We start from the raw sequence: 64,711 nt of genomic DNA, 5'->3' as shown, positions 1-64,711 counted from the left end.
TTCGGTACCTTCCTGGTGTCATAGAAAGCTGAAATTTGGTGTGGCGATGGATATTAAAGCCAATGCACCAGGAAAATCCATAGAACCGTCGGAAAGCATCAGTAAATGTAAAATTTGAAGTAAAAAAAAACAACCCTAGTGCATTGTGCATTGGCCTCGTCCTGGAGGTGGGGTTGCTATCTTTATAAAAAACTCTCTTCCTCACTCGCCCTCCACTGCCCTCTCTCCACCTCACCCCCAGGAATACCTTTGGCTACGGCTTCCCCTTCGCTCCCACCTTTTGTTCATATGTGTGTTGTACCGTCCACCAAACAGCGATGACTCCATCTACATCTCACTGTCTGATAATATGGACCAACTTCTATCTACCCATCCCAACTCTCTCTTCCTCATATGTGGTGATTTCAATTGTCACCATGCCAGTTGGCTGGGTGTGGGTTCCTCTCTCACCAGTCATGGCACCTCAGCAAAGGACTTCTGCGACTCACTGGGACTGACACAATCTGTCAATTTCCCGACCCGGATCTCAGTCAACGGAGCATCTTCTCTTCTGGATTTGGTTATGACAAACTTCCCTGAAAATGTCTGCTGCTCTTCTTCTGCTCCAATCGGCTCATCTGATCATGTGCTTGTCAAAGTGGACATCTCTCTGACCATTCTCAGAGAGCCTCCTCAGCATCGACGAGTCTGGCATTTCACTCAGGCCAACTGGCACGGTCTTCAAGCAGCCATCAATCATCTGGACTGGTCTCCCATCTCTACCGCCTCTGACATCAACTCATCCTGGGAATTCTTTCAAAGTAAATTGCTCTCTCTCATGCACAGATTTATACCATCTCGTCTTCAGTTGTCATACCCTTCCTCCCGTCCATGGTACACGGAATCTTGTGGTGAGGCTGTTTTTTTTTTTGTTTTTTTTTGGAACGGTTGCCCTGAAACAACTTGCTTTCGTCTCCTGGAAAGCAAATCCAACGGAAGGAAATCTCATTTCCTTTCACAAAGCCCGAAACAAGTGTGTGTCCACCCTCAGGAGAGCCAGGAAACAATATCTCACCATTCTCAAGACCGAACTCTCTTATCTGTCTCCCTCTTCCAAATCCTGATGGCGTCTGGTCAAATCTGTTTCTGGTGTTTGTTCCCCCTCCATCCCCTCCCTCACCTCAAACGGCTTAACGGCTTACTCCGCATGTGAAAAAGCTGAATGCCTCAACTCTGTGTTTGCCTCTAAATCTTGTGTCCCAAACCCATCCCTCTCTGTACCCACCATACCCAGTCATACCCAGCTGCTCCTGGACTCTGTGTCCTTTCCTCCTGACAAGGTGGAAAAGTTTCTGTCAACCCTCGACTCTGATTCTGCAACTGGTCCTGACAGCATCAGCCCACGGGTCCTAAAATCATGTTCTTCTGCTCTTTCACTCCCTCTTTCTGTTCTCTTCACCCTCTCTTTTGCTCAAGGTCATCTGCCATCTGCTTGGAAATCAGCCAACATCACCGCTTTGCACAAAAAAGGTGCAAAAACAGATCCCAGCAACTACAGACCAATCAGCCTTCTCCCAATTATCAGCAAAGTCATGGAATCCATCATTGCTTCAGATATGAAATCTTTCCTCTTCTCCAATGGCTTGATCTCTGATCATCAATTTGGTTTCAGACCAGGTCACTCTACTCTGGACATGCTGCTTCTGCTTTCTCAACAATGGATGGAGGTCCTCAACGCCAAACAGGAAATTAGAGCTGTCTCCCTTGACATTTCACGTGCCTTCGATACAGTCTGGCACCCTGCTCTGCTCACCAAACTCTCCTCCTTTGGTATCCATGGAAATCTCCACGCATGGCTGGCGGACTTCCTCTCTGGTCGTAGTCAACGTGTGGCCCTGAATGGGTTTCTCTCATCTCCTCTTCCTGTTCAGGCTGGAGTTCCCCAAGGTAGTGTTCTGGGCCCTGTGCTTTTTCTGGTCTTCATCAATGATCTCTCTGACTCTCTTGAAAATCCTCTCTATCTCTTTGCTGACGACTCTACTCTCTGTCGCTCCATACCTCATCCCTCAGATCGGCAGTCTGCAGCCTCCTCACTCTCTGCAGACCTGGATAAAATTACAGACTGGTCAAACAAGTGGAACATGTCTTTCAATCCTGACAAATCTCACACTCTTACAATGTCTCTCCGAAAGGACCGACTGGACAACCCTCCCATCTACTTTCTCAACAATCCTCTCCAAGAAGTTCTGTCGCTCAAGCTTTTGGGTCTCACTATCTGCCATGATCTTTCTTGGGAAAACCACATTTCCAAGCTGGCCTCCAAAGCCAGTCGCCGACTGGGCATCCTCCGTCGTGCGAAGTCCTTCCTTGGCACACCTGAGCTCCTCACCACATACAAGGCTTTCATCCGCAGCTCAATGGAATACTGTTCCCCCCTCTGGGCTGGTGCTCCTGCCTCACACCTTGCTCGGCTTCACGCTGTTGAGGCCAAAGCTTTCAGAATCATTGTAATCTCCTGTGATGTAGGCAACACCGAGGGCCTTTCACTCACTCACCGCAGGCAGGTTGGTGGTCTTTCTGTCTTCTACCGACTCCTCTCCGGCCTTGCTCCCCCAGCTCTCTCTGTGCTCTGTCCCCCCAATATTCCTTCAGGTCGCACAAGATCTGCCTGCAACCCTCTTATGGTTAAACTGCCAAAGTCTAGGCTCTCTGCTCCCCTTTTCTCCCGCCTCTGGAACAAACTCCCCCACTCCCTTCAATCCCACTCCTCCCTCCAGGTCTTTAAAACAGTTGTTCACCACCATCTCTTATCTTCCCCCATCGAAAACCTTGATCTTTTCTACCCCCGGTAATTCACCCCAGAGTCCTTGCAGTGTTCATATATTTTATTCCTCTCCCACCTCCCCCCAAGTCCTCCCGATGTCCCTGCTCTCAAATGTTGTGTTTGTGTCCTTCCCCCTCTTCCCCCTCTCTTTTGTGTCCTTCCCCCTCTCTCCCCATCTTGTCTGCCGCTCCCCTTGTTTTTTGTGTTTTGTGTGTCGGTTTGTCTTTTTGTGTGATTAATGTTAGCTCTTTCACGAGCCTCGATCTTGTATACAAAAAAAAAACAAAAAAAAAAACAACAACCCATAAACGCGTCCATGAAAAAAATTGAAAAATAAAACTCAATCGATATCTACCAGGAGGTCGGTGATGCTTGCCTATAATCAGAAAGCTTCTATTTATTATGTGCCTATGTCTGAAGCACGGTTTGTTATTGCTTGCAATGTGTAAACATACTACACGAGCATTATATATGCATTACCCGAGAAAAAAAAACTATGAAAGTCTTTTAAGCATATTTTGTGTTTGCTTATATTATCAAATTTTCTTGTCATCCACCATGTAAAACACAATGTCAGTTTGTATGTTTGAACAGATGTCTGTCCCCCTTCATAAGGCTAGGATTTAGAGGCCAATCTTTTAACACGAATGTGTGTTCACTATGGTCTATTTTTGAGGATAAAACTAACTCGAAAAACATTTTTCCATAAAAGAGTAATTATGTCTCTTCTATTGGAATTGTAGACAGTGGTTTGCAAACTGAGCCTCAAGGGCGGTGTACAAAAGCGTTTTTCAAAATAACAATAAATACAAGGCGCAGGGAGGTGAAATTTGCTGCACATGATGTGTAACGCGCGCACAGTGAAACGAGTGTTCATTTACGTCCATAGGATGTCTATTAAATAAAAAAGATATGAGCAAACCTGACATTAGGCCGAGGCTTCAGACATTGGCACGCTCACGAGGCTGCACCATAAAAAAAACTGTTGCAACCCGTCATTTTGACGGCTTTTTACTAGTTATTATATAAATTTCATGGAGGAAAAGCATGTATATATTGCCAAGAATTAGCCTAGTCAAAAAATCTGAAAATGTGCCTTTATAGAATGATTGAGGCATTTTTGAGTAAAAGCAAACAAACCACTTTTTCTGGGGTAGTTTTTCATGCTGAATATGAATCTGTTGTTTGCCAAGCCCAAAAATGCGTAATTAGGTCACTAATCAAGGTCAAAGGTCAATGAGTGCAAAATTCAATTTTTTTGAAAAAATGCTTTATTTTACATCCCCTATCTGTACATTTCAATTATTTTACAATATTTTGTCTAGTAAGGTTGCTAAAGCTTTTCAAAATCTTATTTTTAAAGGAAAACGTGAGGACACATCTATGCTCATTTGCCTTTATCTCTGTAAGGGGCGACAATTAGTTTTTGCGTAATTTGCTTGCAGTTTAACCTCTAAATGCACAATGGGGCAGAGTTTTTATGCTCCTATTGATGGTCTAGAGATAGATTTTATAAAGACAGAATCTAAATGTCACCGGTAAACAACATAGGTCAAAGGTCAATGAGTGCGAAAGTCTTGCAATGACGTAACAGTTACTTGCACTTGAAACCATCCCTTTCACTCAACAGTGAAAGTGGCTTCATCTTTCTGACCCCAATGCATTTGCCATGTTTGTCAAATCATTTCCATTCAGACAGAGCAGGGTGTTCTTCAATAGACCCTTAATGATGAAGAATGAATCTAATAGCCTAGCATAAGCCATCTAGTTCGTACCCTAGGCATCAGGCATTAAACATTTCAGGAGTACAGGTAAGGGTCTTTTTAAGATTGTTAAAAAATGAAATATAAAATCAAATGAAAGTAAAGGAATGCATTCTTCTTTGGTGAGATACATGTACATACAAATGTGTAATGTATGCTTGACATCTCACATCATAGGCAGGCCTACATACATGTACATTTACCTAACAGTAGCAAAAAGACAGGCAGGGCATGGGCATTGACGATGAGTGCCTAATGCATCTACCACTAATGAATTAGTGATATCGGTTAGATGTTTTGTCTTGAAGAAGCTTTACTTTGTGTCTTTGAGAATAAGATTAAAACCCGGGCCAACACTGCCTGCGCTTATTCGATCATTTAAAGGCTGTTGCAGTATATCATACAACGTTGTAGTTTTCATGGTCAGAACATGCGTGCCTGGTGCTTAGTTTGGTTTCTGTTTCTCCCCTCAGGCCAACCATGGAACCTATTGCCAGCCTCAAGCGACAGCGTGAGGATGTGTCGTTTGAACTTTGTATCATTTGTCAGGGAACTAGCCAGGTCAAAGATACGATTTTCAACCAGACAAACCAGGGTATTGCTGCCATCAGAGAGGCGACCGAGCTCCGATGCAAACTTAGACACTATGAATTTCGATCAGCCGTGGACAGGCTTTCGACTCTCTTTGCAGAGCCTCCAGAAAGTCTCCCCAAACTTAAATGGCATAAGCTATGTTACTCTGCATACACACACAAGGGGAAAATAAATGCTAAGCTAGCCAAGGAACAATCGAAAAACGAAAAAGATCCTGAAAGAAAGAGTGTTTCGGCTGAAGCATGTCCGTTTTTACGCAGTAGTACTACTAAGATGAACTGGACATTGTGTATGTTCTGCCAGAACTTTGACAAGAAGCAGAAGACAAGTCGTGTCACAACCTTCAAAATGAGTAATGAAATTACGGAAAAAGCTAAATTTGTACATAACATCTTAGTCCGTACTGCAAATGAGAATGATTTAATCTCAGCTGAGGCATGTTACCATGTTAACTGTCTTAGTAAATTCTTTAGGGATGTCAAAAGGGCGGAAACTGAAAGCAAATCAGCAGACATGGCGATATCATGGTTGTGTCAAGAGCTGCGTCACTCTGCTGAGAAAGGGCACGTATTTGAACTATCTGCAGTGTTCGAGAGGTACAAAGAGTTAGCCAGTGAGTGCGACGGCACAATTCCTACATCGTATCTTAGTAGACTGGGGACTTTTAAAGAAACTTTGTCGAATTGCATTGGGGACATTTATGAATTTCTTGTGCTAAGAAATTTGGCGCCTTCAGAGAAACAAACTTTGCTTCTTCCACGACATTTCAGTCACATACCTCTTTCAGAAATGGTGTGCGGTCAGAACAGTGCAGACTATATTCCCATATTTAGACAACAGGATGATCATTTTCTGTCTTTAGTGCACGTTGCTCTGCAACTCCGCAGTGATATCATGTCACATCTTGCATTCGAAGGTTGCGATGTAAGCGAAAAAGCAGAGTTGGCAAGTGTACCACCATCTGTACTCATGTTTGTGAATATCTTGCTTGGAGGCCAAAGTAGTGTCGATGCTGAGTTTGACGAAAGTGAGATGTCTGAAACTGGTTGGGTGAAGAAGACAAGGGTCCTTAGCATTGGACAAGACATGGTCTATGGTGTATGTGGAGACAAGAAGGCACCGCCTAAACACGTTGGAATGGGTATGACGCTGCACCAGTCAACTCGATCAAAGAAATTAGTTGAGCTATTCCATAATGCTGGGCACATAATCAGCTATAACCGGGTTCTTAGGTATGACACTGCCATGGCTGAAAACACTCTGAAAGCGCTTGATCAAGAAACTGGGGCAGTTGTTACCAGCAACCTGGTTTCGGGACGATTTGTGCATTTTTCTGGCGACAATATTGACATCAATGACTCTACCGTAGATGGCAAAAATACATTTCACGCTACTCAGTTAGCTGCCTGGCAGAGGGGGCCATCTGCTGAAAGCGGTCTTGGAGACATCAAACCATCCAATACGTCAACGTTGGATATACCAACAGCAGTTGAAAAGATCCAACAACAGCAGTTTCCGACACCATCAAAGAAGGTCACAGAAGATGCTGAAAAGTTCATTTGCCATATCTACAAGGAACCATCTGAGAACTGTAATCAAGCCCGCATTAAACTGTTCAACAAATGCCATGCAACGGAGACCCTACCTCCATCTAGTGATGCAGCAAAGTTCCACATAGAGCGTGCAAACTACCAAAGTTTCATTTGGAGAGAGGCCAGTAATCCAATGACAGATCTGCCACCGCCGACTGATTGTGGATGGAAACTCGTTGATGACAAGTTGTCACCGGTTCTTACAACTTTACCGTCAATTCCAAAGGGATGCCGAGAACTTACTCAGTGTGGTTGCAAGAAAGGTTGCAGTTCTGATAGTTGCTCTTGTCGGAAGTGGGGGAAACAGTTCTGCACTGAGGCCTGCAAGTGCAATGCCAGTAAAACACCATGTCGAAACAGGCCAAAGTAGGGGGGGGGGGGGGGGGTCAGAGCTTACACAGTTAAGCTAATTGGCATTCCCCTGGATGGCTCCTCCTTCCAGCCAATCAGTCTGACAGACTGCAATTGATTCAGGATTAATTAAGAATACATGTGATAATGATCAACTGCCTGCACTCCAAACATGTTTGCCATGAAGTGCATTTTGCGCCTTGTGCCATGTAAGTGCACTTTGCGCCTTGTGACCGTTAGCCTTAATTAAGTGGCTAATTAGTCAAATATTGACATTTAGTGTAGAAAACAATCTTGCTATTATATAGGACTCAGGTAAACCACTTCACTGATGGTATTTAAGGCAACAATTCAAGTGAATTAAAACAGTATGTCAAAAAACGAAAAGTTGCTTCATTACGGATATATTCACAAAAATCGGATTTTTTTCCCTTCACAATTCCCTTTACTTTCATAATTGTGAAAAGCTGTAGTAACCTTACCAGACAAAATACTGTAAAATAATTGAAATGTACAGATAGGTGATGTAAAATAAAACATTTTTTCAAAAATTTTGAATTTTGCACTCATTGACCTTTGACCTTGATTAGTGACCTAATTACGCATTTTTGGGCTTGGCAAACAACAGATTCGTATTCAGCACGAAAAACTACCCCAGAAAAAGTGGTTTGCTTGCTTTTACTCAAAAATGCCTCATGAATTCACGTTTCCCAGAAATTTGACTAGACTATATTGGGACATTTGAACGAGTTGGAGAGAGTTTTTGAAATTGCTTATGTAAAATGTAAATGGCTCCAAATGAGTCTCCAATACTTTCCAGACTTGTGCCGCACAACAAATCGAAGGAAACCAACTACCACATTCTCTTCAATCTCATTCTTCCCTCCAGGTCTTGAAGACAGGTGTTCAACTCCATCTCGGATCAACACCCATACAAGACCGTAAATCTTTTCTAACCCCGTAGACCCCAACCACAACCCCTCCCTCACCTTCCCCTCCACCACCCTCCTCCCCCACCCAAGCCAAGCCAACATCCTACCAGGTTTAAGTTTTTCCTTCCTGAGAGTTTGCTCATGTATCCGTCTTATCCACCCGTGTGTGTCCTCCACGGCCTCGTTCTTACCTGCATTCCTGATTTCTCCAAGTCTCCTTCTATTTTGTCCCTCCTGCCCCCCTGTCTTTAACCTTTTCCTTTTGTTATATCAGATCCTGATCTATTCTATGTTCTAGCAGTCTCGTTCCTCCACGAGCCTCGACTTTCTACACAAAAAATAAAACAAGTACAGATACATTCAAAGTACACCGCCCCCATGTGAAATAAATAAATAAATAACATATCCTCCAGCGCACGTCATTTCCGGGGCAACTTAAGCTCTGGGCGATGCCGCAGTGCAGCACATAGAGACGCTAATGGAAGGGAGAGGTGTATAATAATTAATTGATTAATTGCATAATTAAAATAAACAAATTATAATCGTAAAATAATTAATTCCTTAATCAATTGGCTAATATCATACCGAAACCACCAGTTTTCATCCAAAGCTGTAACTTTTTGAAAATTAATTAAATAACTTATTAATCGAATTTTTAAAAATTGATTAATTGATTGATCAATAAATCAAAAATACCCTTTACAGCCAAATCACTTGGTCATTCTCGTGTCCAAATATCAGCTTCCTAGCTCAAAAAGTGCCTGATATATTGTCCAGATGGGAAAGAAAATAAATAAGTACTCAATAAATCGATAATAATTACGTAATTAATAAATTAATTGTTGAATCAAAAAATAAAAAATACCGTTTTTGCCAAAGCGCGTGCTCTCACTATTGTGCCCAAATTTCAGCTTCGTACCTTATAGGATGGCTGACATATCGCCCGGACAAAGATGAAAAGAAGAAAACAGGAAAAGCAGAAAACAAGAAAACAAAAAAGAGCAATCAGATATTGCAGACCCTCGCCAGGACGTGTTTTTAGTGGTTTTAAAGTCTTTTGTGTGAAAACAAATATGGCGGCCGAACCACTTGACCGATGACGTCATCTTTTTTTTTCTCCACCAATTTATCTCTAAATGATGCTCAATAAATTTCATCTTAATCGGATAAAGTTTTGCACTTGTCGAACTATGACGTCATAATAGAGGCACCGACGACATTAACATTTGTTATTCCACGTGCCAGACGGTTTAGAGACGAATGTGCACACATCTAGGCCATGCTGTCAGCCCTCATAATAAGAGAGGGAAGAAAGGAGAGTTCGTGAAGAACTTGAATCCCGTGTCTTTGCGAACGCGAATGGCATCTGCGTCACAAAACTTGTTTTTCAACTTGGTGGTGTCATCCATTAAAGCCTTAACACAATAAAATGAAACTACCGATTTACTTTTGTCTTTGGAGTAAACTAGGGCATGCCCGTACTATATATCTATCTAAAATTATATCCCCCCCCTCTATTTACATGAAATGGTTTGGTCCATTCGCAACGCCAAAGCGAACGGCGAACGGCTTGCGAGTACAGTGACAATCCCCCCCCTCTATTTACATGAATGGTTTGGTCCATTCGCAACGACCACAGAACCCCCCCCCTCTATTTACATGCAATGGTTTGGTCCAAAGCGAACGGCTTCCGGAGTTTGGTAAAGAAATCGCCATCGCGTGCAAAAAAGGAAAGCGAATGAATCGCAAATTCGTTTTTATTAGTTTTAAAACGTAGTTTAACGCCAACATAGTTTGCAAACGTGAAATAAATGAATACGCTCTCAAATGTGCCATCCGAGGCAGAGTGTGTCCTCCACGTTCGGCACACGCGATCGTTCGCTGCTCTCTGATTGGTTGAATCGTTTTTTGGACATAGCTCGGTAAGTAATTGTCCGATTAATATGAAACCTTGAAAAGGCACATCCTCGGGTCCCCAGCAATATACCTGGCAAGTTAAAAGTATATCGGACCCGTGGTTGTCGAGAAACAGCGGTCACAGACAAACGTACAGACAGAGATTACTGGAATTATAGATAGACTAGGGCATGCCCGTACTATATCTATATCTAAAATTATATCCCCCCCCTCTATTTACATGCAATGGTTTGGTCCAAAGCGAACGGCTTCCGGAGTTTGGTAAAGAAATCGCCATCGCGTGCACAAACGCGCAGGAAAGCGAATGAATCGCAAATTCGTTTTTATTAGTTGTAAAACATAGTTTAACGCCAACATAGTTTGCAAACGTGAAATAAATGAATACGCTCTCAAATGTGCCATCCGAGGCAGAGTGTGCCCGCCACGTTCGGCACACGCGATCGTTCGCTGCTCTCTGATTGGTTGAATCGTTTTTTGGACATAGCTCGGTAAGTAATTGTCCGATTAATATGAAACCTTGAAAAGGCACATCCTCGGGTCCCCAGCAATATACCTGGCAAGTTAAAAGTATATCGGACCCGTGGTTGTCGAGAAACAGCGGTCACAGACAAACGTACAGACGTACAGACAGACAGACAGAGATTACTGGAATTATAGATAGATGATAACTTTACACATCGTTCATGGAGTGATTCAAACTTTATCAAAATAACAAAACATCCAGTAAGCTTATAAGGGTTGTGCTTGGGATGTCAGCACGCATGCACACACACACACACACACACACACACACACACACACACACACACACACACACACAAAATATATACAAACACACACACAAACACAGACACACACACATACAAACACGCACACACACACACACAGACACACACACACACACACATATATACAAACACGCACACACACACAGACACACACACACATATACAAACACACACATAAACACACACACACACACACACACATATACAAACACACACACACACACATATACAAACACACATATACAAACACACACACAAACACAGACACAGACACACACATATACAAACACACACACACACACACATACAAACACACACACATACAAACACACACATATACAAACACACACACACACACACACAAATACACACACACACACACACACATACAAATACACACACACACACACATATACAAACACACACACACACACACACACACACACACACACACACACACACACACACACATACAAATACACACACACACACACACATATACAAACACACACACACACACACACATACAAATACACACACACACACACACACACAAACACAGACACAGACACACACATATACAAACACACACCCACACACACACACACACACACACACATACAAACACACACACATACAAACACACACATATACAAACACACACACACACACACACACAAATACACACACACACACACATACAAATACACACACACACACACACACATATACAAACACACACACACACACACACACACATACAAATACACACACACACACACACACACATATACAAACACACACACACACACACACACACACACATACAAATACACACACACACACACACACACACACACACATAAACACACACACATAAACCCACACACACACACAACCGAACAGACATACACACCATACCAGAGTACACACATGACTGACTGCACGTAAACATACTGTACTCTCGGTTTCCAAGAGGCCATAATCTGGAAACATTTCGTACAAACGAAGAGTAATAATAAAGAAAACTGAAACGACATTTGAAAACAACTCTCAACTGAGTTTTCATACTTACAAAGGGAAACACAACGTTCGGAAGTTACTCTGGTCTGAAGGAGGAAGGCAGTATTGCTTTGAGTAGGTGTGTATACATTTACCCTTTGGTATTCGCTAGGGCGGGACAAGATGACTATTCGAGATCACATGACCACGCAAGGTTTGCGGCCCATTCTGGGTATTTTGTCTGTGTCCACGTATATGGCTGTAAACCCCAAATACAATGATCAATGATCTCTTCGTTACCTGAAATTTAAGAAGGAATTCTAAATTGGGATATAAACTTCTTGGCTTTGGGATTATAGCTTGAGGGTTTTTTCAGGAAATTCCACAAACGGAATATGATCAGCATTTTTCAAATAATTTCAAATATTAATCTACGATATAAGAGAGATGTCTGTCTGTGTGTGTGTCTGTCTGTCTGCCTGTCTGTGTGTGTCTGTGTGTGTGTCTGTCTGTCTGCCTGTATGTGTGTGTCTGTGTGTGTCTGTCTGTCTGTCTGCGTGTCGCCATTTTTCTCAGAGATGGCTGAACGGATCTTCGTCAAACTTTCAGAGGTTCATCAGTGAGTGCCTGGGAGTGTTTTAGGCCAAAAATAATAATAATAATAATAATAAAAAAATTAAAAAACGATCGTTTTTTTGGAGTTAAAAAAAAGAAATCGCTCGAAAGAGCCGAAGCCTTTTTAAATTAATGACAGGTATATACAAGTACACATTCGCATAAATAAATACAAAACAATCACCAGACATTTGAATACAAATAAATCAAATAATTCCGGAAGTGTACGAACTTGGTAGTATGGCTTCTTCTTCTTCCTGATCTGCATCACACTTAACTCAGAAACGTGATGAACGCCACATTCACCCCATTCACCCACCAGCATATATGTGAACCCCCTTCCTCTCCTGCCTCCCCTTCCCCTTTCCCCCTCTCCCCCTTTCCCCTTCCCTCCCTCCCCCTCCCCATCCTCCCCCTCCCCATCCTCCCCCTCCCCCTCCACTCCCCTTCCCCCTCTCCCCCACCCCCTCCCCCATCCCTGCCCCTTCCTCCCCTCCCCTCCCCTTCCCCCTCCCTCCCCCTCTCCCCCATTCCCCTTCCCCCCACTCCTCCCCTCCCCCTCCCATCCTCTTCTCCCCCTCCCTCCCTCTCCCCCCCTTCCTTCCCCCTCCACCCCACTCCCCCCTCCCATCCCCTCCCTCCCCTCCTCCCCGCCCGGCAACACCTTGTACTTCTGTTAGTATTACATAATTAAAATGTCGAAATGTACTTTGTATTATGTAATAGCAGGGTCCCTACCCTTTGGGGGGTTGGTTAATCGTTCAAAAAGCATCGTCTGGCTTTTGCAAGAACACTGTAGATGTTTGCATGGAGTACACCTAAAAGGATACTAAAATCTCAAGGATACATTCCAAGAGAGACTACCCCCCACCTCGAGTGGCCTTGTAGGCTTTGTGGCTGACAAAATCCCATTAAAATTGTAGGGTCTCATCTCAAAAGGGGCTAAAAGGGAATATATGGTCTAAAGCTCTGAATGGTTATGGGTCCAAGCTATCTAGCATGTCTGAAATAACATGTTGATGTCTGAAGTAAGGGGTCTAATTCGTATTAAGGTCGAAGTGGTCTAAAGGGATTCAAAGGACTTAATGGGTGTAAAGGGTCTCTCTTGGTGGTATTAGAGGGTCTAAAGGGTCTTGGGGAGTCTTCGTGGTCTTGGGTCTCTTTATTATTTTATTTTATTTTTGTATACAAGATCGAGGCTCGTGTAAGAGCTAACAATGATCACAAAAAGACAAACTCACACATAAAACATATGAAGTCTGAACGGTCTTTTGGGTCTTCGAGGTCTTGGTGGTCCAGGAGGTCTTAAGGGTCTTGGTGTCTTAAATGGTTTATGGTTATTTGGGGAGTCTTAGGGGTCTTAGGAGCTTTAAGGGTCTTTTTGGTCTTAAGGGTTTTGGGGGTCATTAGTGGTCTTAGGAGTGTTTAGGGGGTCTAAAGGTTCTTGGGGGCTTCAATGGTCTTAGGGGCTTCAAGAGCCTTAAGGTTTTAGAGTCTTAGAGGTATATATATATATATATATTGTGGCGGTTACCTTATGTGCAGGTAACCATTACCTTATTTGGGCATAATACACGCGCACGCGCGGTTGCCGGAGCCACGCCCTCCGAAGAGGGCTTTTGGCTTTATGTAAGCATGCTGACTTCCGTTCGCTTTGAGTGTGCTGGATCTTGCTGTTTGAATAAACCAACTTCGAACCCTACGAATGGCCTCGTTCTCTCGCCTTCCGCGACTCCTAAAATATATATATATACTGTATATGTACAGTGCGTATCAAAAAAAAAGGTAATCCGAATTCAAGGGGTTAATATGCAAAGGTTATTTATTTTGACAATTTACAGGTGGTTTACTAATTAGGAGGAGATCCTCAGCTTTCCATTGATACCTTCCATGCATCATTGCTGTCACAGATGACCGAGTACATGTTCATTGAAAATGCCCATTTCAAATCGCATTTTTACAAGTTTGGCTAATCGATGAAAGTCAAGATAATTGGTGCAAAATGAACGTCAGATGTGAACTTTTCTCAGGAATGATTGGCCTTTATGCCCCCACACCTTCAACATGTCCACCTCCCCTTTCAACACAAAGCTCACAGTGGCGGAGCATGCCCTGAACTGCTCGCCTCACCATAGCCGGGTCATTGCGCAAAGCATCCACTTCATGTCGAATATGGCCCTGCAATTCGTCAAGATCACGGGGAGGAGTCACGAACACCTTGTTACTCCCGCCAGGGATTAATGCATTCACTCGTGTCCGTGTGTGTGTGTGTTCGTGTGTTTGTGAACAAGATATCTGGAAAAGGTCTGAACGGATTTCGATGAAAGTTGGTGTCCTTGGGATAAGGCAGAATTGTTTGTTTTTGGTGAAGCTCAGGATATTATTCCCGATCCAGGAATTTTTTGAAGGATATTTTTACCATTGGAAGATAGGGCTCATTTTTTTAAACATTATCTTCTATATATTCTATATTTAACATTGTGATATGAAAATAGTTTTCATATTTGTTGTAAATGTAGTTTAAACTCGTGGTTATGCGTTAGAGCGGTGTATTTTGTGAGCAGCGTCATCTTCAATGTTCATTTTTTTATTTATAATAAAGATATATTCTGTTATTTTAAAACCACCAAAGTGTGTATTAGTTTTCCCAGTTTCAAAAAATGTATCGTTTGATACGTATAATGCTTTAAAACTTTTTTTTTTTTTTTTTTACCTCAGAAGAGATATCAACATTTAACTCAGCGAATGTCATTCGCGGTGTCAGAATTTGATGAACTTATAAAGACTTAGTTCTTGATTTGTCAATGGCTGAGGTATATTAACAAACTGAATAAACAGATTTGGCAAAATTCCAACTTTTTTAAAAAAAAGATCGCATATTCACCCAGGGTTGTGAGAGTCTGAGAAGAAGAAACCTCGCATGGGCTTCCCAGACCAAATAAATAATTCTGGTTCTGGCTCTGCGATTTTCAGGTTTATTACTCCCGCCAGTGAGTAACGCATTCGATCGTGTCCGTCCGCGTGTGTGTGTGTTCGTATGTTTGTGTGTTTGTGAACAAGATATCTGGAAAAGTTCTGAACGGATTTGGATGAAAGTTGGTGGAATGATTGCCCTTGGGATAAGGAAGAATTGATTAGTTTTTGGTGAAGCTCAGGATATTATTCCGGATCCAGGAATTTTTTTTGGAAATTTTTTGGGGAATTATTTTTTCTGTTTTACTGCATTAAAGCTTTTATTCTTATTCTTAAATGATGTTTTTCTCCTCTAATTCCGAGATATATCAAAATATATTCTCTGACAGTTTGGGCTTACTTTCTTTTTCATTTATTGTTTTGGGGAGAGGGGATGTTAAACAAAACGTATTATTCCAACTAAACCCACGGCGGGAGTATGCGCTCTACTGAGTGGCGTTCTAGTTCTTTAAATGTCCCCAAAGGAAATAATCACATGGTGTGAGGTCAGGTGATCTTGGCGGCCATTCCACTGCATGGTTGAGGGCGATGACTCGGTCTCCAAAGAGTTCCCTCAGTCGATCTCGGACAGCGATAAGACGATGTGCTGGGGCACAGTCTTGGCCCCACTAGAGATATCTGAAGACACCACAAACCTGTCGCTCAAAGTTCTCCTCCAGCTGCAGTAAAACTTCATCATTGATCATCTGCAGATACCTGTTACCATTGACATTCCTTTGAAAGAAAAATGGTCCGATCACCTGACCACTTCCACAAAGTCCCAACCAAAGTCCACTTTTGTCGATTCATGTTGGTGTCAAAATTAAATTCCGGGGGTTGTCCTGTCGGTGCATATTCAAGAACATTATGGGTATTGACCTTTCCATGGCGAAAGCAGCTTCGTCGCCATATAACGAGATACCGCAGGAAATTGACAGCTGCTTCGCAACGTGCTATCAACCATCTGGCAAGCACCAGCCTCCTGTCAAAATCCCCTGGCGTAAGTTGATGCCGGATGTGAATCCGATATGGATGTTGGTGGAGGTCCAGTCTTGTGATCCGGTTGAATGTTGCCGGAGGCAATCCCGTCCCATTTCGTCTTGCGCTGGTATCCCGAGGATGCTCCAAAACTTGCTGCCTTACTGCTGCAATGTTCATTTCCAATCGCCCAGTGCGCCTCGTACCAGAATTCTCCTTGTTGCGGTTGAGGCTAGTGCCATGCTCTTGGTATTTTCTAACATTCGCCCAGATGGTTTTGGCTGCTGGAGGCTCCTGTTCTGGGAAACGTTCTCTGAACGCATCGCGAGTTCGCTGCAAACTTCCGGTTTGGTGAAAGGTTGTAACCACGAAGGTCCGCTGTTCAGTTGTAAGTTGAACCATCTTTTCAATGACTCAGACTGTCTCTAAACCCATACACTGTAGGCCCATCTTAAATACCCATCTTAAACAAAGGATGATGCAACCGACGATTACCAGACCAGCTTAACAATTTCACATAATCAACTTGGCAGTCGACAAGTAATGCGTCCATTTAAAACTGTCTTGCACCAATTAGCTAAACTTGTAAAAATGCGATTTGAACTTGTCATTTTCAATGAACATGTACTCGGTCATGTGTGACAGCAATGATGCATGAAAGGCATCAATGGAAAACTGAGGATCTCCTCATAATTGGTAAACCACATGTAAATTGTCAAACTAAATAACCTTTCATAGTCAGGGTGCAACTGATGTTCAAACAGGACGTAATTATGAGAAATATAGACACACTGATTCATGGACAGATGGACAGACCATGTTTTTCGTTTTTATCATGGAGTACAATCGTACTCCATATGTCGGGATGGTAAGGGGAAAAAATTCCCTCTCCCCCCCCCCCATTCAAATGTGTAGCCCACAAAGTAATAAGCTTAAAAGCTACTATAAAGTGAAGTCATAAGCATTTAAAAGCCATATCTTTTATTCTTCAACGTTTTCATAACTAACAACAATTAAAATACACCAAAAATACATCGTGAAAGTACCAGATGGGGAGATCGCAAAATCGGCGTTTTGTTAATCTTCAAAATGTTGATAAATATCACTGTGCCCAGCACAATAATGGCTGAAGCAATTATAATGATTCCAACTGAAGGAAGCGATGCTCTCTCTCTTGGGTATTTCACCTGTATTATAAGCATTTTTTTAAAATCAGATTAAAAAAAAATTAATACAGTTCAAAAAAGCTAAAGAAATCGCACCAAAGCAATGATGTCACGTTCGCATGACAGTGTAGGATGGGTGGGAGATGTGGAGGACATGACCCCCCACTTATTTGACTTGGGGGAGGGAGGCGTCAACATATTGTTATGTGTATGGGGGGGAGGGGAGTGTTAGAGATTACCTTGAACCAGATAGAACTGTATAGAGTAGCATGGTCCATATTCGAGTAGGTAGCCAATCTCTATATAATGAGTAGGGACATGTCAGCTTAAGGATTGTCTGTTTGATTGTGTACCATATGGAGGATGGTGCTTGTAGTAGATAGCGGGTGATTACGTGAAGGAAACGTGTCTAAAATCTCCTGTAACCATCTGCCAGGGGTGTTGGGAGAGGGTGAAGAGAGAGGGCACCACCCCCACCTTTTTGCTCGAATAAATCATAAAATGCGTTGCTCTGTACTAGAGATTCTTAACTGCTGGTCCGTAAATCGATGGCGGTCTGCGGAAGGAGAGCTACAGACCACTATCAGTCTGCGGAAGGAGAGCTACCTGTCCATGGAATAATGCCAGATTTTTTTTTTTTTTACTGCCATTCACCCGCTTGCGACGCCCGACGAATCTATACATAATGGGGCGGATCTAGAAGGGGTGGGGGTGGTTCCAGGATCTACTGCAGGGGCGGATCTAGGATTTTTTGAAAGGGGATTTCCAGAAATGAAGGGAACAGGGTGCATACTCGGCTGGATGCAACGATCACGAAGCCATCAAGGTGTGGGGTCTGGGGTCCACTTAAGGGGCCACTGCTTGATTGCTTAAGTCACTTGACGAGTGCTCTACAAGCTGCTTGGTTGTTCGTTTGCAAGCCATGACGACACATGGCAAAAGTAAAGCACTCGCACCTTCACTCCAAATACATCCATTGATCAACGGACAAAATTCTGGTCCTATCCTCCATATATACACCACCCTCTACTCCGTCCACAAGGGTTTGTTTTTTTCGTATACAAGATTGAGGCTCGTGTAAGAGCCAAAATAGTAAAAATAGCTAAAATAGTACCGCCGAGTTCGATCATTGGACTCATTACCCTGCGCTCACGAAGTGAAAAGTGGGATTAAGTTATCTGTTGCTTGCGTGTGTACATACATACTATATACGTATGTCGTACATGTCTGCATTTTAAAAATTCATTTTCTTGGCAAGCGTGGTCTGATTGACACGAAATTTTGCACCATAGAAGTGCCTCCTCCTGTATATTTTTGTAATGATAATTATGACATCACAGGTCACATGATAAGGCATCATCTTGGAAAAACCGAATAAGGTTGCACCTCTATATATCCGAAACCACTTCATGGAAAAAAATTAAACATGGCTCATTGTAAAGAACTCTCCATGGGGAATAAAATGTCAATGATGATGTCATAATACAAATACAACGCTTGACTCGATCAGTATGAATTTGTTTCTCTCTGCCACCGTTGGTCTGATTGACACAAAATTTTCACCATAGGAGCACCTTGTCCTGTAGAATATTTATTGATAATTATGATGTCATATGTCGTGTGGCACGGCCACCATCTCGGCCTCTACTCTTGATCTGATGAGTATGAATATTTTTTCTCTGCAAGTGTTGGTCCGATGGACACGAAATTTTCACCATCGGAGCACCTCCTGTAGATTTTTTAAAATGATAAGTATGACGTCATAGGTTGAATTTACGTCCGCACGCACGCACCCACTTACTTAACCCTGCTTTCCGCTTTGCGAGTACAGCCTAATAATATACAATTACACCCACCAAACTACAAATGTACAACTACATCTAACATAGACATATTCATACAATTCTTACTATTGCCATGTACAGGGTGAGCCAGAAATATGGTCATTTTTGAAATTCGTGTGAAGGAAATAAAAAATTGTATTTCAAAATAGATTCATTCATGATATTGAAGTACATAACATGCATTTTTTTTTTTTTTTACTGATTTAGTTTTATTTTTTGCAGGCAGAACACTTGAGTAACCATGTGGAACTGGTCAGGTGAAGAACGCGCTTTCGCTATCAAAGATTTTTGCAAGAATAATGATAGTGCAACTGCTGCACAACGTCAATTCAAACTTCATTTCCATATTCAACATCATGGAAATGTGCCGTCTGTTCGTGCTATCAAGTTATGTGTTCAGAAGTTTGAGAGGACCGGTTCAACTTTAAAAGAGAAACCGCTGGGAGCACCCAAATCGGTAAGAATGGCACAAAACATTGAGCGTGTAAGGGAGTCAGTTTTGAGAAGTCCGCATCGCTCCAGCCGAAAGCATGCATTAGCCTTAAGAATTTCTCACACGTCACTACGCCGCATATTGCATAAGGATTTAAACTTTTATCCCCATAAAATTCAAACTGTCCAGGAATTAAGCCAAAATGATGAGATTGCCCACAATAATTGTTGTGAGGGAATGCTTGGCCATGTTGCACGACGTCATGAATAATTGGCGTCCAAGATTGGAGGAATGTGTCAGATGAAATGGCGCGCATCTCCACGATGTTCTTTTCCACAAATAAATGGCATGTTATGTACTTCACTTTCTTGTAAAAATTTGTTTTGAAATACAACTTTTTATTACCTTTACACGAGTGTTAAAAATGACCATATTCCTGGCTCACCCTGTATAACAAAATGTCAAAAGATAGTGAAAGCAATCCGTAAAAGGATTTTGGTGTTATTCCTACCTTGTCATTCCTTTGTCATTCATTCCTTTTTCTTTTCTTTTTTGTATACAAGATCGAGGCTTGTGTAAGAGCTCACATTAATCACAAAAAACATAAACAGACACAAAAAAACATATGATAAAGGGAGTGGGCGACAAGATGGGGATAGAGAGGGAAGCACACAAGCACAACAACGGTAGAGAAAAGGGACTTTGGGAGATCTGTGGGAGGGAGAGAGCTTGGGGGGAAGAGGCATGGGAAGGGGGTGGTGGGAGAGGTATAAATCACATGCACACTGCTCGGACTTCCAGGAAAGAAGTCGGTATTTCAAAAAAGTGGATCTGGGGTGAATTAACGGGGGTGGAAAAGATCAAGGTTTTGGATGGGGGAAGATAAGAGATGGTGGTGAACAGCTATTTTAGAGACCTGGAGGGAGGAGTGGGATTGAAGAGAGTGAGGGAGTTTGTTCCAGAGGTGGGAGAAAAGAGGAATGAAGGAGTGAAGGTGAGCAGAGAGTCTTGATTTTGGCAGTTTCACCAGAAGAGGGTTGCTGGCAGGTCTTGTGTGACCTGTAGGAATATTCTATGCTTTTTTATTTTTATAAAATGTTTTTTCTGATGTGTGTTCGTGTATATATGGATATATACATCTCATTCATTGTACTACAGTAGATACGTCCTGAACTTTTTTTTTTTTTTGTATACTGAATCGAGGCTCGTGAAAGCTAAATTGTGAGTATCTCGTTAGTTGAATATTTTGAATCTGATTGTGGAATCAGTTCTGCCACGTTTTTGGACATAGGATGTTCATGGACACTTATAACATTCATTTCTGTGGAGGTTTTCACCTTTCCCCTTGGTTTCAGCAAGGTGATAAAGTAGGTAATGACAACACAACTTTCAGAGGTGTTTTAATACATAATGACTGTTTACACTGTGATATTTCATATACTTATAGCAAGCAAAACTTCATGAGAAACATTTATACTTGTAGAACAGCACAAGTAAATACCTCTTAAAACAGAAATCAATTTTTAAACTCAAATGATCAGGATATTCAAAACATAATTCAAGAAGTGTCTTTGTGGGTTTGTGTGTTTATTTGGCTTTTGTGGACTCTTGATGGAATGAGTTGATAACTGGTGGTTGTACAAGGGGTGTGTGTCAAAAGGTTTTAGATGGATTAAAATAAAACTTCATAGCTCGTGATTCAGGGTTGTGGGATGACTTAATTCTCTGTAAATATGTATGACATAGCACAACTATCAGGATTGTACAAGTTGTACTGAAACATCCCAACTGTGGGTGAATTAACCCAACTGCCCAAGAAATGGTTCTTTGCTCATGCCATAAACTTTACAAACTTCAACATACATTATTGATTGATGCAACAAACTTCTTTCTACAGAAATCAGAAACACAGAGAAATAGTTGAACAGATGTTTAGAAACTTTTGTGAATAAAACTATAATTTGTCATGACACAGCAACTGTTGACAACATAACTCAAATCCAGGACAGTGTAACTATAACACGGCCATGTTCCTCCACCAAGTGAAAATGCACAAGTTTCTGGTGTGAAGATTTAGAGCACGACGCTGACGTTATCAACACCAGATTTGGTAATCTGCAGGTCAAAAGATATGAAACAACAAATAAGCAAATGCTATTATTACATGCTGTCATTGATTTATAAAGCTTGGTGTTCGCTTACTGGTTAAGGCAACTGGCTTAAAATATTGGGGTCCTGAATTTGAGCCCCTGTTGTGCTGTACATAACACCAGGTGGATGGACACAGCCTGACATCCTTCTGAGGTGAGGAAAATGAGTACCAGCTCTGGGAAAATAGCTATTCGAGTATCCTGTGTTCGAGTGGCCACGCGTCCTGCGTTGTGCCCATAGCCAATGAAACTTCATTGGCAGCTCTATGCGCGTCATAGCGTGAGAGCAATGTCCTTTTTTTTCTTTCTTTTTTGTATACAACATCGAGGCTCGTGTAAGAGCCAACATTAATGACAAATAAACAAACGGACACATAAGACAAAATAAAGGGAGCGGGAGACCAGATGGGGAGATGGGGAAGCACACAGGTACAACATTTGAGAGCAGGGACATCGGGAGATCTGTGGGAGGGAGAGGGCTTGAGGGGAGGAGGCGTGGGAAGGGCGGTGGGGGGACGAGGGAGGTAAAAAAAACACGGAGTAAAAAAACCAAACGAAAAAAAAAACACATGGACACAGCTCGGACCTCCAGGAAAGAAGTCGGTATTTCAAAAAAAGGGGATCTGGGGTGAATTAGCGGGGGTAGAAAAGATCAAGGTTTTGGGTGGGGGAAGATAAGAGATGGTGGTAAACAGCTGTTTTAAAGACCTGGAGGGAGGAGTGGGATTGAAGAGAGTGAGGGAGTTTGTTCCAGAGGCGGGAGAAAAGAGGAATGAAAGAGTGAAGGTGAGCAGAGAGCCGAGATTTCGGCAGTTTAACCATCAGAGGGTGGCTGGCAGATCTTGTGCGACCTGTAGGAATATTTGGGGGACAGAGCACAGAGAGAGCTGGGGGAGCAAGGCCGGAGAGGAGTCGGTAGAAGACAGAAAGACCACCTACCTGCCTGCGGTGAGTGAGTGAAAGGCCCTCAGAGATAGCTTCATCGCGGGAGATTCCAATGATTCTGAAAGCTTTGGATTCAACAGCGTGAAGCCGAGCCAGGTGTGAGGCAGGAGCACCAGCCCATAGGGGAGAACAGTATTCCATTGAGCTGCGGATGAAAGCCTTGTATGTGGTGAGGAGCTCAGGTGTGCCTAGGAAGGACTTCGCACGACGGAGGATGCCCAGTCGGTGACTGGCTTTGGAGGCCAGCTTGGAAATGTGGTTTTCCCAAGAAAGATCATGGCAGATGGTGAGACCCAAAAGCTTGAGCGACAGAACTTCTTGGAGAGGATTGTTGAGAAAGTAGATGGGAGGGTTGTCCAGTCGATCTTTTCGGAGAGACATAGTAAGAGTGTGAGATTTGTCAGGATTGTAAGACATGTTCCACATGTTTGACCAGTCTGTGATTTTGTCCAGGTCTTCAGAGAGTGAGGAGGCTGCAGACTGCCGATCTGAGGGAAGAGGAATGGAGCGGCAGAGAGTGGAGTCATCAGCAAAGAGATACAGAGGATTTTCCAGAGAGTCGGAGAGATCATTGATAAAGACCAGAAAAAGCACAGGGCCCAGCACACTGCCTTGGGGAACTCCAGCCTGAACGGGAAGACTCCAACAAATCTTCTGCCAAACAGGCGAAAAAGGCTCCCATCAAGGTGATCACTCCAGCAATGGTGGCAACTCTGGACAGAGTAAATCTCTCAGATCGGCGTGCTATGTTTGTGGCCAGTGCTTTTGCACAATCTCTTGGTCATACCATTGAAGACATTTCTCTGTCACACAGTGGAATTCGTCGTGCTCGAATTCGTGGAAGGGAAATAATGGCCACTGAAGAAAAGGCAAATTTCTCATGTAATAGCCCACTCCTACTACACTGGGGTGGGAAACTGCTCCCTGATTATACTGGCAATCACAAAGAATCTGTTGATCAGGTAGCGATACTTGTAACTGGTATGAATACTGAGAAGTTGCTTGGAGTCCCAAAAATTCCCCAAAGCACTGGTGTAGCACAAGCAAATGCATGCATACAACTTATTGAGGAGTGGAATGTCAAACAGTTGGTGAAAGGCGTAGCGTTTGACACCACTGCATCCAACACAGGGCTGAGAAACGGAGCATGTATCCTCATTGAAGCAGCTTTGGAGGTCAATTTGGAGGTCAATGGAGGAATTTGGAGGTTTTATTCATTAAAATTTGTCAATATTTTGAGCAACCTCTAAATATTGTCCAATCAAGCTCAAGTTTTCACCACAAACTACTTTCTTCAATAGGAACAGGGGCAGGCTTGTGGAGAAATGAAAATCCAATCCTCAAATTTTTGGACCACCCTAACCTACAGGTTACAAATTGCAGTTGAATTGGTCATATTGAGATGAGAAAGAAGCCATTCAAGAATGTTTCATGCTCTGCAGCTCGTTGGTTTGCAACTGTTTCAAAGTTAATATTATGAAGCTTTTTGCTGCTACTGCTGTGAAAATAAAATACAATGTTGAACTGTGGTTGTGACCAAGGACACCGGAAACATCATCATCATCAATGGACTCTTTATGGAGCATCAGGACTGCCAAAGTACTTTTAGGGAGGGTTCAGCTGGATGGTTTGCTTTTGACTTTTGACTTTTGACTTGTAAAGTATCTCGACAAACTACGATCAATTGTCGTACGCGTTTATTCACTCTGCCGTTCAAGGCCCGATTCACAGCAGCGCCATCCGAGCTCTGGCGTAGGGATACAACCCGGTCCCGGTGTAGGGATACAACGGTGAACATTTGCACTGCATACATGACATCCTCCCCTTTAAGTCCAAAATTACCAAGAGCAATACGTGCTAGATTTCCAGAATTGACATTTCAAAAGCAACATTTCCAAAACATGTGAAAATATGTGTGCAAACGGTTATGAGAATAATGAAAATACGTGAAAATAGAACATGTGTCAACGTGAAAAAAAACATCTTCAAAGATTCAACCGGTCGGGTGCTTTTCTCTCACGCATTGAGCGTCGCGGTGTACCAGTGGATACAGAGTCCGAGGTGATTCCTTTGGGTCGCGGTGTACCAGTGGATACAGAGTCCGAGGTGATTCCTTTGGTCTCCACGAAGGGTGTAGCGTTTGCAGAGGTTTTCGGGGCATCCGAGCCGGCTGGAGCGGCCACGACGATCTCCGGCAGTGGCGGGTCGAACTGTTGTCCTGACTGTGACGATGCTACAGGCTCCATCGACTCACAGTGACGGTAGGTTATGTGGTCCTGATGTCGACGAATTTCGCGGCCGCCCTGCAGGCGAATCACACTGGACAGTGGACCTGGCTTCTCGATGATGTCCCCCGGTAGCCACGTCGCACCTGCACCAAAATTTCGGGCAAACACTGGATCTCCAATGTTGATACATCGACTGTTGGACGTCTTATCATGCACCATCTTTTGATTAAGCTGGCTCTGATAAACATTTGATGATATGTCTGGTTTGAGATTGTCAAGTGTCGATCTCAAGTGTCGTTTCATCAATAACTCAGACGGAGCTGCACCGGTTGTTGATTGTGGCGTGATGCGGTATTTGAACAGGAGACGAGACAGCTTTGTTTCCAGGGTTCCCTCCTGAAGTTTCTGCAATCCGGATTTGATGATTTCCATGGATCGTTCGACCAAGCCATTTGAAGCCTGGTGATGTGGGCTGACAAACTTATGTTTGATGCCGTTCCGACGTGTGAACTTGGCAAACTCGGTACTGGAAAAACACGAACCGTTATCACTCACGATCATCCTGGGCAGACCATGAGTGGCGAAACAGCGTCTGAGTCTTTCGATGACAATGGCTGACGTAGTACCACGCGTCACATAGGCATCAATCCATTTTGTGTGCGCGTCCGTAATTATTAGAATCATGCTGCCGTTAATAGGCCCGGCATAATCGAGATGTAGGCGATGCCATGGTTCGCTGGGCCATTCCCAGGGATGCAGTGGCGCTTTCGCAGGTGTATTCCGGGTGCACTGGCAGGGGTAACAATGTCGAACATGATGTTCGATATCAGCATCAAGATTCGGCCACCACACATAGTTTCTGGCGAGTGACTTCATCTTCACAATCCCGGGGTGACAGTCATGGATTTCATCCATGACCCTGGAATGCAGCTTTTTCGGGATCATGACACGACATCCCCAGAGTAGGCAACCATTTTCCACGCTGAGTTCGTTTTTACGTGCTTTAAAAGCCGCAAAATCTGGGTCACCCTCAGGTAGCAAATGCCATCCAAGCTGTACAGCCTGGACAGTTCTGGACAGAACGGGGTCTCGTCGAGTATGAGTGCGGATCTGGCCGGAATCGACAGCACAATCTTCCAGATGATCCATCAGTGCGATAATGGATCCTGGTGTAGGCGAATCATCAACGGATTCTGGAAGGGGTAACCGACTCATGGCATCTGCATTTGTGATAGACGAACCGGGCTTATAACATATGGTGTAGTCATAAGCAGCGAGAAACAGGGACCAGCGGATGATCCTGGGCGGTAGTGTGTCAGATGTCGCCTTAGTTGGACCAAACAGACTGATCAGCGGCTTGTGATCAGTGCGAATCGTGAAATGATGTCCAAGAAGGTACTGGCGAAATTTGCCGACGCCGAAAACGATTCCCAATCCTTCCTTGTCAAGTTGGGAATAGTTTTTCTCTGCCGGGGACAACGTTCTGGATGCAAATGCAACCGGTCTTTCGTACCATCAGGCATCACGTGTGATAATACACTCCCCACTCCATACCGACAGGCATCGCATGTCAGCACAAGATCCTTCTCTGGATCAAAATGAACGAGAACATTGGACGATTTGAGCAGATCCTTAGAGGTCTGGAATGCTGATTGTTCAGTAGACCCCCAGCTCCAGGAGACTCCTTTCCTCAAAAGCCGATAAAGGGGGCCCAAAACGTCGGTCACATTCGGGATGTAACGACCATAGAACTGAAGCAAACCGAGGTATGACTTTAATTCGGTCACATCTCGTGGAGAAGGAGCATCCTTGATAGCTCGGACTTTCTCATCTGTCAGGTGTAGACCCTCGGCATCAATCGTATGACCCAGGTATGTGACTGATGGCACCATAAACTTGCACTTGTCTCGATGCAAACGTAGGCCGGAGTCCGAAATCTTCTTCAGAACTCTCTCCAGGTTCTGTAGATGTTCCGCGTCCGTACGACCAGTAACCAGAATATTGTAACGAATGTGGAAACGTTACAATGTGAACGTTACAAAAGTACGGTAACACCCTGTTAATGTAAATAATGGTCGCAGTCGGCGTCCTAGTTAATTGCATGAAACTTACACGCAGGTCACGATATATCTTTTAAATAGTGTATTTCCTTATTCCATGTAGGCTAAATATGTGTTTTCCCACTAGATTGACTTTGCATTGTATCAAACAAAATAAGCGTAGGCCCTTCCAATTTCCCCAAAACCTCCCTTCCAATTGCCTTCCGCATTTTGGCCGGTTTTCTTCAAACCACCATTGGCCACGAGGTAGGGTTGGGGAAGAAAGGCGTGTCTCCACCTCGTCATAAGAGGGAAGGAGTGAACCAGCCCTAACAGCCAATCAACACTGCGGTGAGTGACCCGGTAGGCGTGCCCTCGGAGTCGGCGGCTTGATTTCGCTCGAGGTGATAAAAGCGACTGTAAGGGACTGCTTTACCAGATGGCCTTGGGAGATGAGCAAAGAGACTGCACCAAGAGGCGGTGAGATGCGAAACGCTCCAAGCCAAAGAGGAGAGGTACTCGGCAAGGAAACCAGCTTTGGAGAGACGCGCTGAAAGGAGGGAGACGGCTCCACCCCAAAGAAGAGGAGCAGGTGTGCCGAACCAGCGCGTGACGTCTACCGCGGTGGATACACAACGGAGGGTTTCCCGCCAAAACCGCGAGGAATTGCGAACTGCGGCCTCCCGACCTTGCCTCCCTCTCAAGCAATCAATCTCAAGCCCTACCTGCCTGCAATATCCCCTGTGTAAGTGTGAACGTCCTGTCCTACTCGTTTGTCTTGGGGCTAAGTAAAAATGAATAGTGTAAGTTAACGATTCGCTGTGTTACTGCTTCTTCCATCCATTGCTTGTGTGTGTATAATAAAATCTGTTCTTCCTCCGTATTCTTCTTCTTCTTCTTTTTCATTCTCTTTCGGTCGCTTTAGAGATTTCCCGATTGAATATCTGTGGGGCGATCTGGTCAACGTCGGGTGGAATCGGGTTTTAATCGGGGAGTAACTGTTCGGACGCGGTTAAATACACCACCGCTCGGTCAATATAACATTTAAAAGCCGCGTCTGTAACATTTGGTGTCGAGGAGTTGGATTCGGACCTGGGACTAAATTTATTAGGCCCAAATTTTGGAACACCAATTGTACCATTAGGGTAACAATTGGTGTTGGGGAAGTGGAATTCGATCCGGAGCGCGTTTCACGCGCTCGAAATTATAACGGCGAAATTTGATTTTGTTTTATAAAGCAAAACCCGAATTTTGAGATCGCGCCATGGACAATCAAGGCGATCGGATGTCGGTGGGAGAGATAGACAGGGTGGAATCGACCCAGGACCTCGGGGAAATGTATGTGGAGGATAGGGAGGAGGAGAAAAATAGCAATGTGGTTGCGGAAGTATCAGACGCGCAAAGTGGCGTCCTCACGCACGTGGGTGAAGCGGCACCAAATTTTGCCGCGACCGTGGCAGCGCCCCTGGTGGATTCAAACCTTTTTATGTTGCAAATGAGGGCCCTTATGGAACGAATGGGAGACCAAATTGTGGGAATGAGGGCTGATAGTGAGCGGTTGGGAAACCAAATGGGGGTAATGGGAAACCAAATGGGGGTAATGAGGGACGAAGCGAGGGGTACCGGTGAGAAGTTAGACAATAATTTTGAGGGGTTAGACAACGGGATAAAAGAGGTAAAGAATGGGTTAACGGGGGTGGAAAACAGAATGGCTGCCCAGGAGAATCAGTTAGAGGGGGTAAAAAATGGGTTAATGGGGTTAGAAAATAGGATGGAGGACAAATTGCGGGAAATAGGGGAACAATCTGCCAGGGAAATCAAACAAATGGGAGAGCAAATAGAGGAGGTGAAAATCGGGGTAGAAACCAAACTGGATGCTCAGAGGGATGAATTGGGACAGATGAGGGTGGCATCTACAAAATAGATGGAGGAAATACGACGAGGGGTAAGTGAGGAGGTTTCGGGGCTACGCGAGGAGGTAAAGCGAGGGGAGATGCGTATGGAGAAAGAGGTGAGAAATAATACGGCTAAGTTACAAGGGGGAATAGAAGATCTGACGGAGGAGGTGGAACAGCTGACAGAGGGACAAACGAAACTAGTGGAGCAGGTTCAAAAGAACACTGCGGTACTAGGAGGGTTAAAGGCGACACAAAAAGAAATTAAAAACGAATTAATAGCGACACAGAGGCAATGTCAGATGGTACGTGAGGAACTGACAATGAGGGTGGACGAGGTGACAGAGATAATGGAGACAAAGGACCGAGAGGTGAGGACGCACATCGAAACGGTTAAGGTAGCCTTAGAGGACGAACTTGAGGAGACGCACCGAGAAATAAAAGAGGTTAAACAAAAATTAGAGGAAGTGGAAGAAGAGGTGAGTGAAATTAAGAAGAGACGGAGGGAAACTAAGAGAGAAATAAAGGAGGAGATAGCGGAATATGTGCAAGGTCGGTGCTCAACTCATAATGTGATGCTCACTAACCAAATAAAGAGTTTGCAGGTGGCAAAGGAGGTGCGGAGACGAAGTACGTAGGTGAGTGGCAATGTATATGATGTGAGGAAAGCTTCAGTCGGCTTGGGGATTGGTTTGGATCCGGGTGTTCGTGAAAGGCCGTTGGTGAAGTGTGTGACAGGTCAGGTGTGCGAAAAAAGAGGTGTGCGAGAATGTCCGACCATGGGGTGTGTGAGGAAAAAGTGCACGCCGAGGAGTGAGTGTGCCATCAAGAGTGAGTTGGTCGAAGCGCGTGTGCGAGGGGGTACATGGAAGCGTGGTGTGGTGAGTGTTACGGAGGAAGTAACGAGAGAGTGTATACCTGTGGTGAGTGTTACAGAGGATGTAACGAGAGAGTGTACACCTGTGGTGAGTGTTACAGAGGATGTAACAAGGAAGTGTACGCCTGTGGTGAGTGTTACAGAGGATGTAACGGGAGGGTGTGCGCGAGAAAGGTGTGTAACGGACGGGTGCATGAGGAAAGAGTGTGCTGTCCAGAGTAAGGGTGAGTGTGCGGTCAAGAATGGAGGTGAGAGTAGTGAGAGTGAAACGGAGCGTGAGTTGGTTATGACAGGTGAGTGAGGATGTACACCTGGAATGGAAGGATGCACACCTGGAATGGTAGAGCGTGTGTGGGAAGGCACATTTGAGTTGGTGGTGAGGCACGTGGTTGGGTGTGCGAATGAGAGCACACCTGTGATTGTCACAGAGGAGGTGACCGAGGAGGGGGCGCGAAGAGGTGTGTTGGTGAGGTGTGCGACCAACGAATGTGTGCCAAAATGTTCGGTGGTCGGGTGTGTGACCAAGTCGGCAAGCGGAATGAGTGTACCGAAGTGTGTAAGGAAAGGTACGAGGAGAATGGGAACAGCTGCATGTATGAGCAAGAAAGGTGTAGCGTATGCATGTAAGCGTCCAGGTGAAGCGTCGACGGTAACCGGTTTAGCGGTTAGGGCGACTTATAGCCGAATCGGGCCCTCGGCGCGCGTCGGGCAGCTTCGCGTGCCGCGAGGACCAGCGGGGATCCGAACCACGGCGGTTTCGAAAGAACCGCCGTACACGATCCGCGCTGTGCCTCGCTTGGAACGGCCACGTCCGGGCTCCACTAGGCAGAGCGGGCAGCTGAATAGGAAGGGTCGTCATGGCGACCACGTTGAGTTGAGAGGTGCCGGCAGGTCGAGATCAGGACATTGGATGGCTCCACGCCGAGGTGGTGCGTGGGATCTCGGCCCGGGTAAGCCCCCGCCCCTGCCCCGAATGCGGGACGCATCCAGCCGCCGGCACAAAAGAATCCGCGTTCATTGCTCGGCTGTACGAAGCCGGGCTGTAGATGTGAATTGGCGCACCGAGAGGATGTAATAAGTAGACGGGTGATGGTGAAAGTGATAGTGAATTGATACGAAATTTCGAAAAGTGGGTAGAATTGGCAGTAAATGGAAAATTTTTGAATTGGTTGGAATCTGGACGAACAAAATTGATAGTGAGAGACCCCCGATGTGGTGGGATGGCAAATCCACCATCCCTCACAGGTGGGGCAAATGCGCAATAGCTTATGGGGTGTATGGCAGTGGAAACTAGCCCGGGTGGGTTAGGATATTGATAGGGATCTAGCGAAGATGACATTAGGTAACGTTAAGTTTAGTTAGTGACTGATACCTGTAGTGGGGACGCAGGTAGATTAGTGTGGATTATAATGACGTGGGAGCGCAATAGTTTAAAGGGACGACTGGGAAGCGCAAGTTTAAGAGGGGAGTGGTTAGCTGAGATGATGCCGTGTGTGTGAAGATTGAACAGGTGAGGATTGGACAGGTGTGATTGAACAGGTGTGATTGCACAGGTGTGCAACTGAACAGGTGAATGGAGCAGTGTATGAGGGAGTAGTGGTGATTGCGTGTTGTGCTGACCAAATGGTCCAGGAAGAAAGGAGGGTGCAGGTGGCACCAGGTATGATTGCACAGGTGTGCAACGACAGGTGAATGGAGGACAGGTGTGTGGAATAAATGGTTGTATGGAATAAATGGTATGGAGTATTGGAATGGATGGTCGTGGAGTGAGAATGGTGGAAATTGTGGAGTGGAGTGGATGGTGCGAAGGTGTGAATGGGGGAAGAGTGGACCCCCATCACGGATACCCGGGGCGGGTAGTGTAAGTGTTAGGTAGAGGGTACAGGTAAATTGTGGTTGGATATTGGCATCTGTGGTGCGGGTGGCAGAATGGTATTTGGATGGGTGCATTAGTGTTGTGGAAATGGCTGGGCGTGTAGCCTGTTAGTGTGTGTAGTTGTTTGGGCGCTCCACCACTGTAAGGATGTCGGCCAGGTGAGGCCGCAGGTGGGCTCTGGGAGCCGGTAGTAGTTGTTGTGGATGGGGCCCGAGGATCCGGAGGACGGACCCGGGTAGCCCAGTGCCAGAGGGCACCATGGGGTGACAGAGCCAGGAGAGGGGCTGTCCCCAGTTAGTTAGGTTAGGGTGAGGAGCTAGGTAAGCTCGGGTGGCAACTACAGTGGTGGAGGTGTGCAGGTGGGTAGACCTGTTGGGAGAGCTAGACGTCGCAGCCCAGAAATTGTGTGAGAGCACCGGGAGATGAATCGGGGGAGTGAGACCCCAAATTGAGAAGCACCACAGTTTGGCCAATGGGAATTGGTTATTAGAACCCATAGTGTAAGTTGGCCAATGGATTGGCAGGGAAAGACCCCGGGTAGTGTAAAGTGTGTTTAAGTCATTTAGAAAATAGTTAGGATGAAGGATCTCCTCGCACCATCTGCATCCACTCACCTGAGGTGACAGGTACTCCACACCATGCCATGTTTTGATAATTTTTTATGATGCAAATGTTTGGATTGTGAGACGCATCATGACGTGGGTGTGACATTGTGCGTAATTCCATCTCTCCCTCCTTATGAGGATTGATGATGAATTGGTGATGGCAAATTTTGAAGTAAAGGGATTGTGGAGACGAATTTGGTATAGGGGAAATATGGGGAAGACGTGACAGTAGTGACGAATTTGTAAATGGGTAGATTTTTTGTACTTATGGGGTAAGGGTAGGGTAGGTGACAGGGGGGTGACGTACGGTAGGGACGAGCTTTCTCACTTCGCCCTCCGTACGCATTTCGCCTTGCATTGCCTTATTGACGTGCACCCTTGTGACCTTACCCCTCGCTCAATTGTCTTTCTTTTGTCTCCCACATGACCTGTGCGCCATTGGGTGCCGATGGGAGCGTGCGTGAGGTGGCCATTGTGCGCCCGAGATTCCCAGAACCAGCATGCATTGCGTTGATGTACCACTGTATGGACCGCTGTTCTGCGGCCAAGTACCACTTGATGGACCCCAGGTTCTGGGGCAGGGCACCTCTGTTGGAGACCGGCCATAGTGGCCAGGGAATCTTGCTTGCGGACCTCGGTAAGGTGGCACCTATGCCAAACAGGTGGACCACCCTTAGTTGGCCCCTGAGGCCCTAAATAAAAATGGACACAAGTTGTGCTTTTTATTATTTCCAACTAGGCCGCATGAAGCCAGAAGACATCGGGAAGAACATCGGCCCAGCAGAGAAAGAGAAGACCACCACCAGTTGTTTTGTTGTGTTTATTATATTATGAACCATGGTGACTGCGCACCGGATGGTGCTTTGTGGTGCTTTGTGGTGTTTGGTGCTTTTGGGTGCTTTGGTGGTATTGGTACTGGTGCATCGATGCAATGCGTGCTGTCTCCTCCCTCCCAACAGGAATTTCTTTCTCTTGTTCCCTAAAAAGAAAAAAAAACAAAAACACAGGTCCTGGGTTGCGTTGTAAATAAGAAATCACGTCATTGTAAATAATGCTCCCCACCGTAAATGTATAGTTTGAGAATAATTCCGTAATTCGGTTAGCTGTGGGCTTGAGTCTGTTAGACAGGATGCAATGCAATAGGGGGACATACTTATTTGTGTTTTAAGATTGTCACACTCAGGGTCAGGTTAATTGTAGAGGGAATTACACCTACGTGTCACACTAAGTTAAAGTTTAATAGGCCCGAGGACGGGCCTGAAGAAAGGAGGGTGCCGTGTAACGAATGTGGAAACGTTACAATGTGAACGTTACAAAAGTACGGTAACACCCTGTTAATGTAAATAATGGTCGCAGTCGGCGTCCTAGTTAATTGCATGAAACTTACACGCAGGTCACGATATATCTTTTAAATAGTGTATTTCCTTATTCCATGTAGGCTAAATATGTGTTTTCCCACTAGATTGACTTTGCATTGTATCAAACAAAATAAGCGTAGGCCCTTCCAATTTCCCCAAAACCTCCCTTCCAATTGCCTTCCGCATTTTGGCCGGTTTTCTTCAAACCACCATTGGCCACGAGGTAGGGTTGGGGAAGAAAGGCGTGTCTCCACCTCGTCATAAGAGGGAAGGAGTGAACCAGCCCTAACAGCCAATCAACACTGCGGTGAGTGACCCGGTAGGCGTGCCCTCGGAGTCGGCGGCTTGATTTCGCTCGAGGTGATAAAAGCGACTGTAAGGGACTGCTTTACCAGATGGCCTTGGGAGATGAGCAAAGAGACTGCACCAAGAGGCGGTGAGATGCGAAACGCTCCAAGCCAAAGAGGAGAGGTACTCGGCAAGGAAACCAGCTTTGGAGAGACGCGCTGAAAGGAGGGAGACGGCTCCACCCCAAAGAAGAGGAGCAGGTGTGCCGAACCAGCGCGTGACGTCTACCGCGGTGGATACACGACGGAGGGTTTCCCGCCAAAACCGCGAGGAATTGCGAACTGCGGCCTCCCGACCTTGCCTCCCTCTCAAGCAATCCATCTCAAGCCCTACCTGCCTGCAATATCCCCTGTGTAAGTGTGAACGTCCTGTCCTACTCGTTTGTCTTGGGGCTAAGTAAAAATGAATAGTGTAAGTTAACGATTCGCTGTGTTACTGCTTCTTCCATCCATTGCTTGTGTGTGTATAATAAAATCTGTTCTTCCTCTGTATTCTTCTTCTTCTTCTTTATGATTCTCTTTCGGTCGCTTTAGAGATTTCCCGATTGAATATCTGTGGGGCGATCTGGTCAACGTCGGGGGGAATCGGGTTTTAATCGGGGAGTAACTGTTCGGACGTGGTTAAATACACCACCGCTCGGTCAATATAACATTTAAAAGCCGCGTCTGTAACAATATCATCCTGGTAACAAACGACATTGCGTTCGGTGGCAAACAAACTGTCCATGACACGCTGATAAATTCCAGGTGCAGATTTCACTCCAAAACTAAGTCGGTGGTACCTGTACAACCCACGATGCGTGTTGATGGTAAGATACTGTTTCGAATTCTCGTCCAAGCAGAGCTGTAGATAGGCGGATTTGAGATCGAGTTTCGTAAAAGTCTTGCCTCCCGTGAGACGAGCATAGAGGTCTTCGCTCCTTGGGATTGGATATTTATCCAATGAAGAACACCTGTTCACGGTCATTTTATAATCTCCACATATGCGGATGGACTGGTCCGATTTTATGACCGGAACGATGGGCGCCGCCTATTCGGCATACTGGATTTGCTCGATGATCCCGAGATTTTCAAGATGATCCAGTTCCTTGTCAATCCGCTCACGCAGGGCGAAAGGGACTGGGCGAGCCCTGCAAAATATAGGATTGGCATCCCGGTCAACCCTGAGTTTAGCCGTATGTCCTTTCAAGGTTCCAAGCTCATCCTTGAAGACATCCGGGTACATATCCAGCACATTTTTGAGTGTGTATGCTGCGGTAGGAGAAACGTTGGCTGCCCGGAGTTGATGAATGCTTTCCCACTTCAGTCGAATTATGCTCAACCAGTTCCTGCCGAGTAAGGAAGGGCCCTTTCCAGGATTGACGATCAGGGGTAGGTGAAACTCACGGTTATCGTAGCCCACCGTGACGTCACATGTACCGCAGGGAACAATCTTCTCACCTGAATAGGTGGAGAGTCCATAGGTAGTAGGTTTCAGATGGGGTCGGTCAGCATCACTCCACAGGTTTGTGAAAACAGCATGGCTGATGAGCGAGACGGCCGCACCAGTGTCGACCTCCATTTGCAATGGTCGATTGTTGACGACAACATTGGCAAGAAGAGGGTCCCGCCTATGGTGAGAATCAATATGAAGCAGGTCATACGATTCTGAGTTGTCGGAAACAGAGCTCACCTGGTCAAGCTCGGGTTCCTCCGAACCGATAAACTGATGAATCTTGTCAGCAGCTTTTCCTTTTCCCGATTTGCGAGTGATGCAAGCTGGAGCAATATGGCCAGTTTTCGAACAGAAATGACAGGTGGCATCTTTGAACCGACACGTCTCCGGAGGGTGCTTTCCGTTGCACCGAAAACAGTTGTTGTGGGTTTGAGACTGCACTGGCTTCTGACGAGGAGCCTTGTTCCAACGTTTTGGCTGAACATGATCCAACCGATTCACAGCAGGGCTGGTACCAGACGAGCGAGTGGCACCGATGCTCGTAGCGTTGCGTTCAGCACTTTCCATGGAAATGGCGGTGTCTCTGGCATTTTGGAACGTCAGTCTTCTCTCAGCAAGCAGGCGTCTACGAGTGCGGTCATCGGACATGCCAACCACCAGCAAATCACGAAGCATGTCATCGATCGTGTCCCCAAACTCACACAGATGTGACAGTTTTTTGAGGTGTGCAATGAAGTCTGCGATCGACTGACCTTGCTGCTGTCTGCACATGTAAAAATTAAACCGACACAGGATGACTGAAGGAGATGGATTGCAATGTTCCTTCAAAGCGGCCTTGAGCTCTGCATACGTGAGCTCCTGGATTGTCCGAGGCCGAATCAGGTTTTTAACGAGTGTGAACGTCTCACCTCCGCAAACGGACAGGAAGACGGCCTTCATCCGGCCTTCGGTCGCGATGCCGTTCGCCTCGAAGTAGAAAGACAACCGCTCAGAATACGTGTCAAAATCCCCCTCATGAGGGTCGAATTCATCGATATGGCCGAAAGATGTCATGGTCTAGATGTTTATCCTCGTCGCCATGTAAAGTATCTCGACAAACTACGATCAATTGTCGTACGCGTTTATTCACTCTGCCGTTCAAGGCCCGATTCACAGCAGCGCCATCCGAGCTCTGGCGTAGGGATACAACCGGGTCCCGGTGTAGGGATACAACGGTGAACATTTGCACTGCATACATGACACTGTGGTTGTGACCAAGGACACCGGAAACATCATCATCATCAATGGACTCTTTATGGAGCATCAGGACTGCCAAAGTACTTTTAGGGAGGGTTCAGCTGGATGGTTTGCTTTTGACTTCCCAGTAGTCAATCACAACAGGAATTTGGAAATGATTCAAGGTGCTGGAGACATAACTCGTCTACTCTTCGTGGGAGACACTGTGGGATATTTGTTCGTCCACCAATGACCAGTACTGGCAAGTGGGTCCTCTGGCTCAACACCCTTTCGAGGGATTGTGACAATGATGTCTCAACCTGCATGGGAAATACCAGGATGACAGTTTATAGGTTTTTTTTTTTTTTTCTTTGTATACAAGGTCGAGGTTTGTGTCAGAGCTAAAAAGGCAAACTGATCACAAAAAGACAAACTGACACATAAAACATAAAACATGATAAAGGGAGCGGGAGAACAAGATGGAGAGCAGAGACATCGGGAGATCTGTGTGAGGGAGAGGGCTTGGGGGAGGAGGCACGGGAAGGGGGTGGGAGAGGTAAAAAAAAAAAAACAAACAAAAAAAAAAACACGTGGACTGCTAGGACTTCCAGGAAAGAAGTCGGTATTCCACAAAAGTGGATCTGGGGTGAATCAACGGGGGTAGAAAAGATTAAGGTTTTGGATGGGGGAAGATGAAACTTAGTTGGGTCCATATTCAAACCCGTTTCATTCCACTATAAATTTGGTTCATGAAAACTTTTAAAATGAGCACCAATTAGCCAAGTGAACAAATCACAAGTCACTGGAACTTATATGGGGAATTGGTTCAGGGGCATCTCACCATCTGTCATTTCTTTTGTTTGGATTCACTTCTGCAAAACAGGAATCTGGAGAGATTCCTCGCATATTGACCTTGTGGAAGTGTAACTCAGTGTAACTTATTAATTGGCACTGGTAACTTATTAATTAAACTGGTAACGAAGCAGATACATTTTACATGCAAACTCTGTGAAAGACGAGTTTGTAAATGAGTGTCAGGAATGCGCCCGAACATGATAATCTCTTGTCCACCTGGTCACAGCCCCTGGCTGAAGCACCCCCCTATCGTTTGGTAAACGGAACTCACAACAGGAGGGGAGTGAGCTGATACCAGGACTTGGTACATGCATGACCTCGGGGCATTAGCGGAGAGGGGATTAAGTCCAGTTTGTCCATATAAACGAGAGCAAACGTGGAGTCGACAGGACTTGCTACGAGGAGCTCTGACCAACGGGAGTGGCGGAGGAACATCAGCCGAACGAGAAGGACCATGCGAAAAGAGTTAATCTCAGCCATTGAATTATGCGGTATTATTTGGTAAATGGAATGAAGTGAATAACCAGTTAATAAACCAGACCTTTTGTAAACCTGTGTCCGGTCATTGGAGTCTTGAGTCTCTCAGCTACAAATTCCCCTACAATTTGGAGGCACCGCTGACATCAACTGGACACAAACAAGTCTTTGAAAGGTGAGTATGTCTTGTTTTGTCCAGTATGATTTACGAACTTGGGAATAGTTATGTTGTATATACATGGAGGATTTGTGTGGGACTGGCGATTGTCCATAGGTAATACAAGGATGAAACGTGTTAAATGATTCTATTTATTCGTGTTTTCCTAAATGATTTCTGTAAATACGTATTTTTGCGCTGGTCATTAAGGGTCTTACTGTGACCTGGGAGCAAACGGAGCAAGCGTGCACCTTGCGACCATTTGCTTCCAGGACGTGTAAGGCCGGTACACTCGTTTACACACCCGTACACGTATAAAGTACTTCTTTTTTTTGCACTTGTTCAAAGCACTCTACTTGCTCGGCGAGCGACAGGGAACCGGGAAAGGGAATTATATTTATATATATATATATATGTTTACCTCATTCCAATTTATGGTATTGCGACAAAAAGGCTTATATCTTTGGAACGACTGGTCGGATTTAGACAAATTAAAACTCGTTCGATCAACAAATAAATTCATGACAGACAATCCCACCTCATGCCGGTCCAGAATTACTGTGAAAGATGGCGATTGGATAAAAATTGCATACCAACACTCCCTCACTGTCCCTCATTGTCCCTCATGTCCATTCCGGCACCCTGCTTCCAGGAAACGGAACCAGTGCTGTTGTTTTTTTTGACGAAATTTGCCAGATAAATAGCATGGGTGAAACAAAACCAGTGCTGTTGTTTTTTTTGACGAAATTTGCCAGATAAATAGCATGGGTGAAACAAAACCAGTGCTGTTGTTTTTTTTGACGAAATTTGCCAGATAAATAGCATGGGTGAAACAAAACCAGTGCTGTTGTTTTTTTTGACGAAATTTGCCAGATAAATAGCATAATAATAACAATTTTGTATTATTTAGTTAACCAGTTTGTGTGAAACCTCAACCTAAATATAAAAATTGATCTGCTTGGTGTTAGTTTAAGGGCTGTTCCAAATTTATCCTGATTATGAGAGATAATTACAGGAAATGTGTACTGTTCTTGTTTGGTGATTATGAGACAAAATCAGCAGAGTGGGAATCGGCAGACAATGGAACAGCTAGCGACGAGTGTTTGTGAGTAACAACCACCCTCTGGTCGAGGCTCATAGGAGGGGTGATGCTTACTGATTCGGCACGCTTACAATAGGTGTTAATGGTGGGATGTCAGAGGTTTTGGTGTGGGTTAATGTTCACACTGTTTTGGAAAATAATGCTCGATGCAACATGATCCTAAAAAGAACCCATCCCCACATCGAAAGATCGAAAGAAGGGAAGGAATGGAAAATTTGTTAAGGTTTGAAATTAATCGGACAAGTGGGTCCCAAGGTATGGTCACCGTACTCGCAAGCCGTTCGCTTTGGCTCTGCGAATGGACCAAACCATTTCATGTAAATAGAGGGGGGGGGGGGGGTTCTGTGGTCGTTCGCTTTGGCTTTGCGAATGGACCAAACCATTGCATGTAAATAGAAGGGGGGTTCTGTGGTCGTTACTGCCACGTGGTTTCAAAGTTTTTGTTGTTGCTTGCACGCATGTTTTTTTTGCAAGCACGTACGGGCAAGCACGTACGTGCGGGCACACCCTAGTATATATAAATAGAGGTAATATTGAGTTATGGAATTAATTGCTTTCAACAATGCAAAGGGTGACAAGATATGGGATTTTAATGGGATTTTAATGGGATTGCATTGTGATTCATTGGGATTATCCATTGGGATAATCCACAACGTTTCACTATCGTTGTTGCAACGTTTTGCTCCAACGTTTTGTAAACATTTAAATGTTGGGTTTTGCTAACGTTTCCACAACGTCGCCACAACGTTTCACTTTCGTTGTTGCAACGTTTTGCTCCAACGTTTTGTGAACATTTAAATGTTGGGTTTTGCTAACGTTTCCACAACGTCGCCACAACGTTTCACTTTCGTTGTTGCAACGTTTTGCTCCAACGTTTTGTGAACATTTAAATGTTGGGTTTTGCTGACGTTTCCACAACGTCGCCACAACGTTTCACTTTCGTTGTTGCAACGTTTTGCTCCAACGTTTTGTGAACATTTAAATGTTGGGTTTTGCTAACGTTTCCACAATGTCGCCACAACGTTTCACTATCGTTGTTGCAACGTTTTGCTCCAACGTTTTGCAAACATTTAAATGTTGGGTTTTGCTAACGTTTCCACAACGTCGCCACAACGTTTCACTTTCGTTGTTGCAACGTTTTGCTCCAACGTTTTGTGAACATTTAAATGTTGGGTTTTGCTGACGTTTCCACAACGTCGCCACAACGTTTCACTTTCGTTGTTGCAACGTTTTGCTCCAACGTTTTGTGAACATTTAAATGTTGGGTTTTGCTAACGTTTCCACAACGTCGCCACAACGTTTCACTTTCGTTGTTGCAACGTTTTGCTCCAACGTTTTGTAAACATTTAAATGTTGGGTTTTGCTGACGTTTCCACAACGTCGCCACAACGTTTCACTTTCGTTGTTGCAACGTTTTGCTCCAACGTTTTGTGAACATTTAAATGTTGGGTTTTGCTAACGTTTCCACAACGTCGCCACAACGTTTCACTTTCGTTGTTGCAACGTTTTGCTCCAACGTTTTGTGAACATTTAAATGTTGGGTTTTGCTAACGTTTTCACAACGTCGCCACAACGTTTTACTTTCGTTGTTGCAACGTTTTGCTCCAACGTTTTGGGGACACTCAAATGTTAAATAAACCGGATAAGAATTCACGAGTTATTTAATTATGAGCGATTAATGAAGTACTCATTTAATTAATTACATTTCTTATTAAATTACAGTAATTACATTACAGTAATTACCTGAGGTAATTACAGTAATTACAGTTCCGGTAATTACAGTAATTACAGTAATCATCTATCTATAATTCCAGCAATCTCTGTGTGTCTGTCTGTGTGTCTGTGACCGCTGTTTCTCGACAACCACGGGTCCGATATACTTGAAACTTGCCAGGTATATTGCTGGGGACCCGAGGATGTGCCTTTTCAAGGTTTGTAATTAATCGGACAAGTACCTACCGAGCTATGTCCAAAAAACGATTCAACCAATCAGAGAGCAGCGAACGATCGCGTGTGCCGAACGTGGCGGGCACACTCTGCCTCGGATGGCACATTTGAGAGCGTATTCATTTATTTCACGTTTGCAAACTATGTTGGCGTTAAACTATGTTTTACAACTAATAAAAACGAATTTGCGTTTCATTCGCTTTCCTGCGCGTTTGTGCACGCGATGGCGATTTCTTTACCAAACTCCGGAAGCCGTTCGCTTTGGACCAAACCATTGCATGTAAATAGAGGGGGGGGATTGTCACCACTCGCAAGCCGTTCGCTTTGGACCAAACCATTTCATGTAAATAGAGGGGGGGGGGGGGATATAATTTTAGATATAGATATAGTATGGGCATGCCCTAGTTACAGTAATTGCAGTAATCTTATTACAGTAATTACATTACATTAACTCAGGCACCTTTTGAGTAAGGAAGCTTATATTTGGACATGACACTGACCAAGTGATGTGGCTGTCAAGGAAAATATTGATTTATTGATTAATCATTTAATAAATTAACTCGTTGATTTATAAATGACTTATTTAATTAAAAGTCCTCAGAGATACATCTTCGGATGAAATACTTACAGATTGGTTATGCTATGAGCCAATTGATTAAGGAAAATATTTTGTGATGGCCATATTGGCAATTTCGTGGCCATATTCGTGGCAACTCAGTTAGTGCCACTGCACCTTTAAAATGCATCCCTGCGTTCATTTTTCGATCGATTGAGTTGAAATTTTGAACAATCGGATCTGGACTGTCGCTGTTAACGACTCTAGCACGCACTCGTCCAATCAGGATGGAGCGGTATGGTCCCCGGATTATCACTGCTCGCAGTTTTTAATTAATTTACTTTTTCTCTTGGTCATATAATTTTGAAGACATGCATGTCATGATAGAGGAAATGTTTGTTCTGTTAAACGGAATAAATGTTGTTTATTTGTGTGGGTGTGTATTTTTGTGTATTTGGATATATTTTCACGACTATTTCCAGTTATCGTCCAGCAAAATGTCTGCTCGTTCTTTTTCCTTTGAGTCGTAAATTCCTGTTGAACTCTCATTAAAATGCGGAATTAAGTACGCTGTGTGATGATGGAGATCCTTGATGACGAATCAGGAATAGTGAATGAGCAAACAAATATCACGGATGGTACACCGGATAGGGAAAATGTAGATGAAACCCCTTTTGCTCAGGTGCTGTGTAGCGCTGCACAAAGATCCATATGAGCGGGGCCTGGGTGCTGTGTAATTAGTACACAAAGAGCCAATTACTAGGGTGCTGAATAAACACAAAGATCCATTTTTTGGAGCTGGTTCTCCCGGTGCTGTGATTTATTCAAAGAACCAAAATCTTGTAAGAATTAAGATATGATTTGTCGACATTATAAATACTTTAATATATGTAACGATTTTTGTAACGATCATCCTGCAAAAGGTCTGCTCGTTCTTTTTCCTTTGAGTCGTAAATTCCTGTTGAATTCTCATTAAAATGCGGAATTAAGTACGCTGTGTGATGATGGAGATCCTTGATGACGAATCAGGAATAGTGAATGAGCAAACAAATATCACGGATGCTGCGGCTGGAGCAGTGGAAGCGATTTTTGAATTGTTCAATGATTATTCGATATTGTTATGACTTATTGTCAATAGGTATACTAAGTGGCCATGAGGTAGCCTGTTGCTATGTACAGTTTTATTCTATTGTTGATTATACCACATAGCTGTGGTGATAAAGGAAATGTTCGTTTAAATAGATGATTATGATAGGACCATGACTATAAGATCATGATGATTATTATGAATGATATCATAGGGTTCAAATGGGTTCAATAGGGTTCAAATGCAGAATGCTGCATGAACTTGGGAAAGAACTTTCAAGCCCTATGGGATAAATTGGGTATTACAAGCGATGGAGTTTCAAAATTTAGCATGATTGAAGGAATTTGACAGTCCCATTTCAGGAGTTTTACGAAATTTATATTGCCAAGAGATTTTGGGTACTATTAAAAGAAAATGATGAGATATTTTTCCCAAAGAACTTTAATATCTGCCATCCATTTTGGCTGTCTCACGAATGAAGGATGAGTTGCCTTTAGTGGTTGCAAAGAAAATTTGTGGAGACCAGGCAAAATGGGGAAATATGTCAGATATGACCCTAGGACAGGACGGTGATTCATCAATTAACATGAGGTACGAACCAGAGGTGACGGTCAATGGATGGACCTGTCCTGACATCATTGGGGAAAGGGCTTATGCAAGGAGTCATCCAAAATGATTAATTTGATTTATTGATGAATATTGATGAATTAATTGAAATTGAATAATTGATTGAATTATTAATTGATTGAATCTAATTGATTGAATTTAATTGAATAAATTTAACTGAATAAATTGAATTGAATATATTGATTGTTTGATTGATGAAAATGCGGTCTCAAGAAAGAAGCTTTGATATCTTTGCGAGATATTAACAATGTGGAGACAACCTGGGAAAATTGAGCAAGGTGGTGAGTTTATATACAGATATATATGTGCGGTTACCATTGTGTGATTTCCCCGTCAACAGAGCGGACACCTGAGGATTCACCCATTTCATACTGACCCTCCGGCTCATCTGCAAATACTGATCTGTGAGATTGGATTGTGCAAAAGCCACGGCTGAGGGAGATTCTCTGGAAATCACCGTGTGAACAGGTGGAGAGACCCTTCCTGGAGGTACGAGTGAAGCTTTAGAGGAACAAACTACAACACATCCAACGCTACTTTGATAAAAGGCAGAATGGGAAATGGAGCCTGCAAGAATACACAAGGACAACCAGAGATTCCACAAAAAGGTACTTGTACACATCATATGTTTGTGTCCCAAACCCATCCCTCTCTGTACCCACCATACCCAGGCGTACCCTGCTGCTCCTGGACTCCGTGTCCTTTCCTCCTGACCTTTTCTCCTGCCTCACCCCTCCCCTCCAAATCTCCCCCATATCCCATCCCTTTCAAATCCCTCCCCTTGTCCCTTCCCTCCCAAACTCCCCCCTCACCCCTCCCCTTCAAATCTCCCCACCCTCATTGCTTCTCAATTTCCCCCCTCTCACTCCCCCTCCTCAAAGCGTCCTCCCCGCTTCTTCCCCCTTCAAACTCTCACCTCCATCTCCCCCAACCTTCTGCCTCGCTCTTCCCCCTCCTCAAATAACACCTCATTGTGGCTCACCCAATCACCATCAAACCTTTTGTCCGCCACATCCTTCCCTTTCTCCGAGCTATTCTGAAATCTCTGACACACCTTCAACAGCTCTCCCTATCTCTTCCACCTCTTCCACATCTTACCCTACCCCTCCTCCCCCCTGTTCTGTATCTGATGCTCCCCCTTCCTCTTCATTAACGGTATGGACCTCAAACATCCGGGGCCTTCGTTCAAACTTAACTGATCTCTCCATACAGGTTGCTTCTGTCAAACCAGACGTGATCTGCTTAACAGAAACTTTCCTCCTTTATGATGTCTCTGATTCCATAGTATCTCTCCCGGGCTACTCCCTCCTCCGGTATGATAGACCTGAGCCTCGTCCTGGAGGCGGGGTTGCTATCTTTATCAAAAACTCTCTTCCTCACTCGCCCTGCACTGCACTCTCTCCACCTCACCCCCAGGAATACCTCTGGCTACGGCTTCCCCTTCGCTCCCACCTCTTGTTCATATGTGTGTTGTACCGTCCACCAAACAGTGATGACTCCATCTACATCTCGCTGTCTGATGATATGGACCAACTTCTATCTACTCATCCCAACTCTCTCTTCCTCATATGTGGTGATTTCAATTGTCACCATGCCAGTTGGCTGGGTGTGGGTACCTCTCTCACCAGCCATGGCTCTTCAGCAAAGGACTTCTGCGACTCACTGGGACTGACACAATCTGTCAATTTCCCGACCCGGATCTCAGTCAACGGAACATCTTCTCTTCTGGACTTGGTTATGACTAACTTCCCTGAAAATGTCTGCTGCTCTTCTTCTGCTCCGATCGGATCATCTGATCATGTCCTTGTTAAAGTGGACATCTCTCTGACCATCCTCAGGGAGCCTGCTCAGCGTCGACGAGTCTGGCATTTCACTCAGGCCAACTGGCACGGTCTTCAAGCAGCCATCAATCATCTGGACTGGTCTCCCATCTCTACCACCTCTGACATCAACTCATCCTGGGAATTCTTCCAAAGTAAATTGCTCTCTCTCATGCACAGATTTATCCCATCTCGTCTTCAGTTGTCATATCCTTCCTCCCGTCCATGGTACACGGAATCTTGTGGTGAGGCTGTTGCCCAGAAACAACTTGCCTTCGTCTCCTGGAAAGCAAATCCAACGGAAGGAAATCTCATTTCCTTTCACAAAGCCCGAAACAAGTGTGTGTCCACCCTCAGGAGAGCCAGGAAACAATATATCTCCGTTCTCAAGACCGAACTCTCTTATCTGTCTCCCTCTTCCAAATCCTGGTGGCGTCTGGTCAAATCCGTTTCTGGTGTTTGTTCCCCCTCCATCCCCTCCCTTACCTCAAACGGCTACACAGCTGACTCCGCACGTGAAAAAGCTGAATGCCTCAACTCTGTGTTTGCCTCTAAATCTTGTGTCCCAAACCCATCCCTCTCTGTACCCACCATACCCAGTCGTACCCTGCTGCTCCTGGACTCCGTGTCCTTTCCTCCTGACAAGGTGGAAAAGTTTCTGTCAACCCTCGACTCTGATTCTGCAACTGGACCCGATGGCATCAGCCCACGGGTCCTAAAATCCTGCTCTGCTGCTCTATCTCACCCTCTCTCTGTTCTCTTCACCCTCTCTTTTGCTCAAGGTCAACTGCCATCTGCTTGGAAATCAGCCAACATCACCGCTTTGCACAAAAAAGGTGCAAAAACAGATCCTAGCAACTATAGACCAATCAGCCTTCTCCCAATTATCAGCAAAGTCATGGAATCCATCATTGCTTCGGATATGAAATCTTTCCTCTTCTCCAATGGCTTGATCTCTGATCATCAATTTGGTTTCAGAGCAGGTCACTCTACTCTGGACATGCTGCTTCTGCTGTCTCAACAATGGATGGAGGTCCTCAATGCCAAACAGGAAATTAGAGCTGTCTCCCTCGACATATCACGTGCCTTCGACACGGTCTGGCACCCCGCTCTGCTCACCAAACTCTCCTCCTTTGGTATCCATGGAAATCTCCACGCATGGCTGGCGGACTTCCTCTCTAGTCGTCATCAACGTGTGGCCCTGAATGGGTTTCTCTCATCTCCTCTTCCTGTTCAGGCTGGAGTTCCCCAAGGCAGTGTTCTGGGCCCCGTGCTTTTTCTGGTCTTCATCAATGATCTCTCTGACTCTCTCGAAAATCCTTTCTATCTCTTTGCTGATGACTCCACTCTCTGCCGCTCCATTCCTCTTCCCTCAGATCGGCAGTCTGCTGCCTCCTCACTCTCTGAAGACCTGGACAAAATCACAGACTGGTCAAACAAGTGGAACATGTCTTTCAATCCTGACAAATCTCACACTCTTACTATGTCTCTCCGAAAAGATCGACTGGACAACCCTCCCATCTACTTTCTCAACAATCCTCTCCAAGAAGTGCTGTCGCTCAGGATTTTGGGTCTCACTATCTGCCATGATCTTTCTTGGGAAAACCACATTTCCAAGCTGGCCTCCAAAGCCAGTCGCCGACTGGGCATCCTCCGTCGTGCGAAGTCCTTCCTCGGCACACCTGAGCTCCTCACCACATACAAGGCTTTCATCCGCAGCTCAATGGAATACTGTTCTCCCCTATGGGCCGGTGCTCCTGCCTCACACCTAGCTCGGCTTCACGCTGTTGAAACCAAAGCTTTCAGAATTATTGGAATCTCCCGCGGTGAAGCTATCTCTGAGGGCCTTTCACTCACTCACCGCAGGCAGGTAGGTGGTCTTTCTGTCTTCTACCGACTCCTCTCCGGCCTTGCACCCCCAGCTCTCTCTGTGCTCTGTCCCCCAAATATTCCTACAGGTCGCACAAGATCTGCCAGCAACCCTCTGATTGTTAAACTGCCGAAATCTCGGCTCTCTGCTCACCTTCACTCTTTCATTCCTCTTTTCTCCCGCCTCTGGAACAAACTCCCTCACTCCCTTCAATCCCACTCCTCCCTCCAGGTCTTTAAAACAGCTGTTCACCACCATCTCTTATCTTCCCCCATCCAAAACCTTGATCTTTTCTACCCCCGCTAATTCACCCCAGATCCACCTTGTTTGAAATTCCAACTTCTTTCCTGGAAGTCCTGGCAGTGTCCATATGTTTTATACCTCTCCCACCGCCCCCTTCCCATGCCCCCCCCGCAAAGCCCTCGCCCTCTCTCAGATCTCTCGATGTCTCCATGTCTCTCGGTCCCTGCTCTCAAATGTTGTGTTTGTGTCCTTCCCCCTCTCTCCCCATCTTGTCTACCGCTCCCGATGTTATATGTTTTATGTGTCGGTTTGTCTTTCTGTGTGATTAATGTTCGCTCTTTCACGAGCCTCGATCTTGTATACAAAAAAAATAAAAAATAAAAAAAAATAAAAAATATGTACGACCGTTATGGTGCAGAAGCTATAAGGCAGGTCGAGAATTGGTATTTGTGGATAAAGGGACATGATGAGGAGTTTCCAAGAGATGGTACATTTGAGCGAAGTCGATTGGAAAGATTGGAACAAAGATTGAAAGCCAGGAAGAGACAGAATCTAACGGTAGACTGGCTTGCATTCCATCTTTGGGATGGTGAATCCAGACAACGGGAACAGCAAGAACGGATAACGGATCTAGAACTTAAAATAAAAAGGATACAGGATACAGTGGAGGAGACAAATGCACAACTGCCCTCGAAATTAGGAATGAAAGGGACAGTTGTCCCATCTGATTTCCAGTTGTCTCCCCAAAAAGGACGGTACAGAGAATTTTTTCGTGTTTCAGGAGACAACGAGAGATTGCAATGGCAACTCAGGGATGTAGAGATGCAGCCCAGCAATACAAATGCACAGGTGCACAGACCAGGAAACGACAGAAACCGGTGTTTCGAGTGTGGACGGATGGGACATTGGAAAAGAGGATGTCCGTATACCAAAAGGAAGACAAGTTCATAGGGTAAACCAAGATCAAGGGTACCAGTGCTGACCGATACCTCAGACAATGATTAGGCCTTCATTGCGACAAATCCCAAATGACGATTGGCCTCAACAAATTAGATTACTGGACAAACATGAATAACTGTCGATGATTCTTGGGTCTGAAAAGTTTTCGGAGCAAGAATTATTCATTTTTTCTTTTGCTTGTAAGCAAATTGATAATTAATTGATCAAATGCCGAAATTGGATCTTTTATGTTGGGCACACAATTTTAAATTTACAAAGTTGGAACAATTGCTTTGCAAATTTTAAACCAAGGGACAAGGGTCACATGATGATCAGGTGGGAATTTCGGACTATTGTTCCACACGATTGATAAGTCAGTGGTCGACTGACATGTAAATGGGTGTGTAGTCAAATTTGGATAAATTATTGTGGGAACTGAAAGGGTAATTTCAATGTGACATCATAGGGGTTTTCTAAGAATAAGCTTTTGGTCCATTTGTGTATTAGCATTTCTAAAATTGAAGGACAAATTTTATGAAATTGAAATAAAATTGACACCCATCTTGATCTGTAAATAATAGTTCCAACGCAAACAAATACGCATAATGCATGTGTGTGTGTATTTTTTGTGTGTCAATGTTAGTGTTTTTTATTGTTTTGTGTATCAATCTTCCAAGATTGTTGACACCGACAGTGTGCCTGTCTGGAAATGGATAGTTTTATGTGGATGGGATTGAATATGCAGAGAATCCGTAAAATAAAATAGAAATAAAATTTGATTATGAACATTATCTCTTTTGTCAAGGGAGATGGAATATAAAGATTTGATGTGCTGGGTTATGAGCAGCCATTAATTAATAGTAAAATTGTGAGTAATTTGGGGATTCCATTTTTGATAGAATTTATATGAGAATAACAGCTATTTATGGATATGAGCTTCATAAAAAGAAATGAGGGAGTACAAAATTATCCAAATTTGGGAGAGGTCTTACACTGACTTCCCAGAATACTCTGCTCATGGATTTATATATATATATATAAACTTGAATTTTATCAGCATATAAATTGTGCTGCATGTATGGATGTGTATTAGGCATAGATGATATGGGAAAATAGTAAAGAAAATCTTGCTGATTTGAACTATTGTGAGTTTTAAAACGGAATGCATTGTGCATCTTAAACCAAGGGGCAGACATGAACGCGCTGTTACGTTATTTATACTCAGAACGCGCTGTTACGTGTACCTGCAACATATTTGTTAATCTCGCACACCTATATTGGCATACTGGTGTCAGTAGTACTCACTGGGTGCATAGAAATGGATGAGCAACAGTTAAGGGGGTGTAAAAAAAAAACACTTACTTGGATATTTTCTACAAAAGTAGGGGTTTCAATAAGTGGTACCATACACATGGGATTCATCAAATTAAGTTTTGGAGTTCAAACAAAGTCACTGGTTAACAGATGGGAATGGATAGTAAATAAATTCTTCGATGCTGGGTAAATGAAGTGAGATATTACAAAGACTTATTAGAGCTATTGTTCTTCCTTGCAGCAGTGGGAGAAAATTTAGATCCAACATAATGAATCTATAAATGAATGTGATAGGGATAATATCCTCAATTTGTACTAATTATTTGATTGTGGGTAAAGAAATTAATTAATCGTAGTGGATTGTTAACAAGCAGCCTGAAATGTCCTGAGAGTGTGCATCCATGTAATCAGAAATCCCAGATTTGTTTTTACAAACAACATTTTGGTAGAGATCTTATGTGGACGAATACTTGCTTGGTAGATAAAAACGGTACTGCATGCTGGCAGCCACTTCAGTGGCCATTCAGGCCGAACAAATGGAAAAACTGTAATTGAATATGTAATTTACAGATGAGTATTTGGGAAGTAAAAAGGGAATTTATTGATTTGGGAGACATTTTTCGAAGGTTTATTAAAGTGTTGCAATATGACATTTGGCAAGGAAAATTATTGGATGGGAAAATTAGATCTGTTTATAAAATGAGTTTGTTGACCCATTGAAGTTAATTCTTTGAATTGTTGTTTAATTAGCATTTTGAGTTCAAATTGGAAATAGTTTGGTAGAGCTTTGGTTAAAACCTTTGGTTGCAGTGTTTTGGAACAAATTGATAAACCGTAGGAGGTTGATAAGAATAGAAACAAATATGGACCTAAAATAGAAAGATTGTTATGATGATATGAATAAATACTGAGATTAAAAGATTAAATCAAGTGATGTTGCAAATGAAACAGTAGAATTAAGATAATGGCATAACGACAATGTTATGAGTTGTGTCAATTACAATATCAGTGAACTCATATCACCACGAGTGACACACTGTTAGGAAAAAGAGGGAAAAGAAAAAGTGGAGAGGAATTATGGTAATAATACATTATGTTTAATTTGTTGGTTTGAAAAAATTGTTGTTGGGAATTAGGTATTCCCGTTTGTGATTGTAATCATATACAATGCTATTCTTAGTTTAGTAATAAAATACATACCTGATTGAATATTATTTGGGTGACGCATATAAATGAATATAACTTTTGTGTTAAGGAAAAACAACAAATTGTTGAATGTGAAACTGTCGGAAGATATACATGATTATGCTGATTTCATGGTAAGATGTACCCTATCTGATCCAGTGTGTGCGGAAAGCAGATTCAGATGTGACTGAGCATAAGGATAAGACGAGATCACATTTTGGAGGGATTGCTAACGGAATTGGGAAGAAGTTCGAGAAAGAAAATTTGTGGCTAAAAAATGAAGTTAATCGTGGCATACACCCTCTTTCTCAAAGAATGATGAAGACATTCTCCCGTGTAACTTGGAGATGAATGCTTACCTTCACCAAGGAAATTTATGTGACCATTTGCCTGGATCACACTGCAACATATGAAAGAAAGGCGATCACTTACTCTTGTTCGAAGGCTTCGAACATTCACCACATCAGAAGTTGCAGGACAACGACATTTTACCTGCAACCTCTGTGAAATGCGGGAACATATGTTATTACTTCACCAACGTCCGGGGAACCAGCATGGAGCTGCAAAAAACGGCTGTGCCCTTGTCACAACAGCTGTGCACGATTCTGCTGGTTGCTCCTGGTAAGGACCATGAATGACCTGAACACCATGGTCCCAACATCATTGTGGATGCATCCGGCATCCCTGTTCCACATCTTGCTGGCCAATCAACGTCACACCAATACTTGCTGCCCACTCACAATGAGGGAGGAGGCAAGTCGACTACAACTGGGTGAAGGCCGTGTTCAGGAATTACTATGGTTTACAGCAAAAAGTGGCAAGAATGCTACAAGGAGAGCAGGGTCAGTCTATGACTCCGCAATGTTACCACAACAGCGAAATCCTACACGAAGTAGTGCAGGAGCTATGAAGACATTAGGAGAAAATGTTTCATACCAGGATTCAAACACAAGTGATCAGCCCTTCCTTTCAAACAAAGTCAACATTTGTGTGGAGGCAAACGTTTTTTGCCAGATGGTGCAGATGCTTTATAAAACTTGAAAATGAAGTGAAATTGTTGTATCTTGGTGATGGTGAAGTGTTGTTTTGAAAATATATTTGTGATGCAAATGCAATAGATTGAACGATATGGAAGGAGTCAATGACCAACGAAATGTTTTGTGATTCTTGCAGGATGACGGTGTATGCCCAAGGGAATTTGTTTACTTGTAGTGATTGATTGTTTACTTATATTGATGTTTAGATTAATGGTTAATATAAACAAAAACAAAAAGATGAGGGAATTGTGGAAGTGTAACTCAGTGTAACTTATTAATTGGCACTGGTAACTTATTAATTAAACTGGTAACGAAGCAGATACATTTTACATGCAAACTCTGTGAAAGACGAGTTTGTAAATGAGTGTCAGGAATGCGCCCGAACATGATAATCTCTTGTCCACCTGGTCACAGCCCCTGGCTGAAGCACCCCCCTATCGTTTGGTAAACGGAACTCACAACAGGAGGGGAGCGAGCTGATACCAGGACTTGGTACATGCATGACCTCGGGGCATTAGCGGAGAGGGGATTAAGTCCAGTTTGTCCATATAAACGAGAGCAAACGTGGAGTCGACAGGACTTGCTACGAGGAGCTCTGACCAACGGGAGTGGCGGAGGAACATCAGCCGAACGAGAAGGACCATGCGAAAAGAGTTAATCTCAGCCATTGAATTATGCGGTATTATTTGGTAAATGGAATGAAGTGAATAACCAGTTAATAAACCAGACCTTTTGTAAACCTGTGTCCGGTCATTGGAGTCTTGAGTCTCTCAGCTACAAATTCCCCTACAACCTCCTCATGGACCATGGTGCACAGCCAAAGATATTATTAATCCAAAAGGGGAAAAATGGGTAAGTCACGTGGAAGAATGAGCAAATCACCAACCAGATGTCAGATCTGCTGATATTTTTCAGTTTTTTCGACATTCCGAGGCCTCTAACTGATCAACACTCAGCTCTTGTTTGTAAACTTTACTGTAGGGAAATTATATATACATTGGGGGTTATCTCTATACTCAGGTAAATGCTTTGCCTACCTTGTGAGACTTTTTCGAGGAGCAGCAGCAGCAGCAACTCAAGCACATGCGAAGAACAATCAGAAGGAGCACAATTCCTGCAAACAAACACAACCGGTGATCGATTATGGATTACATCTGATTGATATTTCTCAAAACATTATGGACGGATTTGGAAGAAATTTGGTGGACAGGTTGGGTGTGTGACAAGGACGAATCGATGCAAATTTGGTGAAGATCTGGATCTGGCTAGTGTAGTTTTTAAGTGATTCTTCACCATTGGGAGATCGGGCCAAAAACGATATGCAGAAGGATATCTCAAAAGGTTATGGACTGATTTGCGCGAAACTTTGTGGACAGGTCGTGTGTGTGACAAGGGCGATTCGATTCAAGTTTGGTGAAAATTCAGATCCGGATCCGGCTCATATAGTTTTAAGTGATTCTTCACCATTGGGGAAATCGGGCCAAAAACGATACAAAGCAGGATATTTCAAAAAGTTGTGGACGGATGATTTTGATGAAACGTGATTCTGTATTGTGATTTTCTGGTCTACTCTGGGATACAAAAAGTAAACTGTTCACCTGATGGAGGTATGCTCTCTACTGAGTGCAATTCTAGTTTTTATTTGCTTTCTTGTTTGTCCGGGCGATATCTCAGCCATCCTTTGAGCTCGGAGGCTGAAATTTGGGTACAATCGTGACCAAGTACTATATAGGGTATTCTTGATTTATTGATTAATCAATTAATCGATTAATTATTTAATATTTTGATTAATTACTTGATTCATTAATTTTCAAAAAGTTACAGATTCGGATGAAGCAGTGGTGGTTTAGGTATGCCATTTGGTATGTTTGTTGTTTTGGTATATTTAGGTATGTTTAGGTATTTTGTACCCCACTGATAGGTCGGATCTGGACTCGGACCTGAACAAAAATCGAATCGGCTTGTTCTTTTCACTTTAACAACCTGTCCACCAAGTTTTGTCATAAGTCGTCCACAACTTTTTGAAACATCATGGTGTATATAATTTTTGGTCTTATCACTCAATGGTGAAGAATCATTAAAAAAAATTAAAACTTCTCGAATCTGGGATTCAGATCTTTACCAAAATCGAATCGATTTGAACGAAAATCTAAATTGTTACACACACAAGCAGTACACCATGTTTCGTCCAAATCCGTCCACAACTTTTTGAGATGTCATGATATATATAGAGTTTTTGCCCAATCTCTCAATGGTGAAGAATCACTTGAAAAATTATCGGATCCAAATCTGGATGCTGATCTTCACCAACATCGAATCATTTTGCCCTTGTCACACACCCAACCTTTCCAGGACGTTTCGTCCAAATCCGTCTATAACCTTTTGAGATATCTTGCTGAAATACAGACAAACAGACAGATAAACAAACAGGTGTGAAAACATAACCTCCATCCACCTTCGGTGGTCTTTCTATCTTCCACCGACTCCTCTCCGGCCTTGCCCCTCTGCTCTCTCTGTGCTCTGTCCCAACCATATTCCTGCAGGACGCACAAGATCTGCCAGCAACCCTCTTATGGTGAAACTTCCAAAATCAAGACTCTCTGCTCACCTTCACTCTTTCATTTCGCTTTTTCCCCACCTCTAGAACAAACTCCCTCACTCTCTTCAATCCCACTCCTCTCTCCAGGCCTTTAAAACAACTGTTCACCACAATCTCATATTTCCCCCCATCCAAAACCTTGACTTTTTTACCCCCGTTGATCCACCCTAAACCCACCCCCTATTCCCTGATTTCTTTCCTGATGTAGCCATCTTGTTTATCCCGTGTAACTTGCCGCAGCCCTCTCTCTTCCACAGATCTCCCGATGTACCTGTTCTCTACAGCTGTTGTACTTCACTCTCTGCCCCCCTTCTTGTCTCCCACTCTCTTTATTATATGTTCTGTCTTCGCTCTTATACGAGCCTTGACTTAGTATACAAAAAATACCATGAGAGATTCAAATTCACCCTTTAATCAGCAATAATTTGACTTATTAACAGTATTGCATAAAACATGGGATTTTCTTGATTCAATGCCAAATCCATTGACATACCCACAATGATGACAAACACTGCCAGTGTGACAGCATCCCATGTGTTCTGCACAGGATTAAAGGATGTGTACATTTCCTGAGCCATTTGCTGAAGACAGGATAAATCGCTAGTGGACACGGTTTCCAAATGTCTGGGATGGTGGTCGATGCCTCGTTCAGCTGAAATAAAGACAAAGAAAGAGAATTGCAAAATTAAATCATATTGTCTTGTGCTTATGAATTTACAATTGATGTGAGTCAGGAGAAGGAAGGGAGCATTTGGGACGTTGAAGGAGTTGGAGAGAGCGAGGGTATTGCATTAAACAATTTTAAATTGCTTATGTAAAATGTAGATGGCCTCAAATAAATCATCAACACTTGTGGCCATCCTTGTGCCACACAACAAATCGAAGGGAATCAACGTCCACATCCTCTTCAATCTCATTCTTCCCTCCATATCTTCAAGACAGCTGACCACCACCATCTCAGATCACCCCTCCCACACAAAACCTTGGCATTTTCTATGCCTGTTAACCCTCCCCAATCTCACCTCTTTCGACGTTTCCAGTTTTTCCTTCCTGAGAGTTTGCTTCTGTATCTGTCTTGTCCACTCCCTTGTGTTGTTCCTTAACCCTCGTTCTTCCCAACATCCCTTATTTGTCTAAGTCTCTATATATTTGATTCATCATCTCTGTTGTTGGTTTTTCCCCTCTCTTTCTCATGTTCCTTTTGTTCTCATGTTCCGTCGAATGATTCATTCGACGTTCTAGCTCCTTCACGAGTTGTTAGTGTTCAACTTTGTGTTGAACTGGTCGCCACTCCAGCAACAGAAGTCAGGGTAGGTATTTTGAATTTGTCCAGGGTGCCTGTGATACTGTGATAGCTCACCTACACTTTACAAAGGACACTGTGGGAGCTTTAAAGTCCATCAACTAATGCTGGCAAAAAGGACACCAGTATAACGTCCATCTGAGAGACAGCACACAAATTGATGACTTGTCCTGCATGTGAAACATGAGGATGACAATATATACAGTGCATTCAGAAAGTATTCAGACCCCTTCACTTTTTTCACATTTTGTTATGTTGCAGCCTTATGCTGAAATCGTTTAAATTCATTTTTTTCCTCATCAATCTACACTCAATACCCCATAATGACAAAGAGAAAACAGGATTTTAGAAAGTTTTGCAAATTTATTAAAAAGAAAAAACTGAAATATCACATCGACAGAAGTATTCAGACCCTTTGCTATGACACTTCAAATTTAGCTCAGGTGCCACCCATTTCTCTTAATCATTGTTGAGATGTTTCTACACCTTGATTGGAGTCCACCTGTAGTGAATTCAATTGATTGGGCATGATTTGGATAGGCACACACCTGTCCATATAAGGTCTCACAGCTGACAATGCATATCAGAGCAAAAACCAAGCCATGAGGTCGAAGGAACTGCCTGCAGAGCTCAGAGACAGGATTGTGTCGAGGCACAGATCTGGGGAAGCCCACAAAAAAAAATTCTGCTGCATTGAAGGTTTCCAAGAGCACAGTGGCCTCCATAATTCTTAAATGGAAGAAGTTTGGAACAACCAGGACTCTTCCTCGAGCTGGCCACCCGGACAAACTGAGCAATCGGGGGAGAAGGGCCTTGGTAAGAGAGGTGATCTAGAACCGCATGGTCACTCTGGCTGAGCTCCAGAGATCCTGTGTGGAGATGGGAGAAACTTCCAGAAGGACAACCATCACTGCAACACTCCACCGATCTGGGCTTTATGGCAGAGTGGCCAGACGGAAGCCTCTCCTCAGTGAAAGACACATGAAAGCCTCAGTGAAAGAGACATGAAAGCACCTAAAGGACTCAGACTGTGAGAAACAAGATTCTGTGGGCTTTCATGTGTCTTTCACTGAGGAGAGGCTTCCGTCTGGCCATTCTGCCATAAAGCCCAGATCGGTGGAGTGTTGCAGTGATGGTTGTCCTTCTGGAAGTTTCTCCCATCTCCACACAGGATCTCTGGAGCCCAGTCAGAGTGACCATCGGGTTCTCGGTCACCTCTCCTACCAAGGCCCTTCTCCCCCAATTGCTCAGTTTTGCCGGGCGGCCAGCTCTAGGAAGAGTCCTGGTTGTCCAAACTTCTTCCATTTATGAATTATGAAGGCCACTGTGCTCTTGGGAACCTTCAATGTAGCAGAATTTTTTTGTAGGCTTCTCCAGATCTGTGCCTCGACACAATCCTGTCTCTGAGCTCTTCAGGCAGTTCCTTCGACCTCATGGCTTGGTTTTTGCTCTGATATGCATTGTCAGCTGTGAGACCTTATATAGACAGGTGTGTGCCTTTCCAAATCATGTCCAATCAATTGAATTTACTACAGGTGGACTCCATTCAAGGTGTAGAAACATCTTCTTTTTTTTTCTTTTTTTTTGTATACAGAATCGAGGCTCGTGAAAGAGCTAACATTTATCAAACAAACAAATCAAACAAGCAAGCAAACAAAGTATATAAAAAGGGGATCGGCAGACAAGACTGGGAGAGAAGGGGAGGAAGCACACAAACACAACATTTGAGAGCAGGAACATCGGGAGATGTGTGGGAGGGAGAGGGCTTGGGGGGAGGCAGGACAGGTATAAAACGCAAGGACACCAAGGAAAGCAGTTGGAATTTCAAAAAAGTGGATTTGGGGTGAAATTAGCGGGGGTAGAAAAGATCAAGGTTTTGGATGGGGGAAGATAAGAGATGGTGGTGAACAGCTGTTTTAAAGACCTGGAGGGAGGAGTGGGATTGAAGAGAGTGAGGGAGTTTGTTCCAGAGGCGGGAGAAAAGAGGAATGAAAGAGTGAAGGTGAGCAGAGAGTCTTGATTTTGGCAGTTTAACCATAAGAGGGTTGCAGGCAGATCTTGTGCGACCTGTAGGAATATTTGGGGGCCAGAGCACAGACAGGGCTGGGGGGCTAGGCCGGAGAGGAGTCGGTAGAAGACAGAAAGATCACCAACCTGCTTGCGGTGAGTAAGTGAAAGGCCCTCGGAGATAGCGTCATCGCGGGAGATTCCAATGATTCTGAACGCTTTGGTTTCAACAGCGTGAAGACAAGCTAGGTGTGAGGCAGGAGCACCAGTCCAGAGGGGAGAGCAGTACTCCATTGAGCTGCGGATGAAAGCCTTGTATGTGGTGAGGATCTCAGGTGTGCCAAGGAAGGACTTCGCACGACGGAGGTTGCCCAGTCGGCGACTGGCTTTGGAGGCCAGCTTGGAAATGTGGTTTTCCCAGGAAATATCATGGCAGATAGTGAGACCCAAAAGCTTGAGTGACAGAACTTCTTGGAGAGGATTATTCAGAAAGTAGATGGGAGGGTTGTCCAGTCGGTCTTTTCGGAGAGACATTGTAAGAGTGTGAGATTTGTCAGGATTGAAAGACATGTTCCACTTGTTTGCCCAGTCTGTGATTTTGTCCAGGTCTGCAGAGAGTGAGGAGGCTGCAGACTGCCGATCTGAGGGATGAGAAATGGAGCGACAGAGAGTAGAGTCATCAGCAAAGTGATAGAGAGGATTTTCAAGAGAGTCAGAGAGATCATTGATGAAGACCAGAAAAAGCACAGGGCCCAGAACACTGCCTTGGGGAACTCCAGCCTGAACAGGAAGAGGAGATGTGAGAAACCCATTCAGGGCCACACGTTGACTACGACTAGAGAGGAAGTCCGCCAGCCATGCGTGGAGATTTCCCTGGATACCAAAGGAGGAGAGTTTGGTGAGCAGAGCGGGGTGCCAGGCCGTATCGAAGGCAGGTGATATGTCGAGGGAGACAGCTCTAATTTCCTGTTTGGCATTGAGGACCTCCATCCATTGTTGAGACAGCAGAAGCAGCATGTTCAGAGTAGAGTGACCTGGTCTGAAACCAAATTGATGATCAGAGATCAAGCCATTGGAGAAGAGGAAAGATTTCATATCCGAAGCAAAGATGGATTCCATGACTTTGCCGATAATTTGGAGAAGGCTGATTGGTCTGTAGTTGCTCGGATCTGTTTTTGCACCTTTTTGTGTAAAGCGGTGATGTTGGCTGATTTCCAAGCAGATGGCAGTTTACCTTGAGCAAAAGAGAGGGTGAAGAGAACAGAGAGAGGGAGTGAAAGAGCGGAAAAACAGGATTTTAGGACCCGTGGGCTGATGCCGTCAGGTCCATTTGCAGAATCAGAGTCGAGGGTTGACAGAAACTTTTCCACCTTGTCAGGAGGAATGGACACGGAGTCCAGGAGCAGCTGGGTACGACTGGGTACGGTAGGTACAGAGAGGGATCTCAAAGATGATCAACAGAAATGGGAGGCACCTTTGCTAAATTTCAAGTGTCATAGCAAAGGGTATGAATACTTACAGTCACGTGAAAAAGTAAGTACACCCCATGTAAAGTTTTGACTTTTTCAACACATTTCAACATACAGCTATTTGATCTTCATTTCAACAATATTGATAGATAAAGGTGATATAATACAACAAATATCATGAAACATTTACATTTTGTAGTCCATTGTATAATTTAAGTAAACATAAATGCAAATTTCGCATGTGGAAAAAGTAAGTACACCCTTGGCTCTGATAGGCGGTATTGCCCCCTTTGGCAGAAACAACCTCAAGTAGGCGTTTCTTATAACTGTCTACCAGTCTCTGACATCGACTGGGAGAAATTTTTGCCCACTCCTCCATGCAGAATTCTTTCAGCTGTGCGATGTTTGAGGGGTTTCTTGCATGCACAGCTCATTTCAAATCCCCCCACAACATCTCGATGGGATTTAGATCCAGGCTTTGACTTGGCCATTCCAGACCCCTCCATTTATTTCTTTTCAGCCATTCCTTGGTGGATTTACTGGTATGTTTAGGGTCATTGTCATGTTGCAAGGTCCACCTTCGGTTGAGCTTCAACTTTCCGACAGATGGCCTCATATTATCCTCAAGCACTCTCTGGTACAATGAAGAATTCATAGTGGATTCTATGATGGTGAGCTGCCCAGGCCCTGATGCAGCAAAGCTGCCCCAAACCATAATATTTCCACCACCATGCTTTACAGTTGGTATCAGGTTCTTGTGGTCAAATGCTGTCTTTGGTTTTCACCAAACATGTCTTCTGGTACTGTGGCCAAACAGCTCTACCTTTGACTCATCTGTCCAGAGCACATTGTTCCAGAAGTGCTGGTCTTTGCCTAGGTGTTCATTGGCAAACTTTAGTCTTGCCCTGATGTTATTTCTGGACAGCAAAGGTTTCCTCCTGGCACACCTCCCTTGTAGATCAAATTTGTGCAGCCACTTTCTAATGGTAGACTCGTGCACTTTGACATCAACAGTGGCAAGAGCTACCTGTAGGTCCCGTGATGACGTTCTGGGGTTCTTAGAGACTTCTTTCAGCATCTTGCGGTCTGCCCTCTGGCTGAACTTGCAGGGGCGGCCTGGCCTGAGCAAGTTGGCAGTTGTTTGGAATCTGCTCCACTTGTAAATGATCTTCCGAACAGTCGAATGATTGATTTCAAATTGTTTGGAGATCTTTTTAAATCCCTTCCCAGACTCGTAAGCACCTATAACCTTCTTTCTGAAGGCCTCAGAGAGCTCTGCTCTTATGATCTAGGCATGGCGACGCCGCACACTTCAACAACAAAGAGCAAACCAAACGAAATGTTTGAGGTTTAAATGAGACAGGTTCCTCCAAGATCCTCTCTAACGATGTTCTAATCATTTGCACCTGAGCTGATGCACCTGATTCTAATTTTAGGTATTTGAAGCATTGATAAATGTAGGGGTGTACTTACTTTTTCCACATGTGAAATTTGCATTTATGTTTATTTAAATTATACAATGGACTACAAAATGTAAATGTTTCATGATATTTGTTATATTATATCACTTTTATCTTTCAATATTGTTGAAATGAAGATCAAATAGCTGTATGTTGAAATATGTTGAAATAGTCAAAACTTTACATGGGGTGTACTTACTTTTTCACGTGACTGTGCATACCTGTACACACAAATACATTCGTCGTGGCCCAAAAGTATGTTTATCAGCAATATACCATATTCATTTTCAGCAAAACGCTTTTTTCTTCTTCAAACAATCCTGAGTTGTAAGTTGAAAACTTTGATTATTGACAACTAAATTACATCTCAATAATGCTTGATAACACATAATTTTTTTTTTTTACATCCATCACTTACATTTTATCACAAATGTGTATATATATATATATATATATATATATATATATATATATATATATATATATATATATATATAATCGTTAGATTAAATAAGACGCAGACGTAGCTTCAGGACGTCGATCTTTAATTGTCGACCAAGCTTTCGACCAACAAAGGTCTTCTTCTGAGTCAGCCCCAAGTTCAACGGAAGCCTTCCGTTGAACTTGGGGCTGACTCAGAAGAAGACCTTTGTTGGTCGAAAGCTTGGTCGACAATTAAAGATCGACGTCCTGAAGCTACGTCCGCGTCTTATTTAATCTAACGATTATATACTCAATACAAATGAGACGCCCTGCTCGTACTTTGGAGTTTCTACTATTTCTTACAGTTATATATATATATATATATATATATATATATATATATATATATATATATATATATATATATGTATATACATATATATATATATATATATGTATATATATATATATATATATATATATATATATATATATATATATATACGTATATATATATATATATATATATATATATATATTTATATATATATATATATATATATATATATATTTATATATATATATATATATATATATATATATATATATATATATATATATATATATATATATATATATATATATATGTATAAAAAAATATATTCACAACAACACAGAACCCCGCACCTGGCACTCTGCGATGTCTTGTATTCGATTAAAACTCAAATAAAAACTTCAGGCGGCTTTTATCCCTGAGAATATTGCATCTCCTCCAATCTTTCCCTTCACTTTCCCTGTTTACAGTTTCAAAAACGAACCGAAGCTCCGCCCACTACCTTTCCACCGACCAATCAACACCGCACCATGTTGTTTCTTCATATCAAATCACGTGAGGATAACGTCGTTTGTACTTAGTATTTTGACGTCAAACTTATCAGGACATCCGTTACAATCACACCATTCACACCAACACTCCATTCAGTGCAAGAACATCACGACCTTGGCGTCGGTATACTGAACTAACTATCTCAATTTGTCATGAAAGTTCCCAACCAAATATTTTTCGCAAGCTGAGAGAAAAAGACAATGGAATGGTGACAAAATAATCTTGAGCCCATTACTTTTTCAAGTCTTTCATATCGATCGTCTTGAATAAAGTCTTGTACGATGAACAAATGCATTTTGTTCGTATTTAAAATGTATCTTGTGAAAAATGCCAGGGGCATAGAAAAGGCCCCTTTATATAATATAAGGGTATGTGCCATGTGGCAAAGTATAGAAATGAAGGGACATTCCATAGCTTGTAGAAAATGTCGAACAATAGAATAGAAGGGACATTCAAATAATCTCATGTGCATGCTGTACTACCCTTGTGTTCTTCGGAGGAACCAAGTAATGCTTTAGAAACGTTCATAGAAAGGGGTGCCAATTTGATTCATCCACCCGCATGAACAAGTAAATGTATTTTATTTTCCAGATGCAGGGCGTTTTGTTCTATAACTATATGTATATAGTTACAGCCACGGGTTTCAAGATCTACTACGATAGGGGTTGCCTCGGTTCGTGTTTATTAAAATATTTGATGGCATTTATCTCTGATACACACACACACACACACACACACACACACACACACACACACACACACACACACACACACACACACACACACACACACACACACACACTTGTAGTGTCATTTTGAATCTAACTATGGTGGCTATTTTTGCTAACATAATTAGATGGTATTCATAGAATAATTACCCTGCGCAGTCAAGTTGGTGTGAACCAACTCTTCTGGTTTTGAAGGGTTTTTTTTTATTTGATCCAATATGGCTGTCAGACCACGTGAGCGAATATATCATAAACTTATATTCTCTAATATAATTGTTGCGTAAATCACGCTCAAGAAATTTCAAACTGATCAGACTAAGCATTGTCCCTGTATAATTATGACGTCATAATTAAGGCACCAATGAGGTCATCATTAAGAACACTTATTCCCCATGCGGAGTTCTTAAACAATGAGCCACGTTTCAAATTTTTTCCATGGAGCAGTTTCAGGGATAGAGGTGCAACGTTTTTCAGTTTTTCCAAGATGGCGCCGGTACCACGTGACCTATGACGTCATAATTATCATTATAATATTCTATAGGAGGAGTTGCTTTCATATGGTGAAAATTTCGTGTCCATCAGACCAACGGTTGCCGAGAATTTTTTTTTTTTTAATGCAGACACGCACGTACGTATGTACGTACACATACAGCCGATCGCTTAACCCCACATTTCACATGGTAATAAATTGATGAATGTTATGTATTAATTCACCTCTCGGAGCCATTCCCACAACAATATGTACCATCACTATATTTGTCTGTTGTCTCCAAAACTCCGAATTACACTTTCATGCAATAATCATGGAAGTCCTCTAAACTATTTTCACCAAGATATCTGAAATAACATATTCCTAGATGAAAAACAACAACTTTATTCTAACTGTAAGATTTGGGTGTGAACACCCTGAAAGCATGAAAATTTCATCAGACTCAGTGGTGTAATGGTTAGAGGGTCTGCTCGCTGAGTCCGGGAGGTCAGAGGTTCAAAGTGTTCTGAACCCCGGCTGAGTCATGGCAAATACTTAAAAAATGGTACGTGCTGCTGCTGTACGTGCTGCTTCCTTGCCGACACTCAGAATTTAAAGATACATTTCGGGATATAGACCAAGGACAAACATTGTCAATTCCCCAGAAGGGAACCTCTATTTTATCGATATCAACCAGTTTGCACTTCTTTGTCACAATACTTTGTTTCGTCACCAAGACTAGTCAGGTTCACCATGTTTTTTCGTTCAAAATTTTTGGAGATTAGCAAAACTATACATTTTTGGAATATTCAGAGCATGAGGAATCCAAAAATTAATGTTGGCATTTGCGTAGACACCTGCATGGCCGCCATTTTGGATTTTCAAAATAGCCACCATAAATTACATCATTTGCGCTATCTCGGCTTCTAGTCAACCTAGAATCTTATTTAAATATGCCAATCCTATGTTTTCTGGGTCAAGAAAACCATTGGTGGGCTCGTTAGACTTCTAATCCTAACACTTGCTTCACTTTTAGGACTTTCCAGATGTTAGTGATACAAAAAATATTCCGCTCACATCTTCCAACCTATAAACTTTTCATTGAATATGCCTATTCCATGTTTCCAGAGATAAGGAATCCACTTGTAGTATAGCGAGACTCCTAATTATTCTAACACGTGATTCATTTTCAGGAAATATTTATCTTGGCAGCTGATCTGTTTATCTTTCGAACTGAACTAACACTTATCTTGGTGGAGTTGTATAATATATGCTGGATGCTGTTCGGTACTTTCAGGGCATAACTCATGATGGATGAAAGCCCTGATGACAACAACTCCAAGGAGCCTGTCGACTGGAAACTATGCATCTTCTGTCAGGAGTCTAACACTAGTAAAGGGGCAGTTGCTCTGAATCCCAGGACCGAATCCTACCAGAAACTACTTGACGTG

At 43.5% G+C, this 64,711-nt stretch overlaps 1 long non-coding RNA gene across 1 annotated transcript; it reads right to left on the bottom strand.

Annotated features, from left to right (window-relative positions):
- Nucleotides 1-21,113: 21,113 nt before the first annotated feature.
- LOC137429175 (uncharacterized) lies at nucleotides 21,114-61,959 on the bottom strand. The gene is made up of 4 exons (XR_013623788.1): nucleotides 61,865-61,959; nucleotides 55,009-55,167; nucleotides 52,954-53,030; nucleotides 21,114-21,845 (listed from the first exon to the last, which is right to left on the bottom strand). It is a non-coding gene; the product is annotated as an uncharacterized LOC137429175 (long non-coding RNA).
- Between the last annotated feature and the right edge of the window lie 2,752 nt (nucleotides 61,960-64,711).

This window comes from Myxine glutinosa, chromosome 6, assembly GCF_964187855.1.
Source record: "Myxine glutinosa chromosome 6, kmMyxGlut1.1, whole genome shotgun sequence".
NCBI lineage: Eukaryota > Metazoa > Chordata > Myxini > Myxiniformes > Myxinidae > Myxine > Myxine glutinosa.
This window is presented reverse-complemented; position numbering and strand designations above follow the sequence as displayed.